Below are 72089 nucleotides of genomic sequence, written 5' to 3'. Positions count from 1 at the left end.
GACAGAATCTTGCTCTGTCACCCAGGCTGGAATGCAGTGGCATGATCTTGGCTCACTACAACCTCGACCTCCCAGGTTCAAGTGATTCTCCTGCCTCAGCCTCTCGAGTAGCTGGGACTACAGGCATGCACCACCATGCCCCACTAATTTTTTGTATTTTCAGTAGAGACAGGGTTTTCCTACGATGGCCAGGCTGGTCTCGAACTCCTGTCCTCAAGTGATCCTCCCACTTCAGCCTCCCAAAATAGTGGAATTACAGGCAGGCATGATCCACTGCACCCATCCTGGATTTTAGCATTGTTAACACATTCTCCTATCACCCGTGTCTCCTGTAAGTTGGTAGTTAGATTTAGAGCCTTTATCCATTTCACGTTTGATCTTTGGCAAGGCTATTTCACAGTGGTGGTGTATACTATCAGAGACACATCATATCAGATTGTCTCTTGTTCTGTGATGTAGCAGCCATTGACAATCATTGCCTTGATCCATCAATTAATTTGGGTTGCAAAATGAAGATTGTATTAGTTAGCTATACCTGAATAAGAAAAGAATCAAAGAATCTTAGCAGCATACAATAGTAAATATGGTTTCACTTATTTACCATCACCTTCACTTCATCTTGTGGGCCAAAGCAAGTCATATGGCCAAATCCAAAGTCAGGAGGTAGCAAAGTAATCTAGCCTCGAGTGGAAGGTAAGGAGTCAGCTTCCAGTCCAAAGTCTTATGTGTGACCTTCCAGACCAGATGATGGGGAATTAGAAAGCTTTACCTGGCAAGACTCATGGGGGGAAGCTGCCCTCTTCACACCACACTTGGTGCACAGCCAGTGCATTGTAGTCTCTGGAGGAAGTAACAGTCAAGGACCCATGTCCCTCTCCGCAGGCCAGCCATGTCCTTACACATTCTGGATTCCTAACTTAGGTGCCTCCATTCAGAGTTTTCTTTATTGGGGGTCCTCAGCTAAGGTACTTCCGATGTGCATCTTCCGAGATCACCTTATTAGGGGCCTTGACTGAGAGGCCTTTTTCTGTACTTTGACTCAGTACTTTTGGACTCTGAGCCCTTCCCTCTAGCCCTCCTCCCAGTCCCTTACTCCATTTTTTTTCAGGGTTCCTCAGCAGTGAGATGATTCCCACTGTCTGTGCTGCACCCACCTGACCCAGTTTAGTGTTGTTCCCTGGGAAAACTGGGACACTGGGGAGCTGGTACCTTTCTCCTTTGTCTCTTGCCTAAATTGTCACAGTAAGTGAATAAGGCTTAATTGTTACTTTCAGTTAGTCTTGTCCTAATTGACCACCTTGACACCTGGCAGCTCTGCAGGAGGGAGTTACAATGAGCTGAGATTGTGCCACTGCACTCCAGCCTGGGTGATAGAGTGAGACTCTGTCTCAAAAAAGAGAGAGAGAGAGAGAGAGAGAGGAGGAAGGAAGCAAGGAAGGGAGGGAGGGAGGGAGGGCGGGAGGGAAAGAAAGGCATGGATACCAGAATGGGTGAAGAATTGTGTCAATAACATAATTTATCAGAGTCAGTGATATTCCACTATTCTTCTTCCTTTAATTAAATAGCAACATATTTCTAGAAAGAGAAACTAACAAGTTTTTCAAAATGCTTACTTAATGTTTAGCACTTTAGAAAGGTGAAAATGGCTGGGTGTGGTGATTCACACTTGTAAACCCAGCACTTTGGGAGGGAGGCTGAGGTGGGCACATTACTTGAGATCAAGAGATTGAGACCAGCCTGGCAAACATGGTGAAACCCTAACTCTACTAAAAAGATAGAAAAATTATCTGGGCATGCTGGTACGTGCCTGTAGTCCCAGCTATTTGGGAGGCTGAGGCAGAAGAATCGCTTGAATCCAGGAGGTGGAGGTTGCAGTGAGCCAAGATTGTGCCACTGTACTCCAGCCTAAGTGACAGAGGCAGACTCCATCTCAAAAACAAACAAACGAAACTCAGAAAGGTGACAATGAGTTTTTAAAGTATTTAAAAAAATTAATTTATGGATTTTAAACATACTTGATATATTTTAATCTATGGCAATTACTACTGTGATTATTGGTAAAATTGCTCCATCTTTTGCCAGGAGGAGCCTCATGAAGAGGTTTCAGAGTCTTTGTGACATGGCCACACTCATCTTTGATAGCTTCCTTGCTTCTGGTACAACAGGATATTGCAGACCTGAAATCAGGCATTCAGCACTTGGTGTTATAATGGATAGGTAGATCCAGTGACGGAAGTTCAACTTCTCTTTTAATGTATCTGAAGAGAAGTTACTTTTGAAAGATTAAGTAATTTGGTTACCAGGATAAATTATGTGTAAAAATGTGCTGTAAAAATTCAACATATTTAATCTGGCAGTATAATTATTTCCACTGTATTTCAGAAGGAAAGCCAAGCGATATTTGTGGGGGCTGACTACAGAGAAAGATCTCTGTCATGTCTCCTATCAGCCTTCATCCCTCCTCAGTCTTGAAACAGACTTTTTTTTTTTGAGACAGAATCTTGCTCTGTCACCAGGCGGGAGTGTAGTGGCAAGATTTTGGCCCCTGCAACCTCCGGCTTGAAACAGGGTTCTTCTATGTGACGTCTTGCTATCAATGCTGACCACTAGAATTCATCTTTGGCTTTAGTCAGACCTTTGTGACAACAGCTACATCTCTTCTATACTCAAATTTATTTAATTCATTGTTCAATTCAATTTAAAAAAGTACTAATTGAGCTCTAGCATTGAGTAAAAGCAACCAGCTAGCTAGGCTCTGTATGAAATATAGAGTAAACAGCTAAGAAAAATAAAATATATTCTCTGCTTATACAGACAAAATAAAGAGACAAGATAAAGGCAGGAACAATTAAATTATGACCTGGATAATATGCAAATACGTGTTCAAACAAGTGATGCTAATGCTTTTCCCGGGGGGTTTCAGAAGAAAGTGAGATGAATTAGCATAACACAGTCCGAGGTGAATTTATGGAATAGTTGTTCCTTGATCCATACCCTAAACAATGGATGTCATTTCCATGGGCAGAAGAAAGAAAGGGAATAAAGAAACATGGAAGCAGTTATAAAGGTGGAGGGACAAATGACTCGGAGGACAGTGAGGAGGCCAGCCACCTTAGAACAGAGGGTTCTCATGAGGAAGTTGGGCGGATACGTGTGGAACACATGGGCTGGAATCAGTTTCTTGGCAAGCGAAAATGTTAGACTGGAGAGATTAGATTTCAGAAAAGCATCTGTGCCCTTCATGTCAGCTGCCAAGGTCTTTGCTGTTACCCAGTAGCTAGCATATTTATTGTGGCAAAATGTCCAGGAGTATGATTAAAGGCACGAGAGTTCAGAGTGGTAAAGGGGACACATGCAGAATAGAGACTCAAGTAAATGGTGAGGAAAAGGAGGTGGTCAATTCAGAAAGGGGAGTCTGTTCATTCACGGAACAAATATTTACTGCATACCTCTATGTGCAAGGCATGTGCTAGGCACTGAGAAGGGAGAACAGCATTTTTTTAAGAACCAGTTAATGGTGTGAATAATTGAAGGAGAATCAATCCTTGATGTAGATAACTTAATAATTTAATCCTTAAGAGTAGAATTTCAGATGTGTTGGTAGTCTAGGAGAGAAGATATTTTTTCTTTATCAAAGTTGCCTTTCCTGTTGTCTCAAATAATCCTGCGTGTTCAGACACCTACTCTGTCCCCAGTGTGTAATGTGAAGCTGAAAGGTGAATGGATCTCCTCCAGACTGAATTGCTCTCTCTCTCTCTGCTCTTTCATATTCCTGGCCTTTAAGAGCTCCTAGGAGGACAAGGGAGCAGTAACAGCAAGAGTTCTGTGAAGCCGAGGATAATGGTTGTAACAACATCAATTGAAACTAGCTACACTGGAGCAGAGGGCTTCTTTAAAAAAACTGTCAGGTAGTGTTGGAAACAGATGCTTGGTGCCACACACAAAAGAATCAGCACTGAGACAGAGGATCTCAGCAAGCAAATTTTACTTCCTGGACTGCAGGAAGGGTACTCTTGCTAGCCATCTTGCCACAAGAATACAATGAACAAAGAAAAAGCAGGCATATTTATTTCTCACGCATTTGGGGTTGTCCTTACTGCTGTGTCTGACCTCCCTTAGCTGGAGCCAGACCTCACAATCTAAACTAAAACCCAATTGGCTAACAACTTAAAACTTTTTAAAATAGGCAAGGGGCATAGGCTGTGAACTGGAACATGCCTGCGAGCACATTCAGCACAGATATCTTGGTTAAGTACAAGGACGTGTACTACGTGCCTATAAGCATGTCTAACAGCTACATAGGTTAGGGCTTAACAAAGGCTTATTAGCACACTTATGATTTATGCTTTAACAAGAAAGGAAGCTTTAAACAGGAACTGTTCTACTTCCCACAGGGGCATTTGTCATACATTTATTTTATCAATAAATATTAATTGAAGCCAGTCCCAGTGACTCACTCCTGTAATCCCAGCACTTCGGGAGGCCAAGGCAGGGTAATTGCTTGAGGCCAGGTGTTTAAGACCAGCCTAGGCAACATAGTAAGACACCATCTGTAAAAAAAATGTTTTCTTAGTTAGCTGGACATGGTGGCATGCTTCTGTAGTCCACCTACTCAAGGGACTAAGGGTAGAGGATGCTTGAACTCAGGAATTTGAGGCTGCCAGTGCACTCCAGCCTGGGTGAGAGAGCGAGACCTTGTCTCTAAAAAAATAAAAATTAAACAATAAATATTAATTGATCTCCTATGCTTTTGGCACTGATAAAGGTGCTGGAAATGCAACAGTGTACAATATAGAAAAAATTTCTGCACTCATGGGGCTGATATTCTGTTGGGAAAACACAGACACACACACACACACACACACACACACACACACACACACACACTCTCTTTCTCTCTCTCTCTCCCCCTCTCTTGCTATCTGTAATTCCAGTTAAGGATAAGTGCTATTTTTTTTTTTTTTGATAGAGTTTTGTACTTGTGGCCCGAGTGCTATTTTTTTTTTTTTTGAGATAGAGTTTTGTTCTTGTCACCCAAGTGCAGTGGCACAATCTCGGCTCACTACAACCTCTGCCTCCCAGGTTCAAGAGATTCTCCTGCCTCAGCCTCTGAAATAGCTGGGATTACAGGCCCCCACCACCATGCCCGGCTAATGTTTTTGGTATTTTTAGTAGAGAACGGGTTTCACCATGTTGGCCAGGCTGGTCTTGAACTCCTGACTTCAGGTGATCTGCTGGCCTCAGCCTCCCCAAGTGCTGGGATTACGGGCATGTGGCAGCTCGTCTGGCTATAAGTGTTGTTTTAAAAAGAATATGGGAAGGTAGGAGCATGAAGAGTTATGGAAGTGTGTTGGGGGTAGGGGGGAATGCAAGTGCACAGGCTAGACTGGGAGAAGTGATTTTATTTTATTTATTTATTTAATTTTTGAGATGGAGTCTCACTCTTGTCGCCCAGGTTGGAGTACAGTGGCATGATACTGGCTCACTGTAACCTCTGTCTCCTAGGTTCATGATTCTTCTGCCTCAGCCTCCTGAGTAGCTGGGACCATGGGTGCACCACCATGCCAAGCTAATTTTTGTATTTTTAGTAGAGACAAGGTTTTACCATGTGGGCCAGGCTGGTCTCAAACTCCTGACCTCAAGTGATCCTCCCACCTTGGCCTCCCAAAATGCTGGAATTACAGGCATGAGCCACCACACCTGGCCAGGAGAAGTAATTTTAGACTGGGTGGATTTGGAAAAACCTCTCTGAGGAAGTAACGTTGGAACACTTTGGAAATAACGTTGGAGAAGAGAATGCAAATGTCCTAGGCAAAGAAAAATGAAGGAATAGCAAGAAGGTGCTTTGCCTGGAATCTTGTGAGCTGGGATTAAGTGGGAGAGGTAGGTAGAGGGCAGTGTATTTAGGACTTTGAAGGTTTCAATAAGAAATATGGATTATTCACTGTGCTGGGAACAGTGGGAGGCTTTTGAGAATGAGAGTGATGTAATCTGATTCACATTTTTAGAAGATCTTCCTAGATGTTTCAAGTTTCGAGAATAGACTGTAGGGCAAGAATGGAAGCAGTTCCATCAGGAGCAGTTTTGGTAGTCAAGGCAAGAGGTGATGGTGGTTTGGGACCAGAGTGTGAAGCTGGAGGTTGTGAAAAATGGCTGGACTCAGGAAATGTTTGGAGGGTAACAGCTGGTAGAACTGGTTGATGTACCAAGGTGTGAGGAAGAGAGGTGAATAAAGAGCAACCCTTCCCCACTTTAGCATGCCTTGAAAATTCCTTTACTGAGATAATGAAAGCCTGGTAGAGGAGGGGGCTCAGCACTCACTAAATGTTTATTGAATGAATGTATCAAACAATTGATGATGTTCCAAATTTGGAATGATGAGGATGATCAATTATTTTCACTATTATGAGAAAGGAGGGTATATAATAGTCTAGAGTCATTCTAGATCATAGTAGAGTTTATCTAGAGTTTCAGGGGTTAAGGGTATGATAGGATCATCTGAGTCTGAGGAGTTGGAGGCTACAGTGAGCTGTGATTGCATCACTGCACTCCAATTTGGGTGACAGAATGAGACCCTGTCTCAAAAAAGAAAAGAAATCTTTGAAGAAATACAGAGTACTTAGGAGTGCCATAGCATCAAATATTAAAACCATAGTCTAAAGGAAGTAGTACCACAGTGGAGGTCAAAAAATTTTCAGAGCTTGAGGTGAGGGATTAAAAAAGAAAAGAAAAGAAAAAAAATTAGACCCTTTGTCCCAAGGCTTCTGACTTTTTCCTTGGCCATGTTCTTTGATTTAACAGTTTAGAGATTCAAAGAGGTGTGGGCAAACAATTTTTTTTCCTTGACATTATTAGAATAAAAACTGGACACTTCAGCTAAAACAGGGAGCTAGAGAAACTTTCCATCCATGTTTTACAGTCTGTCATCCCACTGCAGATTTGAAATAAATTGCCTAATTTTATTTAGAGAGACAAGCACAACTTTTCCTTAATTGGTTTAATTCCGTCTTACACATGAACCTTGCTGTAGCCACATAAGTAAACCCTGTTTGTAATGGATGGCAAACATTAATTTCCATTCCAGGAAGCTTTTGCTCTTTTTTGCTGGATGCATTCAAGCAACCACCAAGCTTGAGTTAATTTTCCTCATAATATTTTAGGGATATATGTAATTTTTTTTTTTTTGAGACAGAGTCTTTCTCTGTCTTCCAGGCTGGAGTGCGGTGGCACAATCTCAGCTCACTGCAACCTCCACCTCCTGGGTTCAAGTGATTCTCCTGCCTTGGCCTCTGGAGTAGCTGGGATTACAGGTGACTGACGCTACGCCCCACCAATTCGTTGTATCTTTGGTAGCGAGGAGGTTTCACCATGATGGCAAGGCTAGTTTTGAATTCCTGACCTCAAGTGATCCACCTGCCTCTGCCTCTGCCTCTGCCTCCCAAAACGCTAGGATTACAGGCGTGAGCCACTGTGACTGGCCAGATATATGTAATTAAAAAAAATTTTTATTTTGAAAATGTAAGGCTGGTTGCAGTGGTTCATGCCTGTAATCTCAGCACTTTTGGAGGCTGAGGCAGGTGGATCACTTGAGGTCAGGAGTTCGAGACCAGTCTGGCCAAATGAAGAAACCCCTGTCTCTACTAAAAGTACAAAAATAAAAAATTAGCCTGGTGCTAATTAGTGGTGGGCACCTGTAATCCCAGCTACTCAAGAGGCTGAAGCAGGAGAATCGCTTACCCTGGGAGGGGGAGGTTGCAGTGAGCCAAGGTCGAGACATTGCACTCCAGCTTGGACGGTAGAGCAAGACTCAGTCTCAAAAAAAAAGAAAAGAAAAAGAAAGTGTAAATGTATAAAACAGTTGCCAAGTACAGTACAATGAATCCTCACGCACTCTTCCTCTCAACTCTCTGACTGCTAGCATTCTGCAGTGTTTGTTCTACCACCATCCCTTTATATCCATACATAAGAAAACACATACACACATATTATTATTACTACTACTACTACTGTTGTTGAACTCTTGATAAGGAAGTTGCAGATGCCATAACCCTTTTCCCTTTCCTGATATGTTTCCTGGGAATAAGGATATTATTTTATTTAACCACAGAACACTAATCAAATTCAAAATATTTAGCTTGGATACCATATTACTATCTAATGCACAGTCCATATTCAAATTCAGCAGTTGCTCCTATAATATTTTTTTAAAAACATTGTAAAATTTATTTTAATTGATATTTATTTTAATTATCTTGTACATGTTGTCTTGAAATATGTATATGCTGCAGAATGGCTAAATTGAGCTAATTAGCATATCCATTACTTTGCATACTTATTTTTTGTGATGAAAACACTTAAAATCTAATCTCTGCAATTTTTTTTTTTCAAGAAGGTGTTTTGCTCTTGTTACCCAGGCTGGAGTGCAGTGGTGCGATCTCGGCTCACCGCAACCTCCGCCTCCTGGGTTCAGGCAATTCTCCTGCCTCAGCCTCCTGAGTAGCTGGGATTACAGGCACACGCCACCGTGCCCAGCTAATTTTTTGTATTTTTAGTAGAGATGGGGTTTCACCATGTTGACCAGGATGGTCTCGATCTCTTGACCTCGTGATCCACCAGCCTCGGCCTCCCAAAGTGCTGGGATTACAGGCTTGAGCCACCGCGCCCAGCCCATCTCAGCAATTTTTAATAACAGAATACCTTGTTATTATCTCTAGTCACCAAGTTGTACAGTAGATCGCTTGAACTTATTCCTACTATCTATTGGAAATAGATGCTCGGTGCCACAAAGAAAACTTAGCACTGAGACAAAGGATCTTTCAGTAACGCAATTTTTACTTCCTGTACTGCAGGAAGGGTACTCTCACTAGCCATCTTGCTATGAGAGCACTAACTGAAATTTTGTGTTCTTTGATCAACATGTCCCCAACCCTTCCTCCTCACAGCAACTGGTAACCACCATTCTCTTCTCTGGTTCTTTAAATTCAACTCCTTTGGATTTCACATATAAGTGGGATCATGTGGCATTTGTCTTTCTGTGCCTGACTTTTTTCACATAGCATAATGTTCCCCAGAATCATCTAGGTTGTCACAAATGACAAAATTTTTGAAGGCTGAATAATATTCTATTCTATATATATAATATATTATATTCTAATGCATTATATATGCATAATTATATTTCTAATGCATTCATCTGTTGATGGACACAGGTTGATTCTATATCTTGGCTGCTGTGAAAAATGATGCAACGAGCGCCGGGCGCGGTGGCTCACGCCTGTAATCCCAGCACTTTGGGAGGCCAAGGCGGGTGGATCACGAGGTCAAAGGATAGAGACCATGCCGGTTAACATGGTGAAACCCCGTCTCTACTAAAAATACAAAAAATTAACTGGGCATGGTGGCACGTGCCTGTAATCCCAGCTGCTCAGGAAGCTGAGGCAGGAGAATTGCCTGAACCCAGGAGGCGGAGGTTATGGTGAGCGGAGATCGCTCCATTGCGCTCCAGCCTGGGTAACAAGAGTGAAACTCCGTCTCAAAAAAAAAAAAAAGATGCAACGAACATGAGAACACAGAATATCTATTTGACATAAAGTTGGCCCTCCATATCCATGGGTTCCACATCCATGGATTCAATCAACCACAAATCAAAAATATTCAGAAAACAAAACACTAAAAATAGCAATACAATAATAAAAATAAAAAGACAATAGAGTATAACAACTATTTACATAGCTTTTACACTGTATTAGGTATTGATATGGTTTCACTCTGTGTCCCTACCCAAATCTCATCTTGAATTGTAATCCTCATAATTCCCATGTGTTAAGGGAGGGACCTGGTGGGAGGTGATTGGATCATGGGGGCAGTTTCCCTCATGCTTTTCTTGTGATGGTGAGTGAGTTCTCATGAGGTCCGATCATTTTATAAGCATCTAGCCCTTCCCCTGCTTGCACTTCTTTCCCTCCTGCTGTCCTGTAAGGAAGGTACCTGCATCCCCTTCTGCCATGATTGTAAATTTCCTGAGGCCTTCCTAGCCATGTGGAACTGTGAATCAATGAAACATCTTTCCTTTATAAATTACACAGTCTCAGGGAAGTTCTTTACAGCAGTGTGAGAATGTATTTATACAGGTATTATAAATGATCTAGAGATGACTTAGAGATATATGCAAATACTACTCCATTTTATATCAGAGATTGAGCAGTTGCTAATTTTGTTATCCTCAGGGGTTTCTGGAGCCAATCCCCTGAGGGTACCAAGGCACAACTGTAATATATATCTAGTAGTGAGATGGTTGGATGGTATGGCAGTTCTATTTTTAATTTTTTAATAAACCTCAATCCTGTTTTCCATAATTGGCTATATTCATTTACACTTCCACCAAGAGTGGGCAAGGGTTTCCTTTTTCCCACATCCTCTCTACCACTGTTAACTTTTGTCTTTTTGATAACAGCCATTCTAATAGGTATGAGATAATATCTCATTGTGGTTTTAATTTGCATCTCTGTAATGATTAGAGATGTTGAACCTTTTAAAAATACACCTACCAAGCATTTATTTGTTGTCTTTTGAGAAATGTTCATACAAACCTTTTGTTTGTTTTTAAATAATTTATTTTATTTTTTATTTTGGAGACAGAATCTTGCTTTGCCATCCAGACTGGAGTGCAGTAGCATGATCTCAGCTCACTGCAATCTCCTTCTCCCGGGTTCAAGTGATTCTCCTGCCTTAGACTCCTGAATAGCTGGGATTACAGGTGCCTGCCACCATGCCTGGCTAATTTTTGTATTTTTAGTAGAGAAGAGGCTTCACCATTTTGGTCAGGCTGGTCTCAAATTCCTGACCTCAGGTGGTCTGCTCTCCTCAGCCTCCAAAGTGCCGGGACTGTAGGCCTGACCACCGCACTTGGCCTGCCCATTTTTTAATTGGGTTATTTGTTTTCTTACTATTGAGTTGCTTGAGTTCCTTATATATTTTGCATATTAGCTCCTTCAAATATAAATGGTTTACAAATATTTTCTCCCATTCCACAGGTTTTCTCTTCACTCTGTTGATCATTTCCTTGTCTGTGCAGAAGCTTTTAGTTTAATATAATCCCATTTGTCTATTTTTGCTTTTCTTGCCTGTGCTTTTGAATTTGTATCCAAAAAATCATTGCCTAGATCACTGTCAGGGAGGTTTCCCCCTGTTTTTTTTTTTTGTTTGTTTGTTTATTTTGTTCTTTTGAGACAAAGTCTTACTGTCTCCCAAGCTGGAGTGCAGTGAAGCATTATAGTTGACTATAACCTTGAACTGTTGGGCTCAAGTGATTCTCTCTTCTCAGCCTCCTGAGTAGCGAGGACCACAGACATGTGCCACTTTGCCCAGCTAATTTCTTTATTTTTTATAGAGATGGTAATCTCGCTATGCTACCCAGCTCTTGGTCTTGGTCTTGAACTCTTGAGTGATTCTCCTGCTTCCACCTCCCAAAATGCTGGAATTACAAGCATGAGCTACCTACCATGCCTGGTTCTCCTCCTCTCCATTTTATTCTAAAAGTTTTATAGTTTCAGGTCTTACATTTTAGTCTTTAATCCATTTTGAGTTGGTTTTTTAATATGACATGAGAGATAAGGGTCTAATTTCATTCTGTATGTGGATATTGAGTTGCCCCAACATTATTTATTGAAGAGACTGTCCTTTCCTCATTGTGTGTTCCTGGCACCTTTGTTGAAAATCAATTAACTGTAAATTAGTGGATTTATTTCTGGGCTCTCTACTCTGTTCCATTGGTCTATGGGTCAATTTTTTGTTTGTTTGTTTTGCCAGTACCATGCCATTTTGATGACTGTATCTTTGTAGTATATTTTAAAACCAGATGGTATGATGCCTCCAGCTTTGTTCTTTCTGCTCAACATTGCATTGACCATTTGGGGTCTTTTGTGGTTCCATATGAGTTTTAGGATTTTTTTTTTCTATGTCTGCGAAGAATGTTATTGGGATTTTTATGGGAATTGCATTGAATCTGTAGATCATGTTTAGCAGCATGGAGATTTTAACTCTATTAATTAGTAGCATGGTGATTTTAACTATATTAATTCTCCTAATCTGTGAAGAAAGGATATATTTCCATTTATGTGTGTCTTCTTAGTCATTTATTTATTTATTTTTCTTTTTTAGATAGGGTCTCCCTCTGTCACCCAGGCTGACGTGGAGTGGCACAATCTCAGCTCGCTGCAACCTATGCCTCCCAGGTGCAAGCTATCCTCCCACCTCAGCCTCCCAAGTAACTGGGATACAGGCACACCATCATGCTGGGCTAATTTTTGTATTTTTTTAGAGATGGGGTTTTGTCATATTGCCCAGGCTGGTCTCAAATTCCTGAGCTCAAGCAATCTGCCTGCCTCAGCCTATCGAAGTGCTCTGATTACAGGCATAGTCACTGCGCCTGGCCTCTTCAGTTATCTTCATTAATGTTTTATTGTTTTCAGTGCTCATCCTTGTGCATTAATATTGGCTTACCCATTTCTGTTGCAGTTTTGAGATGTTTACATTGATCTCAAGCACTTCATTTTTAAGTGAGGATTCCCGGCAGGTGGAACCATCCAGGGAAACTTTAGCTTAATATGCAGTACATCTGTGCATAATGTATTTATACTCATTGACCAAGGTATCTCAGCATTGGCATTATTGACATTTCCAGCCAGATAATTCTTTGTTGGGGGACTGTCCTGTGTATTATTGTAGGAGATTTAGCAGCATCCCTTGCCTCTACCCACTAGATGCCAGTAGCATTTTACCCTCTGTGGTAATCAAAAACTTTCTACAGAAATTGCCAGATGTCTTTTGAGGGGTAAAACCAACCAATCAAGAGCCACTACATGAGACTGAGTTCAATAACAAAGAGGATTTCTGCGTGTTGGAGCCTGGGGAGGTCAGCTCCAATCTCTTTCCTGGGGTCTCCCACAGGCCTTAAAAAAAAAAAAAGACAGAGAATTTCAGATTTACTTACTATTGCATGGCAAGTACCACATCAGGCACAGAGTAGGTGCACGATCAAGAGCTAATCAATCGAAGTGCTAGATTTCTGCTAATTTGTTCAATATCCCTACTATGTTTGTATTTAATTATTTTTTATTTTTTTATTGCATTTTAGGTTTGGGGGGTACATGTGAAGAACATGCAAGATTGTTGCATAGGTACACACGTGGCAGTGTAATTTGCTGCCTTCCTCCCCTTCACCTGTATCTGGCATTTCTCCCCATGCTATCTCTGCCCAACTCCCCACCCCCCGTTTGTATTGAATTATTTCAACTCCAAGTTTTCCAAGGGATTGGGAACTGTGAGTCAAATAAACCTTCTTTTTTTTTTTTTTTTTTTTATGACAGGGTCTCACTCTTTCACCCAGGCTGGAGGGCAGTGGTGCGATCTTGGCTCACTGCAAACTGTGCCCCCGGGGCTTTAAGTAATCCTCCCACCTCAGCCTCCCAAGTAGCTGGGACTACATATGCATCTTACCAGGCTCTGCTAATTTTGTAATTTTAATAGAGACCGGGTTTCACCATGTTGCCCAGGTTGGTCTTGAACTTCTGGGCTCAAGTGATCTGCCCACCTTGGCCTCCCAAAATGCTGGGATTACAGGTGTGAGCCACTGCGCGCAGCCCACCTCTTTCTTTATAAATTACCCAGCCTCAGGTATTCCTTTATGGCAACACAAATAGACTAAGGCAGATTGTTTCAAAATGTCCAGGAACTCGACACTTTTTTGCTATAAAAAGTGGAGCCTCATTTTTCTCCTGTTGTATATGGGCCAGACTCAGTGATTTGCTTCTAATGAATAGAATATGACAGTGTGACTTTTGAGCCTAGGTCATAAAAGACACTGTGGCTTCTTTCTTGCTTTCCTTATACTTCTTGCTCTGGGGAAAGCCAGCAAACCATCATGTCATGGAGATACTCAAGAAGCCTGTGGAAGGGCAGGGCACTGTGCCTCATGCCCATAATCTCAGTGCTTTGGGGGGCTGAGTTGGGAGTATCACTTGAGGCCAGGAGTTTAAAACCAGCCACATACACACCCCCCCCACACACACACACACATCCACACCCAACTTAGTCAGGCATGGCAGCGTGTGCTTGTAGTCCCAACTACTTGGGAGGCTGAGGTGGGAGGATCGCTTGAATCCAGGAGCTCAAGGCTGCAATGAGCTGATTGCACCACTGCATACCAGCTTGGGCAACAGAGTGAGACGTTTTCTCTTAACAAAAAGTCTGTGGAGAAGCCCAAATGGGGAGGAAATAAGACCTTATGCCAACAATCAGCAAGGAACTGAGACCTTTTGCCGACAGCCATGTAAGCAAGCCATCTTAGAATCAGATCTTCCAGTCTCAGTCCAGCGTTCAGATAGTAGCAGCACAGGCAACATCTTGAGTCTCATAAAGAGACTGCGCCAGAACCACTGAGCTATACCTTCAATTCCTGGCCCACATACATTGTTAAATAATGTTTTAAGCTGTTAACTTTCAGAGTGATTTGTTACACAGAAATATGTAATTAGTATATTTGTTTCTTGAATGAACTGGACTTTGTAGGGCACAAAGAAAATGTAGGTGCTACACACTTTTAAACAACCATATCTTGTAATTACTCACTCACTATTACAAGAACAGCAAGGGAAAATCCGCCCCTATGATCCAGTCATCTCCCACCAGGCCCCTCCTCCAACATTGCAATTTGACGTGAGATTTGGGTGGAGACACAAATCCAAACAATATCTTTTGGCATTTACTCTGCTCCTGATATCTGATACCACTCACCCAGTACAACCTTGGCTCTTTCTTGTAATTTGCACTAAAGGAAACCAAAATATTTCAGCCTAAAACAGAATTCTTTAACATATTTCAAGATGGCTATTCAGAAGGGCTGGAAACACAAGAACAGCTGAAAAGCTGTCCTTTGTGGGGGAGAATTGCATCTCTAGAGAAAATCTGCATTGATACAGCTAGGTTTTCTCTGAGGCCCTTTGTTGTCCAGATCTAAGGAAGATTAACTGAGAATATGATACCTTTAAAGATCTGCAAGAAACATTTACCATCTAATCTCCCTTGAGGGCTGCTATCTGTGAGATTTCCTCTACATAACAAGACCATCTTTTCTAGCCAATTCTCCTCTTCTTCCCCATCTGTAACCTATTTTGCTCCCAAAACCTGCTTTGCCACAATCAAACCCCCCATTCTTTCTGTAACCTTAAGATGTTCTGTAAGCTTCTGTGCACCACTTTGTGCTTGGGGTAATCACTCTGTGATTCTTTACATTACCATGCTGCAGTCTGCTGGCATGGACCATTCAAATGGCAGGTGGCTTGGTGCATGTTAATACATTTGCATATCATTTCACCTATTAACCTGTCTTTTATGAGTTGATTTTTCAGTTAACCTTCAAAGGGTAAAGGGGAAGTTTTGCACCAGGACTTAAACACCTATTTACTTCTTATCATTAAGTGAACAAGTCAGCCTGAGCCTCATAGTCCCTGGGACACTTCCGCAGCCCATGTAACCAGTGAACATCCCAGATTGCCTTAAGCCCCAAAGGAAAAGGTTGGGGGGCGGGGAAACTAAAGCCGTGATATGTGTAACATGTTATTAGATATTACTTTTGTTTTCTTCTGCTTCAAGAAGAGTTCCTCAAAGTATAGAGGCAGTACCAGCCCAAACTAGGTCTGCTCTGTTAATAATAAAATGTTGCATTACCTTGTAGATATATCAAAGTCAAAAACTGAAGATCATGTTCCATGGGCATGCACAGTAGAAAAAGCTTTGACCTTAACAATACCTGGAACCCATGATTTCTCTGCCCTCTGAGCCCATAAACTTGCCCCAAACTCCGAATCAGGAAGTTTGAACCTGATGGATTTGAACCTGACTCTTGTCTCCTTACTGGTCGGTTTGCAATAAAGCCTTGCTTTTCTGGAAAGCCAGTGCCATGGTTATTAGCTTACATGTGCATCAGGCAGCAAGCCCATTTGCTTAATAATGAAAGCATAGAACAAAAAATAGTTAACAAAGATAGTCATGGTGTAACATGAGGTATTAGACTATGTGGAATTTATAAGGAAAATGTCTTAACCAGCTTTACCATCAGCACATCACACGTATCCAGCCTATATATGTAGACTAAGAATCCATAGGAGGAGTTGAAAAGATGAGTAAGTGTGAATTTATTTGAAGACTCGTCACATGATCCAAATATCACTATCAGCACCCCACAGGGATTTGGGTGGTATTCTTCCCTTCTCAAGCCAAGCAAAGTGGGACTTGGACACTTTGAGAGAGCATACAAAGATCTTGGCACATATTCTCTCAAGTTTAAGGAACACTGGTGCCCTCCTCTTGGGGTGAGGCTATAGCTAGAGGATACAGGAGGCTTGCTACTCTGATAGCCGGATAAGAAAATGGGACTTGGATGGGAATGGCCTGTACTTCTGGGCAGGGCAAATGAAAATGAATTTCTCATAGGCCAGAAGTGGATATTGTAGGAAAGAGCCATAATGGGTTTCTTATGATATGAGGGATTCTGTCCACTCAGGCTGCCTGCAGGGATGCAGTGCCCCTAACAGAGAATGACTCAATAGCCAGGTGAATCAGATAGAACCCATGTCCAGGAAACTACAGGAAACACATTTCTCAGCAGAAACATTCTGTGAAAACTGAGATCTGTATTTGGAATCTACAATATTTCCCAGCAGAAGCATTCCATGAGAGCGTAAATGTGCATTTGGTATTCCAGTGAAGATTTCACAACCAGATCTCCAGGAAAACAGCCCATGTATGCAGTGTTTCTGATGTCTGTGTTATGATTCCATGGTTCTTGACTCCCACCAAGGCCAAGTTCAGTCTACTAATGTGATGTCACTGAACATGGAGTTGAGAAAAATGCACAACAGGACATCATTATAGAGTATTTCCACTCTGCAACTACAATTAGACATAAGTAAACTCAAGATAAGAGTGTAAGTAATAGTAAATGTAGTTAAATAATTTGGAGGTAATGAGTACTTATTACCTTCAAGTTGAATATATTTATTTAATTATAAATTTATATGTAATTTCATTTGTTGGGTTTTAAAAAAATTATTTTATTTTGATACAGGATCTCACTCTGTCACTTAGGCTGGAGTGCAGTGGCATGATCTCAGTTCACTGCAACTTCTGTCTCCTGGGCTCAAGCAATCCTCCCACCTTAGCCTCCGGAGTAGCTGGGACTTCAGGCATGTGCTACCACACTGGCTAATTTTTGTACTAATATTTTTTGTAGAGACAGGGTTTGGCCACATTGCCCACATTGGTCTCAAACTTTTGGGCACAAGTGACCCACCTGCCTCATAAAGTGCTGGGATTACAGGAATGAGCCACCATGCCTGGCCTTGTCATTTAATTATAATGATGGCTGGATTTAACAACCTCCTTGCAACAATCCCAATTTGACTGTCAGCTCTTGTGAGTCAGTGCAGGCCAATTCCCACATACCACTGTACCATTTCCAGAAGGCACAAAAGCCAGATTATACCCAAAGCAGTCAAGTAAGACCTTTCCTGATTCTTACCTGGCCTCCTTTCTCTACCCTGACTCCTACTTACAGAGGCATTAGAAATAGCCTCATGAGTCAGGGAAAAGTAATAGAGCAAGATGTGAAATAAAGAAATGAGGAAAGTTTTCTTCCCAACTGCAGGCTAATTTTTCCCTTTGGAATGAGTTCATTTACCCAATACCTGTACCCTCATTGTATCTTGGAAGTAACTAACTTGTTTTTGATTTTATAGGTTCATAATCATAGGCAGAAGGGAATTGCCTTTTCTCAGATGAGATTTTAGACTGTGGACTTCTGAGTTAATGCTGAAATGAGTCAAGACTTGTGGAACTACCAAGACAGGATAATTGTATTTTGCTATGTGAGAAGGACATGATATTTGGGAGGGGACGGGAGTGAATGATATGGTCTGGATTTGTATCTCTGCCAAAATTTCAGGTGGAATTATAATCCCCAGTGTTGGAGAAGAGGCTGGGTGAGAGAGGATTGGATCATGGGGCAGACTTCCCCCTTGCTGTTCTTGTGATAGTGAGTGAGTTCTCACGAGATCTGGTTGTTTATTATTTATTTATTTATTTATTTTTGAGACAGGGTCAGGCTCTGTCACCCAGGACAGAGCGTAGTGGCATGATCTTGGCTCACGGCAACCTCTTCCTTCTAGGCTCAAGTAATTCTGCCATCTCAGCCTCCCAAGTAGCTGGGCAACATTGTTTGGCTCTGTGTTCCCACCCAAATCTCATCTTGAATTGTACTCCCATAATTCCTACAGGTTGTTGGGAGGAACTGGTGGGAGATCATTTGAATTATGGGGGTGGTTCCCCCATACGGTTCTTGTGGTAGTAAGTCTCACAAGATCTGATAGTTTTATTAGGAAATTTCACTTTTGTATCCTTCTCATTTTCTCTTGGTGCCACCATGTAAGAAGTGCCTTTTTGCCTCTTGCCATAATTCTGAGTCCTCCCCAGCCATGTGGAACTGTAAGCCCAATGAAGCCTCTTTTTCTTCCCAGTCTCGGGTATATGGTTATCAGCAGTGCAAAAACACATAAATACACTGGGACTACAGGCATCTACCATGTCTGGGTAATTTTTGTAATTTTTGTAGGGACAGGGTTTTGCAATGTTGCCAAGGAGTTGAATATAAACAATGATTAGTAGCCATCATCAAGCAAACACTGCCTAGGGATGCTTATTCTATGGATGTTTGGAACTTTCATTCAAATCTCTGTGAATATATTACTCCTCCAGCTTGCCAGTAAACCCCTCGAAACCTATGACTCGATTGCATGCAATAACCCTTAATACCTTAGCTATCTCAGAACCTCCCAAGCTTATGATGTTCACTACAGCATGATTTACTCCACAAAATGTAGTAAGGTGGCTCAAGCCCGCAATGAGCATGGTGGCTCATTCCTGCAATCCCAGCACTTTGGGAGGCTGAGGCGGGTGGATCATTTGAGGTCAGGAGTTCGAGACCAGACTAGCCAACATGGCAAAAACCTGTCTCTAATAAAAATACAAAAATTAGCCAGGTGGTAGTGGTGCACACCTGTAATCTTAGCTACTTGGGAGGCTGAGGCAGGAAATCAATTAATCCTTAGAGGTAGAGGTTGCAGTGAGCAGAGATTGAGCCACGACATTCCTGAAGAGTGAGTGAGAGAGGCCCTATCTCAAAAAAAAAAAAAAAAAAAAATGTAGTAAGGTTCAAATTCAAAATAAGTCTCTTATATACAATAATTTAAAAAAAATTGTTAACCTCCATCCATTTAACGTATCTTAGAAAGAAATCAAGTCAACAAACATTTGCCAGGCTGATCATGTGCCCAGCATTCTCATAGGTACTGCAGAAAATAAGATGACATACAGCAGACTCTTGTGACAGACTGAATATAGAAATGGACAATGATCAGAGCATATATAAAAATAGAACTCTGACCTACAACCTCTCCAGGAACTAGTGCAGAAAGACACAGCAATCTCTGCAGTAGCAATCTCTGACTTGATCAACTGCCAGTTTCCTTAGTTTTTGTCGTTTCCAGCTTAGTACCAACCAGAGAAAGTCAAATATGTACCCCTAACTGAGCAAATAGGATGCCATGCTTCCACTTAACCTGCCTCCAGCTTCCCCATGCCAACATCAAATCAGGGCATACCTGAAGTCTTTCCTTTTTTTGAGTTATAAAGCTTTCACATTCCCCTGCCTGCTTTCCAGTCTGACAGACACAAGTGATGGTGGCTGACTGCCTTGCTACAGCAAGCTTTGAATAAATATCCTTTACTTGTACTCATTTGAGTGTTCTCCATTTATTTCTGTTCTTGGAATTACAGAATTATTATAGGTGGTTTTAATGATTAATTTAGACCCCCAAAGACTCAAGACATAGTCATTTATAATTTTATTGGGTTTGAATTTGAATTGTATTAGGGTTGAGACTGATATGTGACAGTTAGTGACTGCCCTGTACACACACACAACTTTGCTTTTATATACATCCTGTGACAGATGTACCTTACTGGGGAAATTATATTCTCTAGAGTATATTTTGAGGGATTTTTTTTTTTGAAGGTGTCAGACTTAACACCTGATGTATCTTAAGGGTCTACTATTGAGAGATTTCAAGAGTGATCGACTTTGAAAAGCAAAAAGAAAATGAATAAAATTAAAAGATCAAGGCTGTGGGACTTAGAAAAATAGTGCTACTCTGTTGACCTAAAAGGAAGAAGCTGAAGCAAAATTAATATAAAGAGAGTTAATTCAGGCCAAGCTTGAAGATTGCAGCTTAGGAGCATAGATACAAGTTGCCTTGAATATATACACCAATTAGTAGCCATCACAAGTGAATCTTTAAAGGCAAAAAGGGGGACAAGGAGTGGGCTGATACCAAGTTGTGTACAAGAATTCTTATTGGTTTATGGAAATAACACTTATTAGTGATTGGTTACATTGTTAAGCTATAGGATGTGAGTTATAGTGTCCAATGAGACATTAGGTTAATTTATAGCTACCTGTGGCATAAGCAAGCAGTTTCTAGAGATGAATACATAGCTCAAGAGAAGTAGGCTGTGATTGTTGTCTCATTTTAATGTCCCTCTGGGCCTGACAATTTAAAAGAGCTACATTCCTCAGATAAAAATTATTTTCTTTTCTCACTACTACATAACAGAAATGGAGACTTAGGAAAGGAATTAAGTATAAGGAAAAGATCAAGAGACAGCAAGATGTTCCAGTTCATTGAATGAACATTAACTGCCAGCTATAGAATGGTAGGCACTATTGCACATGTGGAGGACAATAGTGAAGAACAAAATGGACGAAAACCCTTGCGCTTGTGGAACTTATATTTGAAATTATATGAAGATTTAGCCTTGGGCAAGACATAGACATAGGGACAAAAAAAGGAATGCCTGACATGCTCAGGACGATGCCACAGCACAGAAACACGTTAGGGCCTATTGTTACAGCAGTCCAGTGGAATCTCCCTTAAAGAACCCAGGGAAAAGATATTAATGGAAGTTGAACTAGGTTTCAGACTAGCTGAAGACAGACTGCCAGAATTACTTTATCCATTACAAGAATATCCACAGCTTGTCCTTTAACAGATGGTCTGGAGAAAGGTGGCCATAATGGTAACTTACAAAGTACTATCATTTGCACGATTTTAATTCAGAAACCAATATTTATAGAAGAAACTGAGGCACAGAAGAGAGCGGAATAATCCCCAAGATTACAAAACAAATTGTAGTCAGATTAAGAATTGTCATCTAGCTTTCCTGACCCAGATTCTGAGAGACATTTATGCTATTTTTTCAGACTATTCATCAACAATGTAGCATAAAGAATTCATAGGCATATTACAAGCTGATACTCTAAAAAATGCTAATGAACTAAAGAAACTGGTGCTAGAATAATTTGATTAATGTCTGCAACCAAATTTCCCTTAAGTAGTAATACCAAGTATTTGGTTAAGATTTTTGTATTCTGCATAACAGGTTTCTGAATGATTTATTAAAGGTATTCGATGATGATAGTTTATTTGAAATGGATTCAATCAATTAAAAATGTTCATTGGTATTGTTTTATTAGTCGCTAGAATATGCATTCAACTTCACTGAAACGAGACTTAAAAGGTAAGAGGTACACTACATCGTGACTATAGGAGTAAGAAAATGTAATTTCTTCACACCATCTGACCAAGATATTAAATTATAGGCTCTTTAGTCTTGATTTTGTTTTCTAGACAGAAATCAGGATGTTGTACAAACCTTTCTAATGGAATAGTCAAAATATTTAAGTAAGAAATCTATATGGTTTAATAAATCTGTACATTTGGCAGGGCGTGGTGGCTCACGCCTGTAATCCCAGCACTTTGCGAGGTCGAGGTGGTCAGATCACTTGAGACTAGGAGTCCGAGACCAGCCTGGCCAACATGGGGAAACCCCGTCTCTACTAAAAAGTATAAAAATTAGGCCGGGCGCTGTGGCTCAAGCCTGTAATCCCAGCACTTTGGGAGGCCGAGGCGGGTGGATCACGAGGTCAAGAAATCGAGACCATCCTGGTCAACATGGTGAAACCCCGTCTCTACTAAAAATACAAAAAATTAGCTTGGCATGGTGGTGCATGCCTTAATCCCAGCTACTCAGGAGGCTGAGGCAGGAGAATTGCCTGAACCCAGGAGGCGGAGGTTGCTGTGAGCCGAGATCTTGCCATTGCACTCCAGCCTGGGTAACAAGAGCAAAACTTAAAAAAAAAAAAAGTATAAAAATTAGCTGGGGGTTGATGGCTTGCGCCTGTAATCCCGGCTACACTGGAGGCTAGGCTGGAGAATCACTTGAGTCCGGGAAACAGAGGTTGCAATGAGCTGAGATTGTGCCATTGCACTCCAGCCTGGATGGCAGAGTGAGGCCCTGTCTCAAAACAAACGAACAAAAAATTGCTAACGTTTGGGAGGTTCTTATTATGAGCCATGAATTGATCTAAGTCCTTCACATATGTAAACTCATGCATCCCTGGCATACACACAAAAAAGCAGATGTGGCAGGTACTATCATTATCTCCATTTTTAGACGAGGAAACCGAAGGACAGAAAAGTTGAAGTAGCTTGCCCCAGGATGTAGCTTGTAACTCGTAGAGTCGAGATCTTGTTTATATACAAAAGGTTTCAGGAAACAAAAGCACTCTAAAACACTTCGTGTTTCGGTCCTCTCTTCGAGAAAGGGATATCCAAAGCTTCAGGTTCGCAGTTTGTGAAACGGAGCTGCTAGCTTTCGTTCTAGGGCGAGCCATCTGGAGGTTTGGCCACTCCCTCGTCCATCGCTCTGCCTCAGACACCCACGCTCGCTTCCCTCTTCTTCCTCCACCTCGCCCTACTTCCCTTCTTCCTATCTTCGCTCCTTTCGCATCGCCACCGTGTATCGTCGCTCGGTGCCCAGCGCCTCGCATTACTCCCCTTGGCGCTGCCTAGCCACACTAAATACGCGACCCCGGCGCTGTCCGCCGTCGCGCCTCCATGACGTCACGCGTGCCCCCACCTTCGGGCTGGGGGGGCGGGGCCGCGGGGGCTGGCCAGCCGGGGGCGGGGGCGGGGCCGAGGCCAGGGCAGAGCTCCCGGCCTCCGCGGCCATAGTAGCTGCCTGCGCTGTCCCTTCCCCTTACCCGCTCCACGCCCTCCTGGGCCGAGTGGAGTTGTGTGGTGTCGGCGGCCTCTCCCTGAGGGGAACCGCGGCTTCAGGAGCTGGGCCTCCAGTGCGGTGCGATGTCAGGTGCCGTGACGGCTCTGTGAGTCCGAGGCCGCGGCCGTGGCGCTGGGCGGCTACGGGGCCTGGCCCGGGTCCGCTCATGGTGCCGCCACGACGCCATCGCGGGGCAGGAAGGCCAGGTAGGCAGGCAGGGAAGGGCCCCGACATCACTGGAGCCCTAACCGGGACCGAGTGCCTACCAACAGCACCACCTTCAGCCCTTGGTGGCCGCCGGAGCGCCTTGACCGAAACCTTGAAGGTCTCCAGGGGCGGAGGGAGCGGGAGCTGACAGGGGCGCTCCAGTCGTGCGCCCACCCTGGCAATCTAGAAAGCTGAGCTTGCGCCCTTGCCTTGGCTTCCCGGGGAGGCGTCGCTGCCTTAAGTTCCTTTCCTGGTCCAAAAAAGGAGTCGTCTTCCTTTTTCCAGCTGTTTCTTCTAAAATGATTGGATGTATTGACAGGAGTGGGTTGGGGAGCGTGGAGAATCCTTTTCTCTTACCACGTGAGGAGATTGGAAAGGAGCCTTCAAGACTCACAACAAATCACTTACTCTCCGATAACCAAATTCCACTCCAGGAGGTCAGGGACAGAAAAGACACTTTTAGAAACAGTGTCTAGACGCCGTCCCTAGGGGTGGATTCCTCTGGAGGGAGAGGTGAATGGAGTTCTGTATTTGTGAAACTGGAGAAGCTATTTTCCATTAGTAAACTATTCTTAAATCTGCCATATGTTGAATATTTTTCCCCCCTGTATTGTGTATTTCTCTAAGTAAAATCTGAAGCGTACAGTGGATACCATGAAAATATAGAGAAAGGTGGCAAGTATGTTTAACACATTTCGGGTCCTTTTCTTCCATTTGCTTTCAGTTTGAAGGTGAAGAGTGAAAAACGGTGTGATGAATCTTACCTTGAAGTTGTTGACCTTTTCATAGCATCATTTTCGTGGTTATTTTTAGGGGCGCTGAGTTCTTCACCTCCTTTTAGACTGAGATTTGCCAAGTTTTGCGGCATTGCTCTTGAAGATCTCAGAAAGGCTCTTAAGACAAGGTAAATTCCACATGTTTATCCACTATGTAACTTTCACACTGAACATTAGCTAACAAATGTCAGATGTTTCTGTTATACTAATTTTCTCATTTTTAATGGGTGTTTTTCTAAAATCATCTCTAATGTGATTTATATTTAAAAAAAAAAACAGACTGCAAATGGTGTGTGTATTTATCATGAACCGAATGAACTCCCAGAACAGTGGCTTCAGTCAGCGCAGGCGAATGGCTCTTGGGATTGTTATTCTCCTGCTTGTTGATGTCATATGGGTTGCTTCATCTGAACTTACTTCGGTATGTATCTTTGGTCCAGGGATGTTACATTACCGCCGCAGTGTTACTGTTAACCTGTAGTAACTGTAGCCATTACAGTTGGTAAAAGCAGTATCTTAAATGCTATTGAATTTTTTAAAAAAATAGTGAATTATTGCCACTTCAAGTTAAAACTGAAAAGATCTTTTTTATTGTTTTATACAATTTTCTTGTATCTTTAAGGAGGGTTACTTAGAGAGATTGTATGCATATTTACTAATATTTGAAAGTGTTTCTCTTGGCTTTTTTTCTAAATTTCTTTCTGTAAATACTTTCTAGTGAAATATTTATCAGGATACAAAACAATGTCACCATTTAGTAGAGTGGTAGTAAAGTGGTAGTTAGGTGTAAAGTCTTGATTTAGGTTTAGTTTTTAGGAAAGAATACTTTGGGGTACTGAGTAATTCTTATTCCAGCCTGACATACATAATGACTGCAAGTCTCATTTTAGATGATGCCAATTTAAGTACTGTAAAGTTCCTCATCAGCTTTTAGGTAATAATTGAATATCCACATGTTTAAGTTGTCCAGATAGAGTATTACATTAGGATTTGCAAAACGGTGACTTTTTTTTTTTGAGTTCTTTCGTATTTATTTTTACATTTATTAGCTGGAATTCTTTAAGTCTTTTTATATGACTATATTCGTCTTCTTTTTTTTTTTTGAGATGGAGTTTCACTCTTGTTACCCAGGCTGGAGTGCAATGGAAAGATCTCGGCTTACTGCAACCTCAATCTCCTGGGTTAAATCAATTCTCCTGCCTCAACCTCCTGAGTAGCTGGGATTATAGGTGCCTGCTACCACACCCAGCTAATTTTTGTATTTTTAGTAGAGACTGGGTTGGTTTCATCACGTTGGTCAGGCTCGTCTCAGACTCTTGACCTCAAGTGATCCACCCACCTTGGCTTTCCAAAGTTCTGGGATTACAGGCATGAGCCACTACGCCTAGTGTCTTATTAATCTTTAACACTTTCTTTCCACCACAAGATGCCCTGGGCTCATCTTGTACATTTTCTGCTCCCTACATGGATTTGGTCATTTTTTTGTACGAGTCATTGTTTCTTTTTTGGTTCTTTTTTCAGGGAGGCCGGGGACAGAGTCTCACTCAGTTGCCCAGGCTGGAGTGGTGCAGTGGTGCCCTCTTGGCTTACTGTAACCTCTGCCTCCTGGGTTCAAACTATTCTCCTGCTGCAGCCTCCTGAGTACCTGGGATGACAGGCGCGTGCCCTTATGCGCTGCAAAGTTTTGTATTTTTTGTAGAGATAGGGTTTCACCATGTTGGCCAGGCTGGTCTTGAACTCCTGACCTCAAGTCATCTGCCTGCCTTGGCCTCCCAAAGTGCTGGGATTACAGTTGTGAGCCACTGCACCTGGCCTGGAGCCATCGTTTCTTTTAGTGTTAAATGGTGCTGACCACCATACATCCTAGAGTTGCATGTTCCTCCTGGGTTGTTTTATTTTTTCTACACCTTTTTAGTGCATGTAACTAGGAATTTTCTTTTCTTAGGGTATAAAAAATTGGGAGTTTATATTCACAATATACTAAAAACAAACAAACAAAAAAACAGTCTACCTGAAGAAACTTCCATAACTTTGAAATTTGTCAGTTTCCTTTTGCTCTTGCATCCTAAATTTTGCTCTTGGTACCTGACACATTATGCTGTACTCTCTTCATATACATCTCCTCTATTAGATGTCAAGCTCTCCAAGGGCAGGATAATTTTCCTTATTTCTCTTTTTTTTTTTTTTCCTTTTTGAGGTAGGGTCTTGCTCTGTCACCCAGGATGGAGTGCAGTGGCTTGATCATGGCTCACTGCAGGCTCAACCTTTGTGGGTTCAAGGGGTCCTCCTGCTTCAGCCTCCCAAGTAGCTGGGACTATGGGGTGCATGCCACCACACCTGGCTAATTTTTCTATTTTTTTGTAGAGACAGAGTTTTCCCATGTTGCCCAGGCTGGTGTTGAAATTCTGGGCTCAAGCAGTCCGCCTGCCTCAGCCTCCCCAAGTGCTGGGATTATTGGTGTGAGCCACCATGCCTGGCCCTGTTTTGGTTTTCTTTAGCTCCTAGCATATCCACTGTTTCATAGTAGGTTTCAATGAATGTTGAAACAAACTTATTTTTGGAGGTTCTTGCTGCTTTGGTGATATCCTTTTGTATGCAAAATACAGTATTCAGAAATGAATCTAAAATATTTTTGTTTTCCCTTTGACTTTTCCTTTCTAAGTGAACTTCTAAAGAGTTACAATCATGTAGTGACTTTATCTTGGAGATGAGTCATAAGATTTAAGGTCATCTCATAGTTGTCTGCATAACTTTTTCCTCTACAGTATGTTTTTACCCAGTACAACAAACCATTCTTCAGCACCTTTGCAAAAACTTCTATGTTTGTTTTGTACCTTTTGGGCTTTATTATTTGGAAGCCATGGAGACAACAGTGTACAAGAGGACTTCGAGGAAAGCATGCTGCTTTTGTAAGTTTTTAATGTTAAGTGTCTGTTGGGAAGGGAAGTTTAAAGATGTATTAGTTTCTTTAAAGACAGTCAGATTTTAAGTTGTTCAGTTAAGTGAGTGAAGATATAAGAAAACCTACTTTTGCCCAAAATTTTAAATTTGTTCTTCTAATCAACTTAGTATCAGAATATTTTGTGAGAACTCTTACCCCATGACATTTTCTGAGTTGTAAACATTGTTGAATTAGCCCAAATCAATTAATGTGGAGATGAGGATGAAAGTAAGGAATAAGACCAATATTAAGAGTCTATCATTTGCAGATTGGATAAGAACCTTCTAATTGTTAGGTGGATTCTGGAAATAAATTCAAAGTTTTATATATTAAAATGAAAATATTATATTTCTGGACATCCTTTAGATTTTTGGCTAATCAAATTATATTCTTTGATGTAATATAACATGCTCATTCATAGTGTTGAAAGAAATGTGAGTTTATTGATAGGTCTTCCTCATAGAAGTAGAAATTTGAATTATTGAGAATGAAGGATTATAAAACTTTTATATTAATCCTTTTAAAAATTCTTATTTAAATATATATATAATGCGAAATATACCATTTTAACTATTTTTAAATGTTTACTAGTGGCATTAAGTACATTTACTTTGCTGTACAACCATCAGCTCCAGAATTTTTCATCATCCTAGATAGTCTGTACACAGACTTATAAATAACCCGTTTGTTCTTTCCTCCAAACCCTAGTAACCACTGTATTATTTTCTGCTTCTATTAATCTTTTTCTTTTGTGTGTATTTTTTTTTTTGTGGGTTAAAATAGTATTGTTTCTTGTCTTGTCTAATAAGTACATTCTTTTTAAAATTACTTATTTATTTTTAGAGACAGAGTCTCACTTTGTTGCCCAGGCTGGAGTACAGTGGTTTAATCATAGTTTGCTATAATTTTGGACTCCTGGGCTCAAGCAATCGTCTTGCCCCAGTCTCTTAAGTAGTTGAGCACATAGCCACGCACTGTCACACCCACTAATTTTTGTATTTTTTGTAGAGACAGTGTCTCACTATGTTGCTCGGGCTGGTCTCAAAGTCTGGCCTCTGGCAGTCCTCCAATCTTGGCCTCCAAAACTGCTGGGGTTACAGCCATGAGCCACTGCACCCAGCAATCAGGGGCTTTTCAATAATTGCTTTTGAAGTTGGACTTGGTGGTTCTTGCCTTTAATCCTAGCACATTGGGAGGCCAAGGTAGGCAGATTTCTTCACCTTCATGAGTTCAAGACTTGCGTGGGCAACATGTTGAAACCCTGTCACTTAAAAGAAAAATAAATAGGTCAGGCATGGTGGCTCACACCTGTAATCCCAGCACTTTGGGAGGCCAAGGCAGGCAGATCATGGGTCAGGAGACCGAGACCATCCTGGCCAACAGAGTGAAACCCCGTCTCTACTAAAAATACAAAAATTACCTGAGTGTGGTGGTACACACCTGTAGTCCCAGCTACTTGGGAGGCTGAGGCAGGAGAATTGCTTGAACCCAAGAGATGGAGGTTGCAGTGAGCCAAGATCATGCCACTACACTCCAGCCTGGCGATAGAGTGAGACACCATCTCAAAAAAAAAGAAAAAGAAAAAGAAATAAAAAACAAAAATATTTTTTATTAGGTGAAGCCTGAAATGTGTACTCATGTGCACAAATTTAACTTATCAAAATATGAATATGTGTTTTTTACTTTGCACAAGTAGTACATATACATTGTAGAAATACATATACATCGTATCACATGTGGGAATAAATTGCATATGTATTAGCATAGGTATATTGTTGAAAATTTAGAAAATACAGAAGAACAAAAAGAGGAAAATCAATCCTACCATTCAAGGAAGAACCACTGATGATATTTTGACATATATCCTGCCATTCTTTTCATGTGTGTATTTTTTATTTTTTACAAAAATGTAGTTGGGCCGAGTGGAGTGGCTCATGCCTATTATTCCAGCACTTTAGGAAACTGAGGCGGATGGATCACTTGAGGCCAGGAGTTCAAGACCAGCCTGGCTAACATGGTGAAACCTTGTCTCTACTAAAAATAACAAAAAATTAGCCAGTCATGGTGGTGCACTCCTGTAATCTCAGCTACTTGGGAGGCTGAGGCATGGGAATTGCTTGAACCTGGGAGGTGAAGGTTGCAGACAGCTGAGATTGAGCTGTTGCACTCCAGTCTGGGTGACAGAGTGAGACGAGATTGTCTCAAAAAAATAAAATAAAAACAAAAATGGAATTGTTTGTTTTCAGGGTTTATCCATGTTGTAGTGTATCTGTACTTCATTCCTTTTGTTGTTGTTGTTGAGACAGAGTCTCACTCTCTTGCTCAGGCTGTACTGCAGTGGGGCAATCTTATCTCACTGCAGCCTCTGCCTCCCGGATTCAAGTGAATCTGCCTCAGCCTCCTGAGTAGCTTGGATTACAGGCATCCGCCACCATGCCTGACTCATTTTTGTATTTTTGGTAGAGACAGGGTTTTGCCATGTTGGTCAGGCTGGTTTTGAACTCCTGACCTCAAGCAATCCATCTGCGTTGGTCTCCCAAAGTACTGGGATTAAAGGCAAGAGCCACTGTGCCCGGCCAAATAATGTCATTTTTAAAGCTTTTAATTCTTATTGCTAAATTACAGTCTGTAATGGTTGCATTAATTCCTATCTTTGTTAGTAGTATATAATTAAACACGTGTTAAACACTCATTAAGTCTCATGATTGAACCTTTACCAAAATCCTAACATTTGCTAACTTGACAGGTAAACAGTGGCATCTTGTTTACTGTACCTGTTTGTGTTTGCTTTTGTAGAAAACAAAAGTAGAGCTCCTGTGTGTTGTCTATGTCTAATTTTTCTACATTGACTGCCTTTTTGTTAATGATTTGTTGGGGTTCTTTTATAGCATGGGCCCTAGTGTTTGAATCTTGTTTTATCACTTGCCAAGTTTTGACTTTGGGCAAGTTATTTAACCTCTTCAGACTTTCAGCAGAGATAATGATAGACTGGCTGTGGATATGAAATGAAATCCTACTTATCTAGTATTAGCACAGTGATTCTCAAAGTGGTCCAGGCCTTGAAATCATTCAGGTTTTTTTTTGAGATGGAATCTCGCTCTGTGGCCCAGGCTGGAGTGCAGTGGCATGATCTGTGCTCACTGCAACCTCCGCCTCCTGGTTCAAGTGATTCTCCTGCCTCAGCCTCCCGAGTAGCTGAGATTACAGGTGCGTGCCACCTTGCCCAGCTGATTTTTGTGTTTTTTAGTAGAGATGGGGTTTCACTGTGTTGGCCAGGCTGCTCTCAAACTCCTGACCTCAAGTGATCTGCCTACTTTAGCCTCCCAAAGTGCTGTGATTACAGGCATGAGCCACTGTGCTTGGTCTCATTCAGGGGTTTTTGAGGTCAAAACTAATAACTAATTTCATAATAATACTGAGATGTTACTTCCCCCCCTTTTTTTTGTTTGTTTGTTTTTTTTTTTTTTTTTGAGATGGAGTCTCACTCTGTCGCCCAGGCTGGAATACAGTGGCACGATCTTGGCTCCCTGCAGTCCCCACTTTTAGAGTTCAAGTGATTCTCCTGTCCCAGCCTCCCAAGTAGCTGAGATTACAGGTGCTTGCCAACATGCTCAGCTAATTTTTTTGTATTTTTAGTAGAGACAGGGTTTCACCATGTTGGTCAGGCTAGACTTGAACTCCTGACCTCAAATGATCAACTAGCTTTTGCCTGTTACTTGACTTTTTAACTAACCCATCCCTCCTTTCCCTACTTATCTGAAGTGTTATAATCATGTTGTGAAAAGCGCATGCTTTGGTGTTAGACTAACTTTTTAATCCTGACTGTCAGGGTTAAAAATCTCTCACCCTCAAATTCTTAATCAATAAAATGAAGATAATACCTTCGTAGCAATGGTGAGTATGTGACATTAGCAGCTATTATTAGTAGTAGCAGTTATCCCCTTATAGGTTGATTCTGGATTTTTGCTTCTATTTCTTTGAGCCATGTCTGACTACTCCTACAGTATAATGTAAGTTTAATTGAATTTTGTTCTTGTTATCTGTGTTTAGTTTGCAGATGCTGAAGGTTACTTTGCTGCTTGCACGACAGATACAACTATGAATAGTTCTTTGGTAAGTGTTTCTTTTCTTATCAGGAATGGAGAGGTGGAGTTGAGCTATGTAGGAAGAACTGAAACAGTTCTGGTGGCAGCAAAGCTATATTACAACATAGATATAGCTCAGTATTGAGTGCCTGTCATGTGGACTTTAATTTGGTACTTTTTTACTCTTTAGGGATACCTGGAGCCTAGAGGTAAATAATTTAGCTACCTCTGAAGAGAGAGGGCAAGGGGAAACTGGTTAAGGAGTGAAAATAGTAAAAGACAATCCTTTGTTACTAATCAGCTTTTTCACTTCATGCATGATTATTGTAATTTAGAAACAAATATTTTTGACACTGAGAGTATATAGGCAAATTATTCATTTGTTTATTCCACAAATTTTTAATAGTGACAAATATGTGTTAAATACTTGTTCTAGGCTCTGAAAATACAGCTTTGTTGTTGTGTGTGTGTGTGTGTGTGCTGCATATTTGCGAGGGGACAGGTAATAAATCAAGTAATGACATAGTCACTTATTTTAAGTGTTTATCATCTAGTTGGAGAGGTAGTATATAAAAATCTGGATTTTTAAGATGATAACTCAGGCATCTCTTATTTTATTTTTTATTTTTAGATTTCTTTTTAGAGACAGGATCTGGCTCTGTTGTCTGGGGTTGAGTACAGTGGCATGGTTATGGCTCATTGTAACTTTGAATTACTGAGCTTAAGTGATCCTCTTGCCTCAGCCTCCTGAATACAAGCATACTCCACCACTAATTTTTTATTATTTTTTTAGATACATGGTCTTGCTATGTGCTCAGGCTGGCATCTCTTTAAAATATATTTTTAATGATACTTGTTTTCTTTCCAAACATGGCATTTTATCTGAGAAAAGTTTTAGTTACTCTAAAATTAATACCAATTTGTGAAGCACTGGCTTCGTGACCTTATTCACAGTAGAGTTTTTTTGTTTGTCTCTCTATTTTTTAGAACTGCAATGACATGCAGAGTAGGTTACTAGGTACTATGAAGAATTTTTTTCCCCCCAGTATCTTAAGCATCAGTAAAATAATATCATTTGTCTCTATCAGTACAGAAGGCACAGTTGAGATGGCAGCCTGTTCTTCTGACTATTCTTGTACTAATTCTTGCTATTATCTGTAAGATGGATACGTCAAATTGCTCTAGGCCAGATGCTATATTGAAAAGTTCAGTAGAACAAAGAGATTATGTCTCTTTCCAGATCTACTGTCCTTTCATTTACTGATTTTTTTTTTTTATTGGCAGAGTTCTATACCACGAGTTAAAAGATAAGAGACATAAAAAAAAGTTCTGTTAATTTTGAAGAGTTAGCCTATTTGGAGATTTGTACCTTAAATATGGATCATCTGAAGAACATTTGCAAAAACAGTTAAGGAATTTATAACTACTTGGAGTAGGACTTTATAACTACATGGAGTAGTTCTAGTTTGTCTATAACTACTTGTAGACAAACCTGGCTTTAATTCTTTTGTTTATATTTGGTTACTTTATGTCTCAGCTTTATTCTATAAAATTATTATTATTATTATTGTTTTGAGATGGAGTCTTGCTCTGTTGCCCAGGCTAGAGTGCAGTGGCACGATCTCAGCTCACTGCAACCTTGATCTCCTAGATTCAAGCGATTTTCCTGCCTCAGCCTTTTGAGTAGCTGGAATTACAGGCACCCACCACTACACTCAGTTAATTTTTGTATATTAGTAGAGATGGGGTTTCACCATGTTGGCCAGGCTGGTCTTGAACTCCTGACCTCAAGTGATATGCCCATGTCAGCCTCCCAGAATGCTGGGATTACAGGCAAGAACTACTGCATTGGCCATATTCTATAAAATTTTTGTGATGGCTAATGAGAAATATATGTTTAACTGCTCTAGACTTGGTACTCAATACATAGTAAGAATTGATAAGTAGTAAGTAGCTATTTTGTGTAAAAGTCTTCAAGAATTCTAGTTTTTAATTGAATTTTACACAGTAAGAGGAGATAATTTGGTAAATATAAATACATACTATATACCTGATTATCAGTTTGTTGTCTGTCTTCCCTGTTACACTGCATGATCACTGAGGAAGAGACTACTTTTATTCACCTTTATATTCCCAGGACTTAGAACAGTGTCTGACATAGTAGGAGCTCAGCGTTTGTTAAATGAATGAAAAGGAATCAGAGATAAACTGTTAGCTGAGATAGTATCTGTTAGCTAAGAGAGAGATAATGTTTTTATGACATTTAAATATGAAATATCATAATATACCAATACTGTTATATTACATTTCTAAAGTGTAAACTGATTCTTTTCTGTCATTGTACCTGTTTGGATCTGTTGTTTCCTTTCTTAAGTCTGGAAAATGCATTTTGGGAAAGTTATGCTCTCTAAGCATGGTGGTGAACAACCACGTTTTAGATGGTATTTGTGTCTATGTATCATCCATTTAAATTTTAACCAGTCTATTAGCTTTTATATTTGTTGTTTAAATTTTTTTCTATTACATTCCAGAGTGAACCTCTGTATGTTCCTGTGAAATTTCATGATCTTCCAAGTGAAAAACCTGAGAGCACAAACATTGATACTGAAAAAAGTAAGCAAAACTTAGCATTCCATAACTTGGAAATGGGTAGAAAGTTTCGCTTTATTCAAACCACCTCAAAACTTAGTGATGATGTGGGTTAAATGAAGTCACCCTGTAGTTCTTCTGCTCTGTATGGTGTTGGCTCAGCCTACAAGTCTTCTGGAAGTTTGATGGATTGTGAATCGAATATAGTACAATCATTTTTGTATTATTTCAACTGGAAATTTTGTATATTTCAACTGATATACCTTTGGTTTACTTTGTCTTACTCTGATCATAGGTGAACTTATACATTTATCAGTAAATTAAAACTTGTGACTTTTGTTGGAGAGGAATCATTTAATTATTTTGTATTATGATTTTTCTTTTAAATATGAGAAATCTCTATGGTTTCATTATATATATGTACACACGTGTGTATATATATGCATATGTGTGTGTGTGTGTATACTGTTTTAAAAAACAAATAATATCCTCTTATTTATGCCCTCAACGACCCTGATAGCAAATTATAATATTTTTGCTAGTTCTGTGAATTTAGTAAAGAATGCCACTTTTAATGTAATGTGCAGTATTTATCCATAATTTCCCTTGCAAGGAATGGACCTATAGAGAATTATTCTGCATGCGTGCCCAGGAAACTAATTCTCATAAATTAGATATGCATGAGGAAAAATCCAAATAAAGTTTTACTAGAAATACTAAAATAATAATCATACTAAAATCCTGAAATAGGCATTGTGTATACAGAGTACATAATTGCAGAAACCTTGTTTGAATAGCAGTCTCATTTTAAACCTTTTACAACATTTTTCTTTTTTTTTTTTTTTTTTTTTTTTTTTTGAGACGGAGTTTCGCTCTTGTTACCCAGGCTGGAGTGCAATGGCACAATCTCGGCTCACCGCAACCTCTGATTCCTGGGTTCAGGCAATTCTCCTGCCTCAGCCTCCTGAGTAACTGGGATTACAGGCACGCACCACCATGCCCAGCTAATTTTTTGTATTTTTTTAGTAGAGACGGGGTTTCACCATGTTGACCAGGTTGGTCTCGATCTCTCGACCTCGTGATCTACCCGCCTCGGCCTCCGAAAGTGCTGGGATTACAGGCTTGAGCCACCGCGCCCGGCCGTACAACATTTTTGTAGATGAAAACATTTTTTTCTGTTAACTCTCTTAAGTGAACAAAGCTGCCTCAGGTAATGATATACCTCTGGTTTACTTTGACTGGTCTTACTCTGATCATAGATGAGCTTATGCATTTATCGATAAATTAAAACTTGTAACTTTTGTTGGAGAGGAGTCATTTAATTATTTTGTATTACGCTTTTCCTTTTAAGCTCCCAAAAAGTCTCGTGTGAGGTTCAGTAATATCATGGAGATTCGACAGCTTCCATCAAGCCATGCCTTGGAAGCAAAGTTGTCTCGCATGTCATATCCTGTGAAAGAACAAGAATCCATACTGAAAACTGTGGGGAAACTTACTGCAACTCAAGTAGCAAAAATTAGCTTTTTTTTTTGCTTTGTGGTAGGTCTTTTTATGATATGTTTGCATATGATGTTTGAAACTTGAATTTTAAGACAGTATACATATCAACAATATAGGATTGAAATGTGAGACAATTAGGTTATTTAATCATAACTTTTAACTCTGCTATTCGATACCAGTAGGAAGTTAGGGTATCAAATTAGTAAATGCTTGATATACCTCAGAGAGTTAGAATTCAATAAGTCCTATAACACTTCAGCTATTTATATATATACACAAACTTACGAACACACACAATTTGGTAAGTTCTTCAGAATTTAGCATTGCCTTATGGTCAGGATTATGAATTTAGTTATTTTACACTGATATACATATATGTATGTATATATATATATACACACACACACACAAAGGCTAGTAAATATCCAGATAAGAGTTTACTGTGCATTGATTTGTTTTTTTCAAATAAGTGTTTTGCAGTTTTATATTCACATAAATGAAGTTAAGCATTATATTATCAAGTACTCAGTATATTTCTATAGAATTTTTGGTTGTATTATTTATATAGAAACTGAAAAATGTGCTTAAGATTTCAGACAGAATAATGATAAAGTATTGTTATTTTGGGCTAAGCTAGGATTAGAGACTTATCAGAGTTAGTGAGAACTCTAACATGCAGAATTTAAAAAATGAACTTCCATGCTATTTTGTGTACACATCATTTGAAGTAGCCTAATGCAAGGTTTTTAATTATGAGCCTTTAAGATTCAAATGTATATTGGGCATCTTATAACAGTAAATAGTGCAATGCTAATGTCAGTGTTATTAGCCTGATTATAAAATTTTTTTAACTTTATGATTTTGCCTTTTATACTCATTGAATAGCTCATTTTTTCTCCATTCCCTGGCTCTACTAATAACACTATTCTTTATAGCAGATTTAAAGATATGTGCAGATAATAGCCTTTTTAAGAATTCTTTTTTGAAACTATAATAAAATGTACATAAAGTATACCATTTTAACCTTTTTTTTTTTTCCAAGACGGAGTTTTGCTCTTGTTGCCCAGGCTAGAATGCAATGGCATGATCTTGGCTTACCACAACCTCCACCTCCCAGTAGGCAATTCTCCTGCCTCAGCCTTCTGAGCAGCTGGGATTGTAGGCATGCACCACCACACCTGGCTAATTTTGTATTTTTAGTAGAGACAGGGTTTCTTCATGTTGGTCAGGCTGGTATTGAACTCACGACCTCAGATGATCCCCCTGCCTCAGCCTTCTAAAATGTTGGGATTACAAGCATAAGTCACCACACCTGGCCCTGATCATTTTTAAGTGTACAGTTAGTGGCATAAAGTACATTCACATTGTTACACAACCATCACCCCATCCATCCACAGAACTTTTTCATCTTGTAAAACTGAAACTATTCTTTAAACTGTAACTCCTCATTCCTGCCTCCCCCAACCCCTGGCCACCACTATTCTATTTCTGTTCAGATAGATTTGACTACTCATAAGTACCTCATGTCGAATGGAATCATACAGCATTTGTCTTTTTGAGACTCGTTTATTTCACTTAGCCTAATGTCCTCTGGGTTCATCAGGGTTGTAACATGTGTCAGAATTTCCCTTCTTTTGAAAGCAGAATGATCTTTCATTGTACAGATAGACCATCTTTTGTTTATTCATTCTTGTGTCAATAGACGCTTGGGTCACTTTGACCATAAATTGTCTTTAAAAAATATCAACTTAAAATACATTGTGAAACCAGAGAGCTAACAGATAGTTTCAGTTTTATAAGATGAAAAAATACTGTGGATGGATGGGGTGATGGTTGCACAACAATGTGAATGTACTTTATGCCACTAACTATACACTTAAAAATGATGAAAATGGCATATTTTATGTATGTTTTAATTTCAAAAAATAATTCTTAAAAAGGCTATTATCTGCACCTATTTTAAAATCTGCTAGAAAGACTAGTGTTATTATAAAACAGTTTACATAATGCATTCCTCTCAGAGTTTTAAGTTAGGAAAAAGTTTGCTTTTTCCAAGAAAGGGAGATAATTCCTTTTAATAGACAATAAGCTGTGTAACTCAGGTTTTCCTTATTGCCTTCCTGCCTTTTTGCCTACAGTTGAGTTGTGTGCTCACCCGAAGTAGCTTTCTTCCTTTAAACTGTATCATCATTTTCCACAGCCGGCTCCCACTCCATTACCTATTTAATCTGGCTCTTTTTCTTTTTTGAGGCGGAGTCTCACCCTATTGCCCAGGCTGGAGTTCGATGGAGCAGTCTCACCTTACTGCATCCTCCGCCTCCCGGGTTCAAGTGATTATCCTGCCTCAGGCTCCCAAGCAGCTGAGGCGTGTGCCACCACGCCTGGCTAATTTTTTATATCTTTAGTAGAGACGGGGTTTTTACCATGTCAGCCAGGCTAGTCTCAAACTCCTGACCTCATGATCTGCCCACTTCAGCCTCCTAAAGTGCTGGGATTACAGGTGTGAGACACTACGCCCGGCCTAATCTGGTTCTTATCTTTTTACTCTTGTTTTCATATATAGTTGGTCCTTGAACAACATAGGTCTATATGGTGCAGGAATGCTTACACACAGATTTTCATCTATCTCTGCCATCCCTAAAACAGCAAGACCAATCCTTTCTCTTCCTCAGCCTACTTACTCAACATGAAGTTGACCAGGATGAAGACGTTTATATGATGATTCATTTCCACATAGTAAATATATTCTTTCTTATGATTTCCTTAATAGCATTTCTTTTCTCTAGCTTACTTTATTATAAGCATACAGTATTCTATACATATAACATACAAAATGTATGTTAATCATTACTTATGTAATTGGTAGAGTTTCCAGTCACCATTGGGCTATTATTAGTTACATTTTGAGGGAGTCAAAAGTTAGCAGATTTTTTACTGCATGAGGGCTGGTTCCCCTAATACTATGTTGTTCAAGGGTCAGCTACAGATGCTTTTATTACACATTTCCTTTGAAAACTGGGTAGCGTATAATTAATACATTTTAGTCCTGCCTTACACTCATTTAAAACAAGCAGAGATCCCAAATAATAAAATAGCATGAATATATGAGACTTTAAACTATTTTTATTACATATATAATTATCATTTTACAAATCCTAAAGATTTTCTTGCTGTTTACCTAGCAGAATATATTAATCAAGTTATCATTAAAGTAAAGGCATTCCTTTGGGAAGTCAGAGGAATATAGTCCGGATGTACAGTTGGCCCTCCAAATCCTTGAGTTCTGCCTCCTTGGATCCAAACAACTGCAGATCAAAAATAATGAAGGTGAAAAAATAGAAGAACAGCAATACAGTAATAAAAATAATAGAGATTAAAAAACAATAGCATAACAACTATTTACATTGTCTTAGGTACAAGTAATCTAGAGATGATTCAAAGTATATGGAAGGATGTGTATAGGTTGTATGCAAATGCTATGCCGTTTTATATAAGGGACTTAAACATCTTTGGATTTTGATACCTTTGGGGTTGGGGTCCTAGACCCAATTCCCTGCAGATACTGAGAGAAAATTAGCTTTTTGGAAACGTAGCTTAATAGAATGATAAGCTTTAGATAAGGTTAAGAGCAGTGCTGTTCAGTAGACACATTACATAAGCCTCAAATGCAGGCCCCAAACGTAGTTTTAAATTATCTAGTAGATGCATTTAAAAAAGGAAGAAGAAACAGATGATACGCATTTCAATATTATAGTTGTATTTAACCCACTATATGTAAAAATATTTTGACATGTTGATATAAAAATTATTGATGAATAATTTTATTCATCAATAAACTATGTAATAATGTGAATGTACTTTATACCACTAACTGTACACTTGACAATGATCAAAATGGTATATTTTATGTATATTTTACTATAATTTCAAAAAATCTTGAAAAGGCTATTTACATGTATCTTTAAATCTGCTATAAAGACATATTATTATATAATTATTATTATTATAAAATAACAATTTACATAGTATATTTTTCTTTTACATTCTTTTTTTGTACTAAAATATCCTAAATCCAGTATGTATTATACTTAAAGCACATTTCAATTCAGACCAGCCAATTTCAATTGCTCAGTAGACATGTATGGCTAGTGTCTAATGTATCCAACAGTGTAAATCAAAAGGAGTTAATGATTACTGTATTTGCCAGTCTTTGAATATCTTTAGTCTTATTTGTTTTTGTTTTTTTTTAAATATAATTTAGGTGATACTGGCTTTCTCAAGAATATCTCCTGCTATATATCCGAAGTAAATGAAATCAGTATCTCAAAGAGGTGTCTGGACCTCCATGTTTATTTTATAGTATTCACAATAGACAAGATATGGCTACAACCTGAGTGTGTATCAACGGATGAATATATATATAGTACATTTTTATGGCAGAATATAATGTAATATTCAGCTATAGAAAGAAGGAAATCCTGCCATTTGCAGCTACGTGGACAAACCTGGAAGACATTATGCTAAATGAAATAAACCAGGCATAGAAACACAAATACTCACAAATATGATCTCACTTATCTATGTAGAATCTAAAATAGAAGCAAAGAGTAGAATGGTGGTTGCCAGCGGGTAGAATGCTAGGGAAATTGGGAAGTGTTGGTCAGAGAGTACATAGTTTCAATTATAAAATGAATAAGTCCTGGGGACTAATATATATGGAGATCTCAGATAACCATACTATATTCTTTACATTTAATAAGAGTGGATTTTTAAGTGTGTTCATCACATACACACAAAAAATGATAACTATGGGTGATGATGGATGTGCTAATTAATTTGACTATGGTAATCAGCAGACAATGTTATGTGTATATTAAATCATGATGTTATATACCTTGAACATATATAATTTTTGTCAAATATTAACCTTTTATGACAATTTAAAAATGAATGACTAATGAAATTATGAAATATGTTATTTGCTATAATTATTCATAAATGGTTTTCTTCAATTCTGAAATAATGAAGGGAGACGTATGGATAATTTTTACTGGAGGATGGTTGAGATGAGTCCTCTTTTGTGATGAGTGTGCTGTGGAAACAAGAGCCAGAGAATGGAGTTTGGGGAGAGTTAAAGAATGGGAAGGTCATTCTGGAAAGAGTTTACAGCTAATGAAGAATTATTATGATCTTTGACTGCTTCTTATCCAAGTGATCTGTTTTTATTTCTTTACCTTGTATTAGCATGGACCAGTGAGGTTGTTTGGAAAATGAGCACAATATTTAAGTATTCAAATAGTAAGAGAAGTGGGTCAAGAAAGCTAATAATCACTCTGTGAGCATTATCTGTTCATGGAGAAAATCTCTGACAGATAAGATTAAGGGCAGAATTTGCTTCTTTTCTAGCACTTCATGTGCAGGCAGATTGTGGGTTCTCTTGCCATATATGTTTGATATTACCCATCTCACCAGTTGTTACTTCGTTTTATCTAGATAGGCAAATGTAATTATCTAGGAAATCAAAGGATTGCAGATGGAATCAAAACCACATTGCTACAGTTTCATTCTGGCTTTAGCCTTGAGTACAGTATGCACTGAATGGAGACTACTAGGCTGTCTGTCAACCATTCGCTGCCTTCTGGTAGTGCTCTACAATCATATGTCTTTACCGCTTCTTTGCAATGTAAATGCTAGTGTAACACCACTCAGCCACAAGCTCTGAAAGAGATCGAGAGATGTCTCTCTCTTAATAGAGATAAGTCATTCAGTGGATAACACTTTGAGTCAACCAGAATTAAGTAACAGAGACACCAGAAACAATTAGACTTGTAGTTAGTTTACTTTGCTTGACCCAGCAATCCACCTCTTGAGTATATGCTTTAGTGACACTTGTGTACTTATACACCAGGTGGCAGGCATGTACTCGAATTAGTATATTCATAGTAGTGTTGTTTCAGATAGTTAAAAGTTGTTATCTACAAAAAAATGGATGAATTATCAGTGAAAATTAATTTACTTTGGACATACACATCCTGCCAGGCTTTATCAAATTAAGTCTTATTTCTTATTCTCCATCCTAACCTGGATAAGTGGAAGAGAAGAATTACTTTTTAGAGTACTGATAGCTGGAAAACTTCCTTCACTGTATCCAAACTTATGAGAACTCTTTGGGTTGTGTTTCTAAACTGACATTCAGAAAAGCAATCACAACCAGTAAATTAACAATTTTTGGGGCATTAACAATTTTTTAGGACATTAATAAAATTTTAGGACGTTTCTAAATTTCCAAAGTGAATATAGCCTTTTATTTTTCAATCCATCTGGCCAGCTAGGTCCATCCATATCCATGCACATATCTGGTTTAATAGATTTCTCATTATGCTGTATTCATCTGTGCATATTCTAATGTTGGAGGATTTTCCCAAATTTAAATATGATTTAGATAACAGAGTATCAGCAGTACTTAGATAAAGCAGTTTTTTTTTTTTTTGAGACATGGTCTCTCTGTCACCCAGGCTGAAGTGCAGTGAGGCAGTCATGGAGCCTCAACCTCCCAGGCTCAAGTAATTCTCCCACCTCAGCCTCCCAAGTAGCTGGGAGTACAGGTGCACGCTACCACTCCTGCCTATTTTTTGTCTTTTTTTTTTTTGTAGGAATGGGGTTTCACTATGTTGTCCAGGCTGGTCTTTCTGGGCTCAAGCAATCCACCCACCTCAGCCTCCCAAAGTGCTGGGGTTATGGGCATGAGCCACTATGCCTAGCCTAGGTAAAGCAAATTTTAAAATTGATTTGATACTTGATTTTACCCTCATTAAAAAAAAAAACAACCTGAATGCTAATTGTTAACCAACTATTGTTAATTTTTAAGGGAAATTGGGTAGCAAGATCTTAGGTCTGATAATTATAAATGTTTATCTTTTTTGGGAGCCTGTGATTTTTTTCAATACAAAGCAACTTTTAAAACATCTTATGAGAACAGTATTTAGGAGGAGAACAACAAAGGGAACTCTGAATTGTAATGATGGATGTAAACATGTCTTTCATTTGGGTTCACTGTGGTTTTCTTTTTCTTTAGTGGTTTTTGGCAAATTTGTCATATCAAGAAGCACTTTCAGACACACAAGTTGCTATAGTTAATATTTTATCTTCAACATCTGGTAAGAAATTTGTCTTTAAAAATATGTTATTTTTATTTTATTCATTATAAATGTATATATTTCTAGTATATATGTGTGTACATATACAGCATTTTTATCTTGTTATCGTTTCTTACATTAGTTCTAATATATATTCGTCTATTATAATTGCCTTTGAATCTGTGAATCTGTATACAGTCAGGTGCTGCATATGATGTTTCAGTCAACAACAGACTGCATATACGATGGTGTTCCCATAAGATTATAATACTGTATTTTTACTCTACCTTTTCTATGTTTAAATATGTTTGGATACACAAATAGTTACCATTGTGTTACGGTTGCCTAGAGTATTCAATACAGTAACAGGCTATACAAGTTGGTAGCCTGCGAGCAATTGGCTATAGCATACAGCCTAGCTGTGTAGTTGGCTATACCATTTAGGTTTATGTAAGTATGCTCTATGATGGTCGCACAAGGATGACACTGCCTAACAACACACATGTTCGCTGTATTTATCCCTGTCGTTAAGCATGAATGTAATTTCATGCCTTAGCCTGTGCTATTTATGTTCCTTCAAATACTTTACAGTATTTTTAATATAACAATATATTACAGTTTTATAGGCTGGCTCTTTGTAGTTGCCTTTCTCTTCACACATCCTTTCCAGAGATCTTTTTCCAGACCCTTTGGCTAAAATGTAATTGCTTATTTCAGAACTATAATTTGCCCTATGATAGGTGTTTTATTTTTAAGATTGAATCACTTTTCAAATCTGGAAGACAAAAGTATTTTTGAAGCTATAAAAGTAACTTTAGAACATAGCTTGATTATCATGAGGTCAGAATGTTACTCTGAATAAGATTTAAGTTTCCTCTTAGTTTAAAATAAATAGGACTGTACATGATCTGTACTGTTGAAATAAACATGGTTTAGTTTGGAGGCTATTTTATGCATGAATGTTGAACATTTCATTCCGGTCATTATTTAACTGTAGTCATTTTCTTAGGAATGACAAAAAATAATTTAAAAGTTAGGCATATACTTTACTTATTTAAACATGAAGTTGGTAATAACAATGTTGACAGATTTAAACTCATGTACCATTTTTAAATTCTTTTCTCCTCATAGGACTTTTTACCTTAATCCTTGCTGCAGTATTTCCAAGTAACAGTGGAGATAGATTTACCCTTTCTAAACTATTAGCTGTAATTTTAAGGTAAGAATATAGTGTGATAGCTAGTTTACTCTGCTTAAAAAACAATGTTACCATTTTTGATAGTGGTACCAGGATAGCTTATAAGAGCAAAGAAAGATGTGGATAAAAGAAGGCTTTAAATGGACATGATGGTACTCAGCCCTGTCACTTCCTGTACTAGGTTTCTAAACCTTCTTGAGTAGGGTAACCAGAGGGAAAACCCCAAGGCTGCTTTGGTTCCCATTCATGTGTCTGCAGACTCACCAAGTATTATACTGACATTCACACATAATGTGGCAGCTTAATCCTCATAATCATCCAAGTTTCTATTTCTTTTTCTTAAGGCAAGTTCTGCTTTTTGTTTTGATTTTTATTTTTCCCTTTTCTACTTCTCTTAGAAAGCTAACATTCAGTTTTCTCTAATTGTCTGAGCCTCAGATGATGTTTCAGTTGTTTTCTGTATAATTCATTTGGCAGTTTTGCACTACTGCATGTCAGTGTTGCTGATAACTATACTTAAATATTTTATTTTTATTAAACTTTGTGTATGTTTGTGTTGTCTTCTCTACTGGATTGTGAACCCTTGAAGGTCAAAGCCTTGTTTTATATTTGTCTCATCAAAGACCTACATAGACACTACTCAAAAAAGATGTGTTGGTTTAATAAAACTGTTATTTTTATGAAAGAAAATCAGAGAAGGTAGCAGAATGATTTAATGGAGAGTAGTGTTTCTTGGTTATCAAAGCTGAGTTTGAATAAGAGCTCTGCTGTTTGTCCTCGGGCAGTTTTCTTCAACTCTGAGAGATTTCCTAGTTGAGAAAGTAATATTACCTGTTATTCCTTGGAGTCTTGTAATAGCTATGAAGTGTCTATCAGAGACTGGTACTGGGCAATCAAGTAAGACTCGTAGCTCTTATTCTTGTATATATGTTATTCTTTTTTAAATATAAGGGTAAATTAACTATGGTTGCTCCAATGGGCTGCTGATTGATCCAACTAATTTATCCTTTTGACTTTATGGCCACTAAGGATTTATTCTTTTACATGGTTGGCTAATATTTTAAGTCAAGCAAATTTTTGCATTAGGGAAATATATTTGCATTGGAGAAGTAAATAAGGTTTTTTTTTTTTTAAACTTTATTTAAAATATGTGCTAATTTATAACTTTTCTTCATAGTATTTTAATAAAGACTTTATAAACAAGGAAATGGATATAAAATATTAAACTTGCAAGTATTTTGACAGAGTACATTACTCCTTCTCATTAAAGTAGGTCTAGAACAGAGGTTGGCAAACTGTTGGGTCAGCTGCTGGTTTTTGTAAATAAAATTTTATTGGAGTACTGCCACTCTCATTTGAATTTGCAAATTGTCTATGGCCATTTTAGCACTACAGAGACAGAGTTGAATTGCAACAACGTGGCCCACAAATCTAAATATTTACTACCTTAACTTTTTTAAAAAGAAAGTGTCACTTAGAAATTTTTTGTGTAAGTATATGTTCTTGAGACTTATGTATTAAACATTGTTTAATATTTTGTTTTTAATTGGCATTTTACTAAGAGATTCCATTTCTGAGGATATAAAAAGAATTTTACATAGCAACAATCTTGAAGGAAATCTAAGGGAAGAAATCTCATTTCATCAGTTGAGAGACAAGACAAGAGTGTGGCCTCAAGCCAAACAACCTGGAATCCAATCTATCATTACTACTTTTGAGATCTTGGGCAAGTTCCTTATGGTTCTGTGCCAATTTTCTCGTCTGTATATTGCAGATCATAATAGGATTTCTCTCATAGGATTATTATGAGGATTAAATGAGTAGAACTTCTAAGTGCTTGGAACAATGTCTGATATAAAACAGGAGGTGCTCACTATATTTAGCCATTATCATAATTCATCATCTAAATGGAAACAAAATTACTGATTTCTAATATATTGTGGATACTCAGTAAATAATAGCTGAATCTGAATGTGAACAATGATTATTACAGAAAATTGTGGTGCTTTAATTGAAGGGTATGCATATTTAATGTAAGGACTACATTTGAGTTGTGATGACATCTTTCCATAAAGGAAAAAATATTTTCTTTCATATTCGTCTCCCACTGCCACCCTGGTGTTTCTGATCAGGGTGAGAGAATTAGGCTAATTTTTTTTTAATTGGCAATATTTCATCTACTTGAAAACTTGTTACAATTTATAAGATTCATAGAAATATAAAGATAATTTAAGTTCCCTGAGGACAGGAACCACATCTATCTTGTTCACTTTTGTAACCCCGTGCTTTGCTCATATTAGATGCCCAGCAAATAACAATTGAGTTTATGAATGACCTCTGATATCTTTACATCCTTAATTCAGTCTTATTTTCATCCACTAAAATCATGAGATTAGTGAAGTTGTTTAAGCACATAAGGATAGCTTTACTGTTAATTTAGATTTTACCAATAAGCAAGAGTAGTACCATTGCTGGATTTATGTGGGTTTGATATATTTGTATAATCCCAAAAGAAGGATTAGAAAGGGATGACAAGTTAGTCAATTCATTCCTAATTGAAAGACAGTGGATAGCATAGCACATAAGAGCACTGGACTCGAGTAAAACTGACTGTATTTGAGTCTCAGCTATGTGATCTTGATCAAGTTATCTTACTTACGTTTTTGTGTATTAGTTTTCACTTGTAAAATGGGAATGGCAGTAGTATTATTTCCTTATAAGGTATAGTATTATACATTTTGTGAGGATTAAATGAGTTAATACAAATATAACACTATTATATTGATAATATTGTTAGATATTATTAATGAAATTGCTAAATTATTTGACAGTTTTACCCAAAGTTGAGATTAGTCTTGATCACTTATAAATAATTTTTATCTTTATGATTAGGCTTTTCAGAATTCATTATTTTTGCTCTTCATTAATGACTGTTATTCTCATAGCATTGGAGGTGTTGTTCTGGTAAACCTGTCAGGGTCTGAAAAATCTGCTGGAAGAGATACAATAGGTAAGTACATGACTGCATTCTCTCTGTTAGAGTATACAGGAAAGTTTTTTGTTAGAGTATACAAGAAAGGTAAATGTGCATGCTCATGTGCACAGATACACGTACAAAGGGTAGACATTAGCAGGGTGTTTTAAACTTTTCCTTAGGAAATAATGTAAAGAAATTTTCATAAATAGTTCAGTGAATTCTCATAACCTTCACTCAGATTTTTCTTTTCTTTCTTTTTTTTTTTTTTGAGACAGAGTTTCGCTCTTGTTACCCAGGCTGGAGTACAATGGTGCGATCTTGGCTCACCACAACCTCCGCCTCCTGGGTTCAGGCAATTCTCCTGCCTCAGCTTCCTGAGTAGCTGGGATTACAGGCACGTGCCACTGTGCCCAGCTAATTTTTTGTATTTTTAGTAGAGACAGGGTTTCACCATGTTGACCAGGATGGTCTTGATATCTTGACCTCGTGATCCACCCGCCTCGGCCTCCCAAAGTGCTGGGATTACAGGCGTGAGCCACCGCGCCCGGCCAGATTTTTCAAATGTTATCAACTTACATAACGATTGTACAGTTAAAAAAAGCCATTTCTAATTTTGCCATTTTTTTCAACTAATGTTCTTTTTTCTAGTCTAGGATCACTTATTGCATTTAATTGTCATGTTTCCTTTAAATGCAGAACAGTTCCTAAGTCTTCTTGTCTTTTATGATCTTGACACTTTTGTAGGGTACCATCTAGTTGGTTTATAGAATGTTCCTCAGTTTGCATTTGTCCAATATTTTCTTTGGTTAAATTAAATTTGTGCATTTTGGATAAGAATGTAATGAAGGTGATATTGATTAAAATTAACTACCTTGCTCCAGTGTGAAATTACTAATTTTTCCTACTGTAAGTAATAAACATCTTATGGGGGATACTTTGAAACTATACAAATTTCTTGTTGCGGGTATTTCTTCACCCACGAATATTGGCATTCATTCTTGATTCTTGTCTGAAACAGTAATTGCTACGGTGAACACTTAGATTTGATCCATTGCTTAGACTTAACAAAAACAAAAGTAATTAGAACCTAGTTGGGCTGAGCATGTTGACTCATGCCTGTTACCCCAGTGCTTTGGGAGGCCAAGGTGGGAGGATCACTTGAGGCCAGGAGTTCACGACCAGTCTAGGCAGCATAATGAGACCCCATCTCTATAAAAAATAAAAATAAATAAAAAACCTAGATTAATGATTTCTCTTTGGATACTTCTTTAGATATTTGAGGTTTACTGAGTAGAACAATGCTTTCTAAACTATTCCTAGCTACTGCCCAGTAGCTGTGCTTTGAACCTCCTCACCTCTTTCTTACCCAGAGCAGCTTTCTGTATATAAAACAATATATGTATTTGGTATGGACCTGCGTATGCATGATTTTGTTGACAAGCTATTCCTTAGCTTTTAAAAAAGTTTGAAATTTTAAAAAAAAGATTTAATGAAACATTCATCTTTTGAGTAATTGAATAAATACTGAGTATGGTCACTTGGCAGAACATTACTTAGCTGTTTTGAAAAGTTTAAATGTTTTTGAGAGCGTTCATAAAGAGAATCAGTATTTATTATTCATGTACTGTGAGATCTGTATTATGTTAGTTATTTTGGAACATTAAAAAATATAAATTATGTGTTTGCAGTTTTCAAGGAGTTGTTGATTTGGAACAATATGAGATTTATAAAATGAAGCTACTAGGAATTAGACTAATATCATACTTGACAATAGTAAGTATCGTCTAAAACAGAAGACAGGATGGAAATACAGCAGAGTAGAAAGAGGATGCTTTGTGGAAGAAATGAAACTTTAACAGAGCCTTGAAGATGGGAATGGTAGTAGAATATATATTAAGAATGATACATGGGGATAAGGAAGACAATACAAGCAACAGCTTAGTGATGGAAAGAAGCATTTGTTTAGTTGGACAATGCCAGGTGTCAAGATTGTTTGTGTAGGGTAAAATAAAAACATGCACTTGAATTAAAAACGAAGGTTTACTTTTGAGTTGTGTTCTTATAATATGGCTATGTTTTGGTCAGATCGTTGAGGTGGATGCTTTTGCATTTATTTGTTAGCATATTAAACTCCTTCCTGTACTCCTAGAAGACATGGATGGGGTGAGCTATACCTTTTCATTATATGTTTTTATATCAACATAAAGGTGATTTATATCATTATATATCTTTTCACGTTTGTATATTCTTGCAATATTATCTGACACATTATTGGATTTTAAGTGTATATTGAATGAGTTAAGGAGTGGTTGCTTTAAATCATGTTGATTTTTACAGGTTCCATTTGGTCTCTTGTTGGAGCCATGCTCTATGCTGTCTATATTGTTATGATTAAGAGAAAAGTAGACAGAGAAGACAAGTTGGATATTCCAATGTTCTTTGGTAAGAATATGTTTAACTTGTGAGGCTATTTACTCCAAATGACTAACACAGGGTTTTGCTTTTGTTTTTTTGAAGGGAATAAGGAAGCCATTTTTCCCCTTCCATATGATTCTTTAAAGCCGTTTAAAGATTGTGAAGGCCATTCCCAATGTTTTCCTTACTTTGTCCTGCATGGTTGTGCACCTGTGAGGGAATGCTCATCTCAGTGTGAGACAGAAACTCCTAACAGTTTTTTCAAATTGAGGTCTTCAGCCTGCAAACCAGATCTTTATCTCATTGCTATGACAAAGTTATGCTATTATAAGCATGTGAGAGTTTATGTGCTGTATCTTACATTTTGCCATTTTCGAATAGTTAGCAAAGGATTGGGGAGACTGCCCCCAAATGGTATGTTTAATGCTGTCACAGTCTGTGTACATATTTACATTAAAAGTTGGGGGCTATGTAAAGGCTTTTCATTTGCATTTTTTCTTTAAGACACAAACTCTTTTATGACATAGATTCATTCTCAAATTACCCAATTATGGTTTCTGGATATGGTTTATAAATTTTCCTTTGCCTAACATCAGTTCAGGAAAGAACTTATGGTATCTATAGGACTGCAAAAGAAGAACACATTGACAAGATAACTTTCAAAACATATCTGAATACAAATAAAGAAGCTTAGTGGTAAGAGTTCAACGTGCAGCTTACAAGGAGTCAGGAGACTTGGAATTCAGCTGTTGTAACTTTATTTCGTAGTCATCTGAACTATGAGGAAATTGGACTAGATAAATGGCCTCCAAACTGTGATTTAGGGAATAGGTGGGCTCCTTGGATGGTTGGAAGGAAGTATAGTTGCATGTAGGGGTCTAGTTCTTGGACACCTTTGCTGTTTCACCTGTGGAACTCTAGAGTTATTTTGGTTTATTTGTTTGTTTGAGACAGAGTTTCACTCTCGTTGCCCAGGCTGGAGTGCAGTGAGGTAATCTTGGCTCACCGCAACCTCTGCCTCCCGGGTTCAAGTGATTCTCCTGCCTCAGCTTCCCAACTAGCTGGGATTACAGGCATGTGCCACCATGCCTGGCTAATTTTGTATTTTCAGTAGAGATGGGGTTTCTTCATATTGGTCAGGCTGGTCTGGAACTCCTGACCTTAGGTGATCCACCCACCTTGGCCTCCCAAAGTTCTAGGATTACAAGTGTGATCCACCGTGCCCAGCTGAACAGCTCTACTTTGTTGAGGATTTTGCATTAGAATTTAATTTGTAGTAAAGATTTTTCTTATGGCTGGGAATGTTGGCTCACTCCTGTGATCCCAGCACTTTGGGAAGCTGAGGCAGGAGGATTGATTGAACCCAGGAATCTAAGATCAGCCTGGGCAACATAGGGAGACTGCATTTCTATTTAATTTTTTTAATAGACTATTTTAAAGCTATTTTTAAACTAAAAATAGTTTAAATACCTGTACCTAAAGACTAACAAAAATTAAATGTTTGAAAAGCCATGAGGCTGAGTGATTACTTAAATTCCTTTTAAGTATAGAATTCAAGAACCATAGCTTAATAGCCAGGTTTGGTTGCATGTGTCTGTATGCCCAGCTACTAGAGAGGCTATGGGGGTCACTTGAGTCCAGGAGTTCGAGTCTGCAGTGAGCTATGATTGTGTCATTGCACTCTACCCTGGGGACAGAGTGAGACTGTCTCTTAAGAAAAAAAGAAGATAATTTTAATAATATTTTATTTGAGAATCATAGAACATTTTTTTGGAATGGAATGAAATGCTAATATTTTTTGAGTGTTACAGTTGGGTCAGTGGGACTTTTTAAAAATTTGAACATTGACAACTTGGAAGAAAAATTGCTTAATTTACTCATATTAGGGAGAGTGCATATAGACATGTAGCTTGTATTGTTCCTGTTCATATGTGATGTGATATATAAAGCAAATTGACCTGCCCTGGGCTTTAGAATAGACAGGATTCAGAGAAGTTAGGATTGGTGTGCTGGGGCTCTTCAGGCAAAGAAGTGTGAGCAGAGGCTTAACAAGGAGGAGTGAGTAGTTCTGAATCATTATGTTGGAACTTCACTTTGTGGAAGAACAGAAAGGTGTGTGGTGCCAGATTCTGGGCAGTCTAGGGAATAGGTGGAGTCGTTAGGACTTTTGTCTCTAGGTCAAAAGTTGTTAATTTATGTGGGATTTCATAGACTCAGCACTTCAGGGAAATAGATTTAGTACTTGGTAATGCCAAATTTTGATGTTTCATTAGATCAGCTTTGTAATGTTACTTAGGCATTTTAGGTCAGGTATCCTTTCTGTGTATGTGTGTGTGTTATTTTTTTTTTTAATCACTCGATGTCTTAAGTTGTATTAATCTGTTTTTACACTACTATAAAGAACTATCTGAGACTGGGTAATATATAAACAAAAGAGGTTTAATTGACTCACAGTTCTGCATGGCTGGGGAAGCCTTAGGAAACTTACAATCATGGTGTAAGGTGAAGGGGAAGCAAGGCATGTTTTACACACTGGCAAGAGAGAGAATATGAAGGGGGAACTGCCAAACACTTTAAAACACTTTAGAACTCACTATCATGGGAACAGCATGGAAACTGCCCCCATGATGGGGTCACTTCCCACCAGGTCCTCCCTAATGTGTGGAGATTACAATTCGAGATGAGATTTGGGTGGGGACATAGAGCCAAACCATATCAGTTAGGCTCCCTAAAACAGGACATGAGATGGGGATTTTGTGTAAGTGATTTATTTCGGGGAGTTTGATGAAGGAAATACTTGGAGTGAAGGAAACAAGATAGAGAAGGAGAGAACTATGTGGCACACAGGTATAACTGAGGTTTGGCCCAATTCATTGCAGGTGCTGGGGCGGGGAGCAGAGCGAGAGCAGGTAATATGTCTGGGCCTTGAGCCATGAGGGCTGGCCTTGCAAATCCTCTGTCAATTAGTCATGAGCTTCAGAAGATGGGGGTGGGGTGGAGGGTGGGAACTTTCTGGGAAAAGCAGACTTACTTGCCTCCCTTCACAGAGGTGGTGTAGTTGTGAGTGTTTAGCATCAGATAGAAAGTGGGTGCTCCTGCCCTGTTAAAATATAACTAGGCATCCTAATTACTGGCTTATTATTTAGGTGACATAACAAGTATCAGTTATATATCTTCTGTAATTTTCTTTTACAGTTACCGCATAGATCATATAGTAACTTTGTAACATATAGTAAATTTGTAACATAAACTGTATAGAAAGTACAACAAAATTTATTATACAATTATAATCTTTTTTTATAATCTTTACATTCAGATGTATATGGTCATATATAAACTTAATTTCTATGATAATATTAGCTAACTTTTATTAAGAGCTTACTATGTGCCAGATACTATGCTGTATTTTATGTGTTTTGTCTAATCTTCCCAGCAACCTAATTAAATATTATTAAATATAATTTTATGTTCATAGATTGGAAAACTGAGGCATAAAAGAGGTATAAGGTTTGCACTACTATAGAATGATAGATATAGAGCTGGGATTGGACCCAGGTCATCAGACTGCCGAGCACACATTTAACCACTACGTGGGATGACTTTCCTTAATAACTAGTTAGTCCGTATTTCATTCATATGTTGAATAGCTTTTTGTACATACATACTTTCTCACTAACTAGCTAGCAGTCTGGGAAGGCAGGAACCAACAGTTTTATCTCCTTTGGAACCTTCTTTCATTGCTGCTCACATAGCACAGTTGTTTTGGACATAAAATAGTTGATTCAGAGAGCAAACCATCTAATTCCTCAAAGTTAATTTAGGCTGAGTACACCAACACATACATACGAGTTATTTCTTTGAAGTTCTAGGGCACTATATTATCAGTAGCTAAGGATAACAACCCTTCTTGTTGAGTTGTCCTATGAGGTTTATTCCACAGTAGTTGCTCCAATACAGTGTGGATGGTTGAGCTGAGTGATCATACAGTATTTTTTTTTTTATGGTGTTGAGCTATTCACACGACTGGCTTAAAAAGAAACCAACAGAAGTTTTAGTTAAGGAAACCTCCTAGAGTCCTTTTGTGCAAAATCGAATTTTGATTTTAGAGTTAATAAGCTTGGAAAATAGAAATCAATCATAATGTTAACTTTTGTCTCTTTTATACATATTCAGGTTTTGTAGGTTTGTTTAATCTGCTGCTCTTATGGCCAGGTTTCTTTTTACTACATTATACTGGATTTGAGGACTTCGAGTTTCCCAATAAAGTGGTGTTAATGTGCATTATCATTAATGGCCTTATTGGAACAGTACTCTCAGAGTTCCTGTGGTTGTGGTATGTACTGTTTATTCTCCAGTTATTAATTATCAGTTGATTAATTTTTAGAAACTAAGCATTGATGTTTTGTCTGTTTGCTGATGGCCCTTCCTGTGTACCCCACCCTGCAACGCACAAACAACTGAATACTTTAACTCCATTAGAGCAGAGACTTTGTTTTTAACTTCTGTGTGCCCATTCCATAGAAGAGTGCCTTGTCCACAAAAGGAGCTCAATAAATACTTGTTGAATGAAGGAATGCATATGAATGGTCTAAATCTGTTTTAGAAAGTAGAGTATTATGCAAATGAAAGAAGTCATTACCTAATGGATATCCAAATGTATAAGGTTTCTATGTCAAATATGAATACATGAGTTCTAATTGGGAATCCAGGAGATGATGCTTATTTAAGAGGCTTTGGAATATCAGTTTGGTTGTTCATAGGTGTTTTTGTTTTATTTATTTTCAGGACCTTTGATATGGGTGAGCCAGAAACATAAACCTTAAACTCTGATTTGAGATGTTAACATACTTTGATATGCTAAATATCCAATATGTTGATATGCAATAATAAGCTTTAAATAATATAAAGACAATACTATGCATGGAGTTTCGGAGACCTTTCAAATAATAGAACCTTATACTTAGTTCTATTTCTATTTAATAGAAACTTACAAAGAAATGAATAAAATTAATTTTATTACATACCCATTGAAAGTGTTAACTAGTTTTCTTTTGCAAAAGACTGCAACAGAAATAGACTTTTTTGGGAAGTCTTCCTTAAAGCTCTGATTATAGTGCTGTGCCTCCCTGCCCAGTTAAGGAATATTTGTTTCCTTGGTATATCCTATATTCACTCTCTTTTGTGAAGAGTAAATAATACTTAAAGATTTACTTTGTATTGTAATAATTTATGTTCTTACTTAAACTCCTTTGCCGATCTAAAATTCTTTAAACTCATAATCCATTTACTCATTAATTTTTTCATCTTTAATTGTGTACATTTTAGATACTCAGTTTTTTTAACCTGAACTATTAACAGATGACAAAAGGCTTTAGCCATCAGCTAAATTGGTTCCAGCTTAAAAGCTGGATTAAGTCAAACAGGCTTTATAATTCTACCTCCCAGGTTTTTTGTTATAGTACTTTGCATGATAAATATCCAAGAACATATATGCTATATTTGACCCTGAATATTCTTTTCACAGAGCAGCTAAGTATTGGGAACCACAAGTGTTTAAGTTCCCTATACCTCATCAATAAGGACTCGTTGTTCAGCCTCTGTTCAGTACTTCTAGTGACACTTTATTGAAAGATAGCCCTTTTATTTCAGGACAGCATTATTAATTCTAACATATACCAAGCTAGATTTTACTTGCCTATAACTTCCATGGATCTGTAGTCCTAATTATATACATACATTATGGTTTTATCTTGGCTTATAATTCATTTTCTCCTTATATACTCACATTATCTGTCTTTATAAATGGCTCATCTGTCTCCATTGGGTGTATTTTCCTTCAATTCAACAAAATTATATGTAGATTGATATTTCAATATTTCATACCCACATTGATAATTCAAGAGCTTAGTTGTTGATTGGGACAATTGTTAAAAAAATGGAAAACAACAAAAAAATATTTTTTAAGAATATTCAATTCTTTTGTTTCTATGCCAAGCCAAATCAAAAGAATAACACACTATTGGGCCCGGCGCGGTGGCTTTACCTGTAATCCCAGCACTTTTGGAGGCTGAGGCGGGTAGACACAGGGCAGGAGACCAGCCTGGCCAACATTGTGAAACCCCATCGCTACTAAAAGTACAACGAATTAGCCAGGTGTGGTGGCAAGTGCCTGTAATCCCAGCTACTCAGGAGGCTGAGGTAGGAGAATCACTTGAACCCGGAAGGTGGAGGTTGCAGTGAGCCAAGGTTGTACCATTGCACTCCAGCCCTGGCAACAGTGTGAGATTTTGACTCAAAAGAAGAAAAAAAAAAGAATAACACACTATTTTAGTGTTCATGAAGGTGAGATATGTCCTGCAATTTTAATAATGCTGTTTTCATTGTTATCTACATATCATCACAAAACTGTAATAATTGTTCAACAGTTGTTTTTAAAAAAATTAGTGAAATATAAGCTATACATCCAAAGGTGAATAATACCTGCAAACAGATCTTGAAAATAGCATAAAATATTTTGAACTTTTTATACTCGTATATTTGTATTTTTAATATTTGAAGAAAAACCTTGAGAATCATCTTAATAACTTTATTATTTTTTTTCTCAGTCTATCCTAACCTCTTATTTTTGTTCCTGATCTCACAAGCCTATAAATTAGAAAATCTTTGTTCAGTTTTTTACTTTGTTTCTGTAATTTTTAAAGATAGAAATGTATATTCTCTTTTTTTTTAGGGGCTGCTTTCTTACCTCATCATTGATAGGCACACTTGCACTAAGCCTTACAATACCTCTGTCCATAATAGCTGACATGTGCATGCAAAAGGTAAGGAAACTATTTAATATTAATAGATATTTTACATATATTATGAAAACAAACCTGACAAGAGTTGAGATGTGATTTAATTATAAGGATACAAACGTAAATAATACTTGATGCCTTTTCTCCCAAGGTGCTTCACTACATAGAAATATAAAAAACACCAAAGAAATAGATAATTTCCATTTTTAGCTTTTCCATTTTTTTCCCTAAATTTCTAAGTTAAGGGCATCATCTTCATATGTAGTTCTTCAGTTTTTGAGCTGATTATGTTCCAGATGTTCTTTGGTAAGTCACATTTCATCATAAAAGTATTTTAGTTTCTGCGATAAACGCCTATCACAGGTTCCTTAACACTGTGGTGATACTACTGAAGATACGAGCAGCACATGAATAAGGTTTGCAGTGCATGTTAGCCATCTCGTTCTGGACTCAGCAGAGTGGGTGTCCCATCCCTCTTCTCTGAAAGCCTAGTATGGATGTGGGGTTTCTCGTGATAAATATTGGCAATGCTAACACCACAGAAAAGAGAATCTGGGATGTTCTGCCAGCAGCCTAGAAGGGAAGAGTTTCTTCAGTGCTCCTAGGTGTAGCAGGAAGAACAGAGGTATGCTGTTGCTCAACACTGAATGATGATGGATCATAGCCATTTATCACACAGTTCAGTACTTCAACTACTAAGTTACAGAAGTATGTGTATGTGTTTTAGTCTAATATAATTTGAAGAGGGAAATACTTCAAGGCCCAAAGTTTTATAATGTGCACAAAAAATAATCAAATTTTTTTTTTTTTTTTTTTGCCAATCAGTTTGAGCTTATGAGGTTGCTCAGGTTAGCCTTGAACTGATGACCTCGCCTTCGTGAGTGCCATGACCTCCGGCGGGAGCCACTTTGGACCCCAAAATAATTTTAAAAGCTAGTTTTCTTTAGGTCTTTGTGCAGTTTTTAAGATAAAAGTGGCCTGGTATGGTGGCTCACACCTGTAATCCCAGTACTCTGGGAGGCCAAGGCAGGTGGATCACTTGAGGTCAGGAGTTCTAGACCAGCCTGGCCAACTTGGTGAAACCCCATCTGTACTAAAAAGACAAAAATTAGCTGGGTGTGGTGGCACACACCTGTATTCCCAGCTACTCAGGAGGCTGAAGCAGGAGAATCACTTGAACCTGGGAGGTGGAGATTGCAGTGAGCCCAGATCATGCCACTGCACTCCAACCCGGGTAACAGAATGAGACTCCATCTCAAAAAAAAAAAAAAAAAAAAGATTAAAGACATATATTCTCAGTGCTATATATCCTCTTTATTTATAAATTCTGTACTGACGTTTAACTTTGTTTTATGGTTCAGTAAATTCTTACTTATTTGTCATGGTTAAATAACTGAGATTCTCTCCTTACTTCAGAATTATCTTACATAACTTGCATTTTCAAAGAATGTGAATATTCTGTATAACACTAACATTACACATTATTACGTATCATTCTTTTATAGATTTCAATAATATCCAGGTCCTTCTATATGTTCAGGCCATAATCCTGAATATGAACCAAAATGGTTGTGAAACTGAGAAAGTGCTACTTGTTAGAGGATTTTGGTAGACTACTGTGTAAATCATCTTTATTGTACTAATATTTTAAAAACATAAGCTTTCATAGATTGGAAAAAATTGCAGGTTTAATGTTCAGGAATTTTTAAGAGAATTGTTACGAGGACCTAATTTTATTAAATGATTGGTCATTTAATAATTATCATTACAAATAATAATGGTTATAATTTGTTTAATAAAGTATTTTAAGATAAAGCCAAAACAAGGGGAAATGTATGTACATGCAATTAATTATAAAAACATAACCAAACTTTAACTGATTGCCCAGTTCTAGATATGAAGACAGTTAAGAAAAGATTTGCTTTTCTTGATTGTCTTCATATCTAGAACTGGGCAGTCAGTTAAATGAGTAGGCTGTACCTTTGGTGTTAGGATTGCGGTTAGGGAGATTCCATCTGGAAAAAGCAGCAGGATGTGCCTGGAACTATAACAGAAACATGATAAGAGAAATCTACTTTTATAGGGTTTTTAGATTCTATTAGCTAACTGTATTTATGTATAGCTTCTGAAATGTTAGCATTTATTAGCATTATTGTTCTTGAAACACATTGGTTATTTCAATTTATAATTATTTTATATAATAGGAAGCATCCCTGATCTTATTCCATTTTATATTCAGATATGTCTAGGAATTGGAAATTTTTTTTTTGTTTACATAGGTAATTTTCTTTGTTGTAATAAGTAGCTTCATTTCTTTTGTTGAAAATCTAATTAGAATTTTTTAATTATGAGACAACACACAAACAACATTGTTGAAAGTGAACTTGCCCACTAAAGTCTTCTAGGGCTTTATCTACCTCTATTGAGTTTGCTTTAATTCAGTTATGAAATAAGGTTTTTAGTTAAATATTTATGAAATCATTCCATCAACTATATCTACATTTTTAATTGCATTATTTATAACATATTAATATCTTTTCTGATCTTGGGTAATTTAAATGCGACATGGTTTTTCCTGATTATTAGAAATTCTGGCAAATATTCCAGGAATATGTTAAAATATATCGGTAATTTCATAACTAAATGAAGGCTTTTTAGTTTAATGACTGTTCTTTCCAGGGTGTTCTTAGGCTGACTCAGTCGCTGTATGTGAATACCGTACAAACAGGGCACGCATGTTAAAAATTGTCAGTTATTATTCTTGTGTTATACATTGGGAGTTCCGTCATAAAAGACATTATTCTTGCAAAATCCCTTTACTCTGACTAATGGTGCTATGAAATGGAATAGTATATGTTTTCCACCAGAGGGAGTCTTGCCTATGATTCCAGACCTTTTTTTCTTTTTAATTCTCAAAGAGGGCGAACACAGTTTTCCTTGCCTGTTTTACAGATAGACGTTACTATTTTCATCATTATTTTTAAAGCAAACCTCCTGTGTGTTGCACTTAAGTCTTAGTAGTTGATCATTGTGGGCTTCTTTGACAACTGTTTCTGATCCTTAGTTGAGTCTAGATGGTAAAAGTGAACTAGTGAAAGGGAAGAATGAGTTTTGTTTTTTTAACTTTATGGCATCTCATTATTTTTTATTTTCTTTTTATTTATTTATTTATTTGTTTTCCTTATTTTTTTTTCTTTTTGATTTTAACAACTCCATCCTACTTACTGATATTTTTTATTTTCTTGACAACCCTGATAAATGATGGGCTGGAGGATAGGACTTGTTGACATCAGAGGGCTCTTCACTGATGAGGCTTGTGTTGCTTGTCTTCTCTAGCTAACATTCCTTAGTGAAAATGTTCCTATGTTTTTTCTTCATTTACTTGGTAATTATTTTATTTTGAGCTTTTTTCATTTATTACTAGATAATCAAGCTAGTTTTGAGTGTTATAAATTTGCACTTAAGTGTCATAAATTTGTACTTCATTTGTTTTTGGTACTGACAAAAACTGTAGCATACACATTATAGCACAACTATAACTTTTTACAAAACTGTGCATTTTTGGAAGATGACTTCAGAAACTGAGGCAGAGGGAACCACTTGAGACTAGGCAGCAAATAGTGAAGAAGAAATGAGCAGCATGGTGTGCAAGACCAAAGTTTCATACTGTCTATCTATCTCCACTCTCAGTGTACTATGCCTAATAAATGGAAAGCATGCTTTCGTGGCTTTCCTTTAGCCTCTTTTCCAAGCAAGAACTATTGTTGTTGGTAATTTAGACAAGTGGAATTTTAAGTTGAAGTCTTGAATTCTTATTTCATAATAATACACTTAAGAATAATAAATTGTCAGTGATTAATTTTGTCTGTTGATGTTCTTATTCCTGCTGGTTTTCACAAATAGAAAACTTGCAATGAAGGGGAGAATTTGCCTTAATGATAATTGTGGGTTTGTTTTTTTCTCTTTTATTTTTAGGTGCAGTTTTCTTGGTTATTTTTTGCAGGAGCTATCCCTGTATTTTTTTCATTTTTTATTGTAACTCTCCTATGCCATTATAATAATTGGGATCCTGTGATGGTAGGAATCAGAAGAATATTTGCTTTTATATGCAGAAAACATCGAATTCAGAGGTAGGTTTAGACCCAATACAGATTTTTTTAAATAGTGTTTGCTAAATAAACTGAGAATCACATCATGCTGGCCTAGCTTTTAGAGATTTTGTGAGGAATTATTGAAAGATTATAACTTATGCAGATAAAAATAAAATAATTTGTTTAGATCTTTTGGGTAATAAGATAGTTTCTTTCTTTTTTTTTTTTTTTTGAGATGGAGTCTTGCTCTGTAGCCCAACCTGGAGTGCAATGGCATGATCTCGGCTCACTGCAACCTCTGCCTGCCTCCTGGGTTCAAGTGATTCTCCTGCCTCAGACTCCTGGCTAGCTGGGATTACAGGCATGTACCACTATGCCCAGCTACTTTTTATATTTTCAGTAGAGACAACGTTTCACTATATTGGCTAGGCTAGTCTTGAACTCCTGACCCCAAATGATCTGCCACCTGGTAACTACATTTTCAAAAGAAATGTTTTGATTCATAGGTAATACCAAAAAATTTACTGTTTTGCCATAACGAACTTAAATATGGAAAACTTGTATTGGTTTGAACATAATTCACAATAGAATATGGTAGTATTGTTTCAATTATTCTTTCAAATTTCTTTCTTTTTAAGAAAGAAAGCTTTTTACATTTTGCCATAAAAAGAACTTCGTACCAGTGACTATGGAGGTTGAGGTGGGAGGATTGCTTGGGCTAGGAGCTCAAGACCAACCTGGGCAACATATCAAGACCCTATCTCTAGAAAATAATAAAAAAAAAATTACCGAGACATGGTGGCATATACCTGTAGTCCCAAGCTACTTGGGAGGCTGAGGTAGGAGGATCACTTGAGCCCAGGAATTCAAAGCTGCAGTGAACTATTATAGTACCATTACACTTTAGCCTGGGTGGCAGAGTGAGACCCTATCTCTTATTTAAAAAACAAAAACCAAAAAACACTAACTTGGGACAAGTTCTTGGGAAATTGTATCCTAATCTTAGTTCTGCCACTGACTTGCATCCTGCCCATATCGCTTCAGCCAGTGGAATAAATAAGGTTTAAGGTTCCTTTTCAGCTCTAAAGCTTTTCTTAATTATTGCTTTTTTTTTTTTCTTAAGAGTTCCAGAAGACAGCGAACAGTGTGAGAGTCTCATTTCTATGCACAATGTTTCTCAGGAGGATGGAACTAGTTAGCTGTTGTCTGTAGCCCAGGTTTGTATGTGAGCTGGATTTAGTGTTGAGTAAGGTTCTTATTTCTGTAATGTTCCAACACAGGATTGATTTTCTATAATTAGTTTTTTGAGAGGCAATACAGTCTTAAAGGCTAAGGGGGCTAAAGTCTGGGCTCCAATTCCATCTTCTCCACATACTAGCTGTATGGCCCCATGCAAGGTTCTTAATCTCTTGATGCTTCGGTTTTCTTATTTGTGAAAAGGGATTACAATAGAACCTCCCTCATAACAGTGTTAAAAGAGTAAATACTTAGTTAATTTAAAGTATGTACAGTAGTGCCTGACTCAAATGATCAGAAAGTTTTAACTCTTATTTTTATTAATGCTAAGGATTATTTCATTTAATGATATGTTTTAGAAAAATATTTTTTCTCTGATGATAGAAGTAAGAAAAATGTATTCTGGTGTACAACTGGTTGGAAAATACTAGTCTTTATATGTGTGTTTTTTTTTTATAACTGGCACAGTGTATATTCTCATTCTCTGATGGTGCTTTGTCACTTAGCAATGCTTCTGGAATATTTTTCCATTTTTTACATTTTAAGAAATAGTGTCTTTTATATGTCTTAGATGATAGAGTAAATGACATTTAATATTTTGCTTGAATTAAATGCAACTACAGATTTTGCAGGTACAAAAGTGATTATTTATTTAGAATGCAAGATCACAATAAAATACTAGAATTCTGAAGATCCAGGTCCCTTTTTCTGAGACATCTTTAGGCAATTTATATTGAAATGTTTTTTAATTGCTACTGAGTTTTTCCTCCCTACCTAGAACATTGTACAACTCCTGTCAATTGTTAACACTTACACTGGCCTTGAAGATTAAGTTTCATTATCCTTATGGTAAACTTGCCTCTAACCTATGGCTAATTGTCCTGTTTTTCTGTTTTTCTTTAGTGGGCTGTTTTTAAACCTCGTTTGTACTGTTATGATGTTTATACCTGCACATGATTTTACCTCTAGTTCCCCAAGACTTCTTGTGCAAGGCAGCTACCCCTGCCCTTCCCTGCCCTGCCCATCCTGCTTTCATTCTCTTTCCACTCTGAGAAAATTAAACTCTTAGCTGATTCTTTCAGTATTTTCCTCCTTATCTCCCTGAGCATCATCCTTGTGACTTCTGTTTCATGTGTTTTCAGTTTTAGGCATCTTCAGTTGACTTTTCCACTAAGATCAATGAGGAAAGATTTTTTTTTTTCAAGTTTACTCCTCCTCTGCTCCCACCTCACATGCCTCCCGTCTCCCTATCAGTTCTGCATCCTCCTCATCAATTTTGGATAGATCTGTAGTCAGTGTTTATATTGTTGTCATTAAATAATTATTACTTATCTGAGCCATGTAGGATTCTGCTTGGTATTTCCCCTATCCAGAGATTCCCTGTTACTACTCTTTTTGGAGAATAAACCTTAAGTCTTCTCCTGGGATAGAGAAAACGCACTTGGCGAACTGTGAAAAGTAAGAGAGAGCATCTGAGACTGTCTGCTTTTTCTATAGATGTTGTGCCAGTCTTCTTGTTTTTAGTTGTTTCTTCACCCCTCTTTACAGAGATATCTGGTCCTATTTTTCCATTGCTAAGAGTTGGCTGTTATTTTCTCATCTCTCTACTTTTCTTTTTGTCCATGTGGTTTATTCTTTTTAAGAAAATAATTCCAGGCTGGGCGCAGTGGCTCATGCCTATAATCCTAGTATATTGGGAGTCTGAGGAGGGAGGATCACTTGAGCTCAAGAGTTTGAGACTAGCCTGGGCAACATAACAAGACCTTACTCGTATTAAAAAAATTTTTATCCCTTTATTGTCTTTTTTTTTTTAAGTGAAGTTTTAGAGTGTAAGTAGAACTAAATATGTGTTTATGTGCCATCTTTAAATTTAAAAAAACTGTAAACACAATTTAAGTCCTCACTTAACATCATCATTAGGTTCTTGTAAACTGTGACTTTAAGCAAAATGACAGCAAAACCATTTTTTTTTGCATCAACATTATAATGAAACATCATTGAACAAAACAATGTTATTCAGGAAACTAAAGTCAGTTTCCTAGAACCTATGGATGACATTAAGTGAGGACTTTGTATTCTTTGAAAGCTTTTTAATGCTGTAATTTAAGTATTATTTTTTTTTTGGTATGCTGTGCATTGTTCTCATACTCACACTTAAACCCAGCCATACCCACCAGCAAGGTTTCGGTATTTTTAGATGTGAGAGCTGGATAAAGGAGAAAGAGTGAAAACTAATGAAGATGGATTGCAATAGAGTAGAATAGACTGGGCAAGTGTCTTTGTCTCTGCAGGAGTAATGGTGTAATATACCAGGAGTAAAACTAACTTGTAATACACAATCTCTAGTATTGATGTCAGCTTTTGGCCTTGCTGTAGAAGTCACATTCATAAGTTCTTAATACTCCAAGTTTCAGTATCCAGGTATTAAGAATGTATACAGTGAAAATAGATATTTCAATTTTAAGATATAAACTATAGCAAACTAAAGCTATGAAGATTATAATCTAATCACACTTCTGTGGTTTTTGTTTTTAGCTTGAAATTGGAACATTATACAGCGAAGAGACAATCTCTGGCAAGTTTTTGTAGAAAAATGTTTCAGTGCCTAGTCTGAAAAATAACAGTTTCAGTTCTTTGAAACTCTAAACTATATTTTTCTCATATATGTTTTCTTCATTTTCATAATGAAGCACTTTGTTATGTAGGTGTGTACATATCACTACAATTATAGGAAGTTCCAGTCTACAGTCCATCCAAAGGACCAACCTGCCTTACACATCTCAAGGAATTCAGCTGTTGAAATCATTTGAACTAATCAAGGAATAAATCCTAATGTTCTGGGACTTTATTTTCACATATTTGTTAAATGCTGGACTATATTATGAAAATGTTTTCAAGAAATCATTTAAGTGTTCATAGATCAGTGTTTCTGACAGGTAAAAGGCTAAAATAAGCTACCTGTAATAAGTATGGATTATATTTTTGAGTTTTGTAGAATATTGCAAATGAACGGCACAAAAAATGTTTAATTTATGCAACAAGCATGTTTGTGCAAATTTTGTGGGATTTTAAAAAGAATAAATATTTGAGAAAATATCTGCTTCACTTACACTACATTTACTGTATTATTCTTTTATAGCATTAGGTGCCTTGTATTTTAAATCTGTGACAAACCATGGCAAATTTTTAAGGGGGAAGTATTATTATAAAATGAAGAATTATGTATTTCTAAAGGCTATATTGCTGTAAACTTAATTGATAAAGCTCTGTTTAATTTAGAGTTTTGAAGAAATATTCTCTCTTTAAGAAATTTTCATAACGGAATGATTTAAATTGTAGTGACAAAGAGTATTATTAAAATACAATTTTTATGTGTATTATAGATGTATCAAGTGATTTATAATTTTTTCACATATAAATGTGCCAGATTACTCTAGAACTAGATGCCTCTTCTTTAAATACTTTTAGTTTTCCTGAATAAATTTGTAATGGTTGAAGTACCATGGAAGAAAGGTGAGAAGGAATTCTGTTTTTAAAATCATATCTGACCTTTTCCTCTACTGAGATTAAATTAAATGTAAAATACTCCTAATTGCAGTTCTTAAACTTAGGCCTTATATGTACTTGCTGTGCGACTGCTTCTGGACTCTCTTCACCATAGACGTCAGTAAAGGTATGTCCCAGGATTCACAGGCTTTTGATTAATCAATGTTCTTTTCAAGTTTTGTGTGAATAGTTTAGTTCTCTTCCAAATTTGTGTGAATTTTAGTTCTCTTCCAAATTTGTGTGAATAGTTTAGTTCTCTTCCAATTCACATTCCTCAAATTGCTTTGGTGTTACCACGAGTCTAAAATGAAGTTTAGCCTTCCTTCTGCTTCATTCTGAGAACTTCTATATTATATTAACTTTAAAAATTGCTTATGATTTTAAATTTAAAATACAAACAACTCTCTCTCTTTTTTTAATCATCCAGCCCAAAATGGCAAAAACAGCTCTTTTCTCATTTGGCACCACCACCAATAACGCAAGTTAAAAATAATGTTGATTTTATTATACTTTAGACCTGTTTAGCTCAACAGGGTGAAGACATGTAAAGAATGTGGACTTCTAAGAAATTTTCTTTTAAAAAGAGCTTAATGAAATAACATTTTAATTACTCAAGGACTACTTTTGGTTGAAGTTTATTATCTAGATACCTTTACTTTTTGTTTTTGCTATTTGACAGTTCACAAAGGCCTTCATCAATTTACAGGGTAAAATAGTTGAAGTAGTGGAGGTGAAACTGAAATTTAAAATTATTCTGTAAATATGTTAGGGAAAGAGGCTGAGCTTAGAATCTTTTGGTTGTTCATGTGCTCTGTACTCATATCATCACACAGATCATGTGTTGTCACTCAGGATTCTGGAAGTACTAAGGCGTAGTTCACATGCTGGAGAGATCTTCAGCCAGTCTTCTTCCAGTACACTGCTGCTTTTCTGTTTCTTAAATCAAGGAACCACTTCTTTAGAAAGAAGTACCACCATTCAGTTGGTTAACTGAAAGTATGAATCACTGCTGCTTTGCTTGCCCACCTGTTATCTTTTTCTCACAGGTTTTATTTTTCTGAATGTTGTATTTGAATACTGTAGTCATGGTGAGTGAGCAGTTGAAAACTTCCTTTCTGCACTTTCATAGTTAAGGGTTAATCTTCTCAAGAAATAAAGTTGTGCCGGGTTGCTTCAATTCTGTGGTTCACCTAGAAACTTGGTAACAAGGCCCTTAGATTACAACCACATTTCGGGTGTTTGGAAATGCCGAGAAGGGGTTACATTCAGGTAACTGCTGACGTCCTTCCTCTCTATGAGAACCATGTTGGCCTGTAATTATATTTTTCTGAATCTAAAAACGAGTAGAAATTTCTGATATCTTTTCAGTCTCCTAATTTTCTTTCCATTCATAACTTAAAATCTTATTATTGTATAATGTTTCAAATTATGACCTTGATTGAAGGAAGTCTGTTTTGTCAGAAAGACTTTCTGTCAGGTGAACACCAGAATCTTAACTACAACGAAGGTGAAAAATGAGGCAGCCTTAAAAGTGAATGCTTTTGGAATGAATGCTTTTTTAGAAAAGCTATTAGGTTTATGTAATGCACCCATACTTACTCCTTTAAATAAATTTTAATTTTAAAAAATTGAGATATTGGCTTCTCTCAGCCTGATTTAATTAATCTCTACATTAAGCTGATTTTCCCCCTGGCAGCTGACAAATAAGTTCATTGTTCTTGTAGAAGTGAGCTCACAAGGTTAAATGTGAATGTTCTGAAAGGTACACAGCCTTGTTTCAGAAGAATTCTAATGCCCACTTTAAAATCCATCATGTGGAGCCAATTTGGGGTTGTGAGGTGTGACTGCTCTGGAAGCCAAAGTTTTTCATAAGGCACTGGTAATATCCGTAGCACTAATCCTCAGTGTGCTGGAAATAAAATGTCTTTAAAGAAGGATAAAGGAGGAATTAATTAGAAAGGATTTTTTCCACATATTAGCAAATGAATGAAATGTTATTTTCATATTAAGTAATTATAGTTATGATCTTGCTTCATTTCTCCCTACTCTCCTTTTGAAATATTCTTTAATACTGATTTATTAATATTACTAATATTAATATTTTAGGAGGAATTAACAGAAATAATTACCTGTAACATCTGTAGAGACGCTTACATAGTGTGTTTTTATAATTGTGAAGTGGCATTAGTGAGATGCTCAGTTTAAAGAATTTGAAGTTTGAGTTCTATTTTAAGTCTGTCATGACCCCAAAATCCCATTTAGATAAATTGAGGTTGATTTTTCACGTAGATTTGCAATTTCTAGACACCACATTTTTTTACAGTAACAGCCTCATTTGCCTGTGTAATAATAATACAGTATTTCATAGGTACATTGTATGTGCATAGGAAATTTTTCTTTAAATCTTAAGATCCTTTAATAAACTGGGGACATTTTAATATTTTAATGTTACTACATTTAAAAAATAGTGTTTTCCTACAGAATTTTCTGTACTCAGTATATGTTAACTATGAGAATGTCAAACAATGAAATCATTGAAATATATTTAAAGAAAAATTACCAACCGAAAGTAATGAGTACTTTCTATGTGCATATTTACTAGAATGTTCATGTGAAATGGCCACATCTCCTATAAGAGCATTTTTGAATTTGTGCTGGCACAAACATGATTTTTGTTTTTGAGCTGGGGTTTTGCTGGAGAAGCACCTAGATGAAGACACCATTTCATTCATGATATTTTAAAACTGGGAAAGTAAAGCTTCTAAATCGAAACTCTTAACATGTCTTCATGAAACTCTTAGTTTTTAATTTTGCATGAGATGCCTTTCTTAAGAGCTACTTTTATTAACTTTCACTTAGATCCTTATGTGCTAGGCATTCAGTATTTCTCTACTTGATTTTCCTATACCTAGTTTTGATTGCAGCAAGTATTTAATATTAAAGTCAGTCCTGTGAGAGTGTCCATTAATTTCAGTGGGTCTTTGCAAGGCAGACAGAAGATTTCTTTCAAAGAGTCTTATTTTTGACACCAGGTGAATTTTTTTTTTTGAGATGGAGTCTCATTCTGTCACCCAGGCTGGAGTGCAGTGGTAGGATCTTGACTCACTGCAACCTCCCAAGCTCAAGCCATTCTCCCATCTCAGTCTCCTGAGTAGCTGGGACTACTGGTATGTGCCGCCATGCCTGACTAGTTTTTTGTATTTTTGGTAGTGTTGGGGTCTTGCTATATTGCTTAATTTTTGTATTTTTAGTGAAGACAAGGTTTCATCATGTTGGCCACTTGAACTCCTGAGCTCCAGTGATCCACCAGCCATGGCCTCCCAAAGTGCTAGGATTATGGGTATGAGCCACTGTGCCTGACCAAAACCAATTCTTCAGATTGTTTTTGCCAGCATTTGCTTACTTGGAATAGTTTTCACATTTATTTTTCTTATAAATCCCCTTGTTGATCAGACCATGTAACCTCCAAAGCAAAATTTCATTGAAGTATCCATTAAAATAAAGTATCCCTTAAACGAAAGTACAATACACTAGTGTAGTGTTAAGTTATATATATTTTAATATGCATACTACCAAGTAAAGTTTCAGAGACAACATGTTGTAGAGCAGTGGCTCTCAAACAGCATCAGCATCACCTGAAGGCCTTGTTGTATACACATTGTTGGCAGAGAGGGAAAAACACAGTGGATCATGCCTGTAATTCCAGTACTTTGGGAGACCGAGGCAGGAGGATCACTTGAACCCAGGAGTTCAAGACCATGTTGGGCAACACAGCAAGACCCCTGTCTATTAGAAACAAAACAAAACCTTGATTGCTGAGCACCACCCTAGAGTTTCTGATTCAGTAGGCCTGGGGATCGGGGGGCAGGGGGGTGGGCCTGGGAATTTGCCTTTCTAACAAGTGACCATGTAATGCCCCGGCTGCTGGTCCCAGGACCATACTTTGCAAATTATTACTCTGAGAAGAACACTAACTTTTACGTTGGATTCCTTCTGTTCCTCATTAGTGCATTTATTTGGGGGAAATTATTCAATAATGATAGATCCACATTTACTTAGCTATGAAGTGGAGGTTAATGCAACCTGCCTGGGACTGTGAGAAAAGAGAAACTATAACTGAAACACCCAACCCAGCATGCCTGGGTGCTTGAAAAATGCTGACTCTCATGGTCAGTCCTCCCCTCACTCTTCTCAGCTATAAAATGAGGAGTGAAATTCAGTATGCTTTAAGATTCCTCTCAGGTGTAAAATGCTGTGATTCTGAAAGTTTTATAGTTCAAGAGACAATGCCTGGTCTTGAATTCCTGACCTCAAACACCTATGTGTACTTAGTGCTTTATAAAGAGTGGTAATAACAGTGATACCACATAGACCATAGTTTTATTTTTGCTTTTGTTGGGGATTAGCATGTTGACTCCTTAAAAGTTTTCAGATTTATAAAGTAGCATTTAAGAAGTTGTATTACATTTGTGTGCAATTTGAATCCATGGCAGTTTTATGGAGGCCAAGTATGTCAAATGAATAGGCTAATTTCCCTGAGCTGTTGGCCTTATTAGTTTCTACTAAGTTGCTCCCTGGTTACCGAATTCATGTTCAAAATATGTAGTTTTCATCACCTGCTTGATTTTCAGACAGCATCAAATTAGCTGCAAAATAAATCCAAGTTAAAATTGTGAGCATATGATTAATTTAATATAGCACATAATTATTCAGTATTTTATTTTTTAAGACAGAGTCTCGCGTCATCTCCCAGGAGTACAGTGGTCTGATCTCGGCTCGCTGCAACCTCCGCCTCCCAGGTTCAAGTCATTCTCCTGCCTCAGCCTCCTGAGTAGCTGGGATTACAGGCATGCACAACCACACACCCAGCTAATTTTTTATATTTATAGTAGAGATGGGGTTTCATCATGTTGGCCCAGCTGATCTTAAACCACTTCAGCCTCCCAAAATGCTGGGATTGTAGGTGTGAGCCACTGTGCCTGGCTGTCCAGTATTTTATTTAAAAGTTGTCACTAGGTTGTTCACTATTGTGAATTTATAGTATTATAAGTTGGGGATGCTAAAAGCACCAGGCTAAAATACTACTAGGTTTTCTCATCTTTTAATTCCATTTTGTTAGAAAAAATAATCACAACCAGGGTTCTTTTGCCTTTCCCAGCCATCTAGACTGCTCTACTGTAATGTCGGAAAGATTGTATACAATAAAAAGTGTAGCCAGTTGATTGGGATTTGGAAAAATTGAATCAAACATTTGCATTTATTCAGAATGGTCTTAAACTGTTGACTGTGGGGTGCCCACAGGATGAACACTGGTGGTGTGGGTGGGAGGACTTTCCTTGGGTACTGCAATTGCATTTGAAAGATATATTTTCCAAAACCTGAGCAGAGAGAGGCTAGGAGGAATGGAGACAGGACATTGAAAATGCTAATTCCCTTACTAGTAGAACATGGAATCTCTGATAATGATTTAAAAAAAATAAATGCCAGGATACATTGTAGTATAAAGATACACCTAATATAATTTAAAGTGAGTATTTATATTCAGGCCAGGCATGGTGATTCACACCTGTAATCCCAGCAGTTTGGGAGTCCGAGGCGAGTGGGTCACCTGAGATCAGGAGTTCAAAACCAGTCTGACCAACATGGCGAAACCCCATTTCTACTAAAAATACAAAAAAAATTAGCCAGGTGTGGTGGTGCACACCTGTAGTCCCAGCTACTTGGGAGGTTGAGGCAGGAGAATCGCTTGAACCCAGGAGACAGACACTGCAGTGAGCTGAGATCGCGCCACTGCACTCCATCTTGGGCAACAGAGTGAGTGAGACCCTGTCTCAAAAAATTAAAAAATTAAAAAGTGAGTCTTCATATTCAAATTAGCATATGAGGTTAGGCAACAATTCTTGTGTGGGAGCAGGTATATTTAATTTGCCTTTCTTTGTAGTCAGCATAGTATATCCTTGTAAGGGTTTGTTTTATATACAATTTTATAGTCTATTCTAAATCCCCTTTGGCAACTAAAGCTGAAATTATATAGTGCCAGCATACTGTGATTTGTATATTTATGTAAGACAAGATTGCATCATTCTGATCCAGTTGCAGCATTTTAATTTTATCTGATAGGTCTGTCTGTATTAAGCAATCAGTAGCTATGTGCAAATATTACGTCAACTTAATTACCAGACCCAGAAGGCCAGAGGTAATCAAAGAGTACTTTAGAAAGATGAAATATTTATAATGAGTTACGGAAACAATGTTTTATCTTGGTATAATTTAATGCATATTTTTTTTACCTCAATTTTGTTACAAAACTTGATAATTTTATCCCTCCATTTAATATTTAATATTTTCAGATTCTAGAGTATTTAAAATTTAAACACACTTATAAAATTAATTGTAATTTCTACTTATGTTAATAGTTATGATTTAGGACCAAAACTATCCTGGTTTTGTCTGCAACTTGAAACATTGTGTATTTTAAACTATATAATTTGGGAACATTATTTCATAGACTGTGAATAACCAGATATAAAATTTGTGAATTTTTTAATGCTTTATTTATGTAAAATCATTTGTATATTTTATTTATAGCATGCATTTTCTAGCTCATTGAAAGTACATAAAAAGTCAAATCTATCCTTATACAAATATTTGATTTCTAGTTTCCTTTTATTAAAACATTTTCATTCATTCATAATTTCACACCTCAATCTCTAAGACATATATTGGGTATTTGATAAGGTAGGTCTTCTGGTGGAGCACATTCATTCAGCTTTGGAGACCAAATATTAAATGCACTGAGTTGCGTCTTATGCATGTTAAGGTCTAAAGCCAACAGAAAAGGTGAAATTTTTGAATAATCAAATTGCCCTTGGGAGGGTCTTGTGTAAGATCTACATTCCATCTCATGGTAAGTCCCTTCCACTGATCTTTTCCTCCAGAACTGGGATAGAAATTAGTAACAGCAGAAAGCCAATGCTATCCCTAGGATAGTGGGGTGGAGGGAGGAAACCATCACAAAGCTCAAGGCCAGGGTCACACAGAGGACGCCGAACCCCCACTGCAGAGCACGGGTTCCTTCAGGGTGCTGCAGCTAGAGGCAAAGAAGGTAGGAAAGAAATACTCACTTTTCTTTTCTTTTTGCCACTGTCTCCCATTGACAAGACCTGACTGGAAGCCAGCTGGCACAGGAGCTTGGGAGATGTATCCATCTGGTGTCAATGCCCCTGACTTAGAGCAGAGCAGCAGATCTCATGTCAAGCAAGCTCAAATGGGCACAGGCGCTAAGTAGCTGCCTTGCACTGGGGAGCATATTATATGGACAACACTTACCTTTCAACAATAGAATCATAGCCTGTGAAGATGT

The 72089-nt window shown here is 37.7% G+C and overlaps 1 protein-coding gene across 2 annotated transcripts; it reads left to right on the top strand.

The window, feature by feature from the left end:
- The first annotated feature begins 23182 nt into the window (after positions 1 to 23182).
- Positions 23183 to 66358, top strand: SLC35F5 (solute carrier family 35 member F5). Of its 2 annotated transcripts, XM_002749509.7 has the most exons (16): positions 23183 to 23438; positions 24253 to 24343; positions 24495 to 24636; positions 26981 to 27124; positions 31207 to 31269; positions 33773 to 33854; positions 35182 to 35369; positions 42406 to 42487; positions 43598 to 43685; positions 46610 to 46674; positions 48979 to 49083; positions 53230 to 53389; positions 55787 to 55877; positions 59829 to 59983; positions 61068 to 61161; positions 63716 to 66358. In XM_002749509.7, exons 1-15 carry the CDS (start codon positions 23399 to 23401, stop codon positions 61141 to 61143), a joined length of 1572 nt encoding a protein of 523 aa, XP_002749555.1. In that variant the 5' UTR covers positions 23183 to 23398; the 3' UTR covers positions 61144 to 61161; positions 63716 to 66358. The 2 variants fall into 2 exon arrangements, with proteins under 2 accessions (XP_002749555.1, XP_017829010.1); XM_017973521.4 differs by lacking the exons at positions 55787 to 55877; positions 59829 to 59983; positions 61068 to 61161; positions 63716 to 66358 and adding an exon at positions 55052 to 55256.
- The last annotated feature ends 5731 nt before the right edge of the window (positions 66359 to 72089 follow it).

This window comes from Callithrix jacchus, chromosome 6 (genome assembly GCF_049354715.1).
Source record: "Callithrix jacchus isolate 240 chromosome 6, calJac240_pri, whole genome shotgun sequence".
Taxonomy (NCBI): Eukaryota; Metazoa; Chordata; class Mammalia; order Primates; family Cebidae; genus Callithrix; species Callithrix jacchus.
Note: the sequence above shows the minus strand (reverse complement) of the source record. Positions and strands in the feature narration are given on the sequence as shown.

Bases quoted from the DNA above. Each gene is read 5' to 3' on its own strand.
- SLC35F5 (XM_002749509.7), top strand. From the start codon at position 23,399: ATGGTGCCGCCACGACGCCATCGCGGGGCAGGAAGGCCAG. The intron at 42,488-43,597 runs GTAAGAAATTTG...TTCTCCTCATAG, and splicing joins TATTTTATCTTCAACATCTG to GACTTTTTACCTTAATCCTT. The intron at 53,390-55,786 runs GTATGTACTGTT...CTTTTTTTTTAG, and splicing joins TCAGAGTTCCTGTGGTTGTG to GGGCTGCTTTCTTACCTCAT.